Raw genomic sequence first — 72,089 nt, 5'->3', positions numbered from 1 at the left:
GACCCTTACAAAAAAAATCTAAAGTTCTGACAAACTTGCTACACATTTGCTGCAAACTAGCCGCAAATTTCCAGCTCTTTATTTTCACATGCAAAAATAAAGTTTGAGATTCACAACAGATGTTTGCAGATCTTCACTGGTAGTGGTAAACCTGCAGAAAACCTTTGGCGACACCTCAGGAGTTTGCGCAAAGCTAATTTACAACTGAAAATAATGAGTTGCGAATTTGCGGCAAGTTTGCCAGAACTCTATTTTTTTTAAATGGGACTGTTTCCTGGTAAAACAATCACTAAAGGCACTAAAACAACAATCAATTTGATTCCTTCAATCATTCCTTTCAATCACTTGATGGTTTATCATGACATGTATCGAACACAGTGTAACTCTAAAGCTGCTAACATTTTTATATATTGTGCACAGTTAGCTTCAGTGTTGGTTTGGGAATGCGTGCATTGCATTTTCATTGCAGGGAATGTCAGTGTGCGAGAAAAATACAAAAAATCACATGTTTCTGAGTAGATTTGGAATCCACTGGTGACATGATGTGGGAAACCCCAAAAGGGAGTCTCTTTAGGGGCTAAACAGAACGGCTGACTGATCATGCATGGATTTTAAAGCTCTGAAATTCATTAAAACATGGACAAATCCCCCAACTATAAATACAGAGAATCCCTTTTAGCTTCAAACAGAAACTTGGCAAGAAACCCCCAACATCATGCAAGTTCCAAGTCTGGTCCTACTTAACAATGAAAATACACATTCAGTACAGTGAGGCTTTAATGTATATACCATGCATTGTGAATTACTAAAGCAAAAGCATGGCAATTGTGCACCTTTTGTGAGCTTATAATGCAAACGTTATAGCAGTATAATGAGTGTTTATCCTATGTGATTATCGGTGATTAAGGCTTTGTTCAGAATAGCGTGCTACCATACTGCTGTGCAAAGGCAAACACAGTAACTACACATTTTGTCAACATTTAATTAAAACTGAAATCAGATCCCATAGACCATGATCTGTCCAGTGGCAGATGGATTTCGCTCAACTATCCTCAGATTCAGAGTGCAAAAATACATAATGCGTACATTCACATGCTATTTTTGTAAAATAGAAGGCTGTACTCAGTGTATACTGAGCAGTATGCAGTTAACTGTTTGGCATTCCATTCCAAACCTATATCTTACTGTTCCCGCAAAGTCTTGCTCACTTTGTGAGCATAGAAAATCCTCTTCTACAATAATATCCTCATAAGCATCACATTTTTTTTCAGATTAATCTTACTTATGTACTGCAGTTTCGTTATGACAAATGACCTCTGCGTTCAGTTGGCAAACATTCCTCCATAAAGGGCTCTTCTGTACAAACAGACAAAGCTATTTTTTTGACTCTGAAAGAGCTTCTTTCAGCCAGGGGGTCAGCTCATTACTGTTTTTAAGGGCTCTTTAATCATATTGTCAGGTTCCTCAGTTGAGGTTTTTCTCTGGTTCGGTTTCAGTACCTCTTCTTCCAATGCACCAATGTCTAGTACATAGAGCTATTGTGCATCTTAGCATGTTATATTCAGCTGACCAGTCCTTTTTGAATTTGAATTTAAAAAAAGGTCTATTCTTATGCTCCTCTGCATATGCTCGTGTTGAATAAAGAAATACGGTTTAGTTTAGTGACTTGTCTGACGTTGATTCTGCAATAAAGTTTTTAGCCTTAACAATTGTGGTACTGTTCATGTTAACAGCCAGAGGCAAACAAGCAACTGACGCTAGAGGCCATAGCCTTTAGCCTCCTCGTTAGCATGCCAGTCTCCAATGCTGGCTGATGCCTATTCGAAACCCGCTGTGAGTGGGTCGAGCAGGACCAGATACAGTGGTGCTGTGACCAGGATGGGAGGGATTTTTAGGGGGTTGAGTGTAACAGGAGACAGCTGGTACATTGTAGCTCTGCAGTATGTGTAAACCTCACTCCCGTAGCCTCAAGAGGCGCATTAGCGACTGATGCTAGAGGCTGTAGCCTTAAGACTTTTTCGTTAGCGCGGCCACCTCCAATGCTGTCTGATGCCGGTTCGAATTCCGCTCAGAGCATGTCAAGCAGCACCGGTTACATAAGCATTTGGTTGTTCATATTTAATGTGTGTTCTTGCATTACAGTGGTGGTGACAAACATCAGTACGAAAGTAGAGTTGCCTTTAAATTCCTGTGTCATTAAACTGGATGTGTTATTTTTCCAACCTTGTCTAATAGAATAACATTACTATACATAGAGTACACTTTTGAAAAATGTCTTTATGTGCCTAATTGTACATATTCCTGCAGTTTCCTTGTGATGGATTTAACATGAAGTAAAATGGCAGATTATCAGTTCCATAACCACTTATTTTTCAAGTAAGTGTTCCACACATAATACAATCTTATGACATAAAACACATTTGCAATTTACATTAATGCCAAAAAGAGCGCCTCTTGTGGCAAATTTAGAATGCAACATGTACTTGAATCATGCTAGGCATTATGCTGCACTATATTAGAATTGCGTTCTGACACATTTCAGAACGCAACAATACTTGAAATCAAGCTTGTGTTCACTTGAAGCGTCTTTGGTGATGTATTTGTATAGAATAAGTTTCAAGCCTTAAGCTGCACAGTGACATTTACATTTTTGGTTCAGCTTGGGTCAAGAAAGCACTGTTATCTCTGTCTATCCCTCTTTCTATTTCCCTGTTTTTGTTTATCTACCTTTAATCTAGTTTTATAGTCTCTGTGCTTGCACTATGCCTGTCTGTTTGCTCACAGCACTCACATAAATAATATAGAACATTTAATGACTCAGTTCTGTTCAGAGATAATTTACTTTTTCAACAAACAACCATGCAAAAATCCATCATCTATCTTCTAAATCTTGCTCAAATACATTTGCTCAGAACAGTATTAAATTAGAAGGCTCTTCTAGTGTAAAGGGAACTGGCATACACATGGTCAGTAAACAAGACTGTCACAGTTTAATATATAAAGCAGATGGCTCATGCTAATTGTGTTTCTCATAGAATATAATTTAGTTGCATTCTACAGCAATTTCACCAAACCACATTAAAAACCATTCCTTCTTGAATCACAACATATACACACCTCATGACAATGAGGCACAAAGTAAAACTGGGAAGGTGTTTTCCCAAGATTAACAGGAAACTCTGACAACAAAACAACCTCTGCCTCTTTGTAAAGTACCTAAGTGAAACTGATATTGTTTTTCTCTTGACTCCATAAAGTCATTATAGTGTATAAACACACTTTTAGATCATGAATGTTGACCCAATGAAAGTAAATATATGACTATTGTCTCCATTAACAACAGAAGTTTTCAATTTTACTATGGGACAGATGGAACATCGTGTACATCTGTAACCGACACGGACATAAAACCAGATTAGGTCTTAAAGATGATGTTAAAATACTTTCTTCTAGCCAAGCTTAATTCGTTATCTTAATATGATATCAAAATGTTCCTCTGTTTGTTTGAGTATATCGACCAGCTTGACACAGCAACGTGTCCTCAACCAATGGCATGAGTTTGGGGCGGGACTATCTGTTTGTCCGTCCAATGGCATGGGGGGTAGTGTTTGTGTAACCTTTCTCTTTAAGCATTTATATATTAATTTGCTACAAAGTGCCTCAAACAAACTATTATTTTTCAAAAATCTGATTCAACTTACCTGATAAACCTAATTATATCTCATTTTATTAAAGAGATAGTTCACCCAAAATACAAATGATCTCATGATTTATTCACCCTCATGCCATACCAGATGTGTATGACTTTCTCTCATCTGCTGAACACAAACATATATTTTTAGAAGGATATCTCAGCTCTGTAGGTCCATAGAATGCTCCATACAAATTGTAGCTTCAAAAATCACATTAAGGAAACATAAAAGTAATCCATATGACTCCAGTGTTTAAATCCATATCTTCAGAAGCGATATAATAGGTGTTTGTGAGAACAATAATTAAGTCCTTTTTAACTCCAAATCTCCACTTTAACTTTCACTTTCAGATTGTAATAAGGTAAGAATGGAATAGGAGGAGGCTGGAACCGGACGAACCATCAAAATAATGTTTGATGAGAAATGAAAACATAAAGACAAAACAAACTCAAACGCACACACTGCAGCTGCATGTGGCTCTCTCTCCCGAACTGCCACATCCCACTGCATTTATCCCTCTCTTTGGCTGATTAGCACAATTGGGGTCGGGAATGCATAGTCACGGCCCGGCCCCGCCCTCCTCCTCATCACACAGATTTGTAATCCTGAACATGAGTGTCAGAATTTAGTCACAACAAAATATATGACAGAACAAATTGACAGGACCGTGACAATCCCGCATCTGACAACCTGCATAATGGATAATAGAGGGAAATTCTGCTTGCTAAACTCAAACTTGTGTCTTCTGTGCTCAAATGCTTAATTAGTGTTATTAGAAGAAATGGTGATGTTACACAGTAGCATTTTTCATACAGTCTCAACTTTTATGAATGAATTGTACTTTTAAATGTTTAAAATCAACATGAAATCCAAATTGACTCAACTGACTCTATAATGGCTTACTTATGGTTGTCTCTTCATATTATGCTAGGATTTGAGACAGTATTTTTAAATTGTAAAAATGACATGCATCAGCTTTAACTGCCAATGAAATCAATGCTGGTCAGACACAGACCACAGATGGCATTCAAGTATCCACTCAGTTTCAAACACTCATAACCTCCCAAATGATGTCTGCAATGCTATGCAATCAGAAAACAAACATAATTCCCTAATGAAGACACTTTAAGAGAAGGTCGAGTTTTGATTAGTTGAAATCATCCCACCCAGTTAAGCAACCTGGACGAGGTCAGCTTGGATGTAGTCAAAGTCTGGTTAGCCTTGTGTGTTTCACAATTTCCACTTATAAACTTGGAGGAAATGTTCCCATCTATGACCTTGGTCTGCACAGTCAGGTCTGCTGATTAACAGTCCTGATCTGCCAATAGTTCTGTGGGCTGTTTTCCATTGGATAAAAACTCCTAGACTATAGCTGAAAATCTTATTCAGGAATGCCAGCCTAGTTATTCTGTAACTCAACAAATATGACCATGTATGGCCAACAAAAATAGTGGGATAATATATGGAACAAATATATTAGTATACTGCATGTATATATGTATTTCATTAGTGGTGCTTTTTTAACCCTATGTAATAAATGTTATCTTATAACTCTTCATAGTCAGATTGTGCTATGTACATGAATGTAACCTCAAATTACTATATATGATCACATGGGAATTGCCACATTGCTACCGAATGTTCCGGTACTCTGACATCGACCCCATTCTGCCAAGGTTTCAAATGCATTTACCTTTTCTTGTGGCGCTACTAACAGCGTGAAAAGCTAGCAGCCTCAGAGACACGAATCCTGGTCACATGGAAACCAGGAAGTAATCGCATTCACATAATCAATGATGAGCGTGATTTTGAGCTTGCATTTTCTCCAAGGTTACATTTTTACTCCACTGAGGGGTAGGCTTAGGGTTGAGGTTTGGGTTACAGTGTATGGTTATTAAAATGCTAAAAAACTAAAATTAGTAGAATATGTTTACTAAAGGTCCCAGATGTGCTCAATGGGACAGAAATCCAGGCTCTTCGCTGGCCATGGCAGAACACCTGACATTCCTGTCTTGCAGGAAATCACACACTGAACGAGCGGTATGGCTGGTGGCATTGTCATGCTGGAGGGTCATATCAGGATGAGCCTGCAGGAAGGGTACCACATGAGGGAGCAGGATGTCTTCCCTGTAATGCACAGCGTTGAGATTGCCTGCAATGGCAACAAGCTCAGTCCGATGATGCTGTGACACATCGTCCCAGACCATGACGGACCCTCTACCTCCAAATCGATCCTGGTCCAGAGTACAGGCCTCATTGTTACGCTCATTCCTTCGACAATAAAAACGAGTCCAACCATCACCCCTGATTAGCTAAAACTGTGACTCGTAAGTGGAGAGCACTTTTTGCCAGTCCTGTCTGGTCCAGCGAAGGTGGGTTTGTGCCCATAAGCGACATTGTTGCCAGTGATGTCTGGTAAGGAACTGTCTTGCAACAGGCCTACAAGCCCTCAGTCCAGCCTCTCTCAGCCTATTACGGACAGTCTGAGCACTGAGGGAGGGATTGTGCATTCCTGGTGTAACTCGGGCAGTTGTTGTTGCCATCCTGTACCTGTCCCACAGGTGTGATATTCGGATATACCATTCCTGTGCAGGTGTTGTTACAAGTAGTCTACCGCTGTCTTAAATGTCTCACAGTAAGAACATTGCAATTTGTTGCCCTGGCCACATCTGCAGTCCTCATGCCTCCATGCAGCATGCCTAAGGCATGTTCACGCAGATGAACAGGGACCCTGGGCATCTTTCTTTTGGTGTTTTTCAGAGTCAGTAGAAAGGTCTCTTTAGTGTCCTAAGTTTTTATAACTGTGACCTTAATTGCCTACCGTCTGTAAGCTGTTAGTGTCTTAACAACCGTTCCACAGGTGCATATTCATTAATTGTTTGTGTTCATTGAACAAACATGGAAAACAATAAAGATCTGTAAAGTTATTTGTCATTTTACAAAATTATCTTTAAAATACAGTGTCCTGAGAAAGGGACATTTCTTTTTTTGCTGAGTTTATATACATTTTAAGTTTATATTAGGTTCATTAAGTCATTAAAAACAATTTTTTAGATGAGATGATTTTCAGATTTTATATTATCAAACTTTAGTTTTGGCAAATAATTTAGAACATCTAATTTCTGCATGACACAAGTAATTTTTCCAACAATTGATTACAGACAGACTGTTTCACTTTTAATTGACTATATCACAATTCCAGTGGGTCAGAAGTTTACATACACAAAGTTAACTGTGCCTTTAAGCAGCTTGGAAAATTTCAGAAAACAATGTCAAGCCTTTAGACAATTAGCCAATTAGCTTCTGATAGGCTAACTGGCTAACTAGAGTCAATTGGAGGTGTACCTGTGGATGTATTTTAAGGCCTACCTTCAAACTCAGTGCCTCGCACTTCATATCATGGGAAAATCAAAAGAAATCAGCCAAGAACTTCGAAAAAATTTTGGACCTCCTGAAGTCTGGTTCATCCTTGGAAAGGTAGCACATTCATCTGTACAAAAAAATAGTATGCAAGTATAAACACCATGGGACCACGCAGCCATCATACCGTTCAGTAAGGAGACGCATTCTGTCTCCTAGAGATGAACGTAATTTAGTGCGAAAAGTGCAAATCAATCCCAGAACAACAGCAAAGGACCTTGTGAAGATGCTGGAGGAAACAGGTTAACAAATATCTATATCCACAGTAATACAAGTCCTATATTGACATAACCTGAAATGTTGCTCAGCAAGGAAGAAACCACTGCTCCTAAACACCATAAAAAAGCCAGTCTACAGTTTGCAAGTGCACATGGGGTCAAAGATCTTACTTTTTGGAGAAAAAAATCCTCTTGTCTGATGAAACAAAATTTTTACCTATGGCCATAATGACCATCGCCATGTTTGGAGGGAGAAGGGTGAGGCTTGCAAGCCGAAGAGCACCACCCCAACAGTTAAGCATGGAGGTGGCAGCATCATGTTGTGGTGGTGCTTTGCTGCAGAAGGGACTGGTGCACTTCACAAAATAGATGGTATCATGAGGAAGGACAATTGTGTAGATATATTGAAGCAACCCTTCAAGACATCAGCCAGGAAGTTAAAGCTCAGTCGCAAATGGGTCTTCCAAATGGACAATGACCCCAAGCATACCTCCAATGTTGTGGCAAAATGGCTTAAGGACAACAAAGTCAAGGTATTGGAGTGGCCATCACAGTTCTGCCAACAAATTTGGATTGAGGTCAATCTGAATTTGTGGGCAGAACTGAAAAAGCTTGAACTGTAAAAGCTTTGCAAGCAAGGAGGCCTACAAACCTGACTCAGTTACACCAGTTCTGTCTGGAGGAATGGGCCAAAATTACAGCAACTTATTGTGAGAAGCTTGTTGAAGGCTACCCAAAACCCAAGTTAAACAATTTAAAGGCAATGCTACAAAATACTAACAAAGTGTATTTAAACTTCTGACCCACTGAGAATGTGATGAAAGAAATACATTCTGTTATTCTGACATTTAAATTTCTTAAAATAAAGTAGTGATCCTAACTGACATAGGATCATGATAGGGTATGTTTTTTATGATTAAATGTCAGGAATTGTGAAAAACTGAGTTTAAATGTATTTGGCTAAGGTGCATGTAAACTTCTGACTTCAACTGTGTGTGTGTGTGTGTGTGTGTGTGTGTGTGTGTGTGTGTGTGTGTGTGTGTGTGTGTGTGTGTGTGTGTATATATATATATATATATATATATATATATATATATATATCCGTCTGTGCATGTCTATGTGTGTGTGTGTGTGCTCTATGCAAATGTGTTTATGTGCAGTGTGTTCAAAAAGCAGTCAAGTAACATAATCTCCCCAATTGTCTCTTCCTGCCTCTGCTTTGCGAGAGAACGATCTTTGATTTGAATCTGATGTTGATTGTGTGGATACAACATGCAATGAGCGAGTTTTGCAAGATTGACCTGAGTTTGATGTCATTTATCCATTACAGCACATTTTGAGAACATCTTCACATACAGTATGTCAGATTTGCTAAATGAACCATATATCATGTTGTTTCCAACTAGAACTGCACTGTTTAAAGTCACACCCACCAACAGATCTGTACAGTCTAAATCGGTACACACATATAAGCCTGTATGAACAAAAACATACATCCATAGATTATATCTGGTGTACACAGGTGCAAAAACACGGATGCATTTGCATAAAAACCACACACATACTGTCCCTCAAGGCTCACATTTTCTGGACTGGTTATTGTGCAGCTGTTCTCACGTCCTCTCCCTTTGTGAAACCCATGAATAATCTCACATTGTCTGCTTTCACAGATACTTCATATGCAGAGCAAATTGATTTTCATCCATTTTCATCAGTTACATTGAGTCATTTGGTCAGAAAAATAGTTTTTCTCTTCTGATGTCACTGGGGCCAATTGCTGTTGAATGAAACATGTGGTAACAATCTCTTGATTGTTTATGATGAGAAAGGAACTGGCTTAAAGTGATAGTTCACACACACACACACACACACACACACACACAAAAAAAATGGCACTCTAAACCTGTATGAGTTTATATCTTATCTTACGTAAAACACAAAGGATACTTTTATAAGAATATCCTATTCCTCTTTTTTTCACATGATGAAAGTGAATGGTGACTGTGGCTGTCATGCTCCAAAATGACAAAAAAGCACAACAGAAGTGTCATGAAAGTGGTCCAAATGACTTGTGCAACTTATTGCACGTCTTCTGAAGTCATACAATAGCTTTGAGTGAGGAATAGATTGAAATTTAAGTAATTATTTACTGATAATCTGTGGACAGTTAACCATAGCCTGAAATCTGAATATATGAGTTGAACTTAAGAAGTCTGACTGGTTAATAATTTGTTAACTGTTATTTATTTATTTATTATTATAAATAAACAGATTCATTAAAAAGATCCAACTCACAATAATGATTCATTCACTCAAACGTCAACATTTTCAGTGAATAATGACATAAATTTCAGTTGTTTGGACCACTATTATGATACTTTTATGGCTCTTTTTTGTCATTTTGGACCTTATTCACTTTCATTATATGGAAAAGAGTAGCTCAGCAAATTCTTAAAATTCAACTTTTGTGTTCCATGAAAAAAAAGAGTCATATGGGTTCAAAACGAATTTACATTTTTGGATGAACTTTTCCTGTAAAGTGTGACATCTCTCTTTCAGAACAAACAAAATGGCTTACTTCAATTTAATTTGACTATAATCAAGAAGAATAAGGAAGCAGGCCCAATTCTGTGCAATTAAAGTACGAAATTAAACATCACAGGTTTCAATTTCATTCCAACCTATAATGTAGTATGCAGCATCTCTGATGCAAAACAAGTGACTCCATTCTCCATGGCAAGACACAAAGCAAAACGACTAAGTACCTAACCTTTATCCTGTTATTACATCTTATAACACTGAAGGACGATTGCCATGGTAACAGTTTACACACTATGTACTGTTGTCAAGGAGAACTCATCTGACCGGATAATGGGCTCTTCTGTCCGTTCTGCCTCCCGTTACAACTCAACACAAGAGCACACATATACAAACACTTAATCACTAAATTTGTAAGCAAATGGCTGTGCGATTTCCTTAGGGAGCTTATTAATGTTTGTATTTACTGCTAAGTCTCAAAAATGACTGGCTTCTATGGAAAACACTTTGGTTCACCTCCAGTGTAATCTGTGTGCAAAGAATATATTATGTGTTTTGTATGCTTCCAACCTCTGAAAAAAAGAAGATATATGTGCTTTTTTTGTTTTTCTGAGATTTCCTTTAATAAACATTACTTGAAAAGGCCTGTGTTTTAATCCTGTGTTAGATCAATTGCAAATTGTCAAAATTTAGAAATCATTTGTTTCACCTGCTGATTGTTGTTACTTGCCCTTCAGTGCCCACGATAAAAGTACTGTGGTGCCTTGTCAACGGTGCAGATAATTAGAGCCCCCTTTAACACTTCTTTGAATATAATTACTTTTTGCTAATGCGTAGCACAATTATATCTGCAGAGGCTTCATGTTCATAATCAGATGCTCTGTTATGCATAAATCAGATGATCTTTGGAACAGAACAAAATCTCAAAATTACCTCCATCACTGCACACCTCCTACGCAACATCGTTATCAAGGAAGAGCTGGGAGAGTGTTGGCCTGTTTCAAATCATGCTTTTGGAGGACATTCGGTCAATGAAAGTGGGACCATCGAATATTTCCCCGGATGAATCAGGCCTAGTTGAACTTTCAGCACAGACAGAGGAACTAGGCCACTAAAATACGACTATGGCCATCCTAGTGGTGTGTTGCTGACTTATTAAATGGTTTCATACTTAATCACTTGGGTCACACTGTACAGTGCAGGGATCTTAGACAGCATAAAGTAGGCTACACTGTGTATTTACATAAGGCTGTGTAATAAAAAAGAACAATATGTCCTGAATTGTAATTACACTTCGTTATGGTTATGACTGTTGCAATTAAAAGAATATTCCAGGTTTAAGCTAAATTGACAGCATTTGTGGCATTATATTGATTACAACAAACATTTCTTTTGTCATAAAAAAGCACATATAAAGGTTATAGTGAGACACTTACATTGGAATTGAATGGGGCCAATTTTTGAATGTAAAGCCACAAGATATAAACAATGTGTGTACTTACTAACCTTTTCTGTGTAAAGTTATAGCCAATTTTACAACTTCGTTTCCATGATGATGTAAAGTCAACAAACCCAAAAACTCTAAAATGACCATTTATATAACTTTACAGCTCAAATAATACACAAGTTGTAATAGAAGGATTAATGGCAGTGCTTTTATTAAATTATAAACATCACATTTATGCATTTAAACCCTCCAAAAATGAACCCCATTCACTTCCATTGTAAGTGTCTCACTGTAACCTGGATTTTTGCTTTTTTTAAAGAAAAGGAGATACGAGTCAAAATTATTATTTTGTGGTAATCAACATTATTCCACAAATGCTGTTAACTGAGCTTAAATTGTATTGAAGCCGGAATATTGTTTTAATTAGAGCAGCATGCACAATTATGTGTAACATGGACACTGTAAAGTTTTACTTCTGAATTCCTACAACTTTTATCCACAGAATTCCCAAGATATTTTACAATCATTCTTGATTAAAGCATAAGGATTTTTTTTAAATAAATTCATAGAGATTGCGCTCATGAAGAGCAATTTCTAGCCAATTAAATATTTTAGCTAACCATAAGAAAAACAGCTTAGCTATAGAAATAAAATATTACTTTGTAAAATTTGGACATCACAACTTAAACATTTCTAGGTTTTCCATGACTATTGGATCCCTATTTATTTGTTTTTACCCATAAGCAGTTGGTAATGCAATTCATATTTCCCTGTATGAAAGTGTCATGCATATATGTGGCACAAAAGTAAACTGTACATGCTAACCTTCAATTGATTCCTTAAAGGCATAGTTCACCCAAAAATGACAATTCTCTCATTATTTCCTCACCCTCATGCCATCCCAGATTTGAATTACTTTCTTTCTTCTGCTGAACACAAACAATGATTTTTAGAACAATTTCTCAGCTCTGTAGGTCCATTCAATGGAAGAGAATGGTGGACAGAACTTTGAAGGTCCAAAAAGTACAGAAAAGGCAGCAAAAATGATTCAAACAACTCCAATGGTTAACCCCATATCTTCAGAAGGGATATGATAGGTATAGGTGAGAAACTTTTCAATATTTACGTCCTTTTTTACTATCACCCTGCACTTCCAAGCTCTTGTTTTTTTGCCGATTCACATTCTTAATGTATATCACCACCTACTGGGTAGTGAGGAGAAAGAAAAAAAGAGGAATAAAACAAAGGAAAAGATTAGATAAATCATATTTGCACAACAGCCCAGTAGGTGGAGATATGCACAAAGAATGCAAAATGGCAAAAAACAAAAAGAACTCTCATGAACATGCATAGGAGGGTTGTGTGAAAGTAGATTTATCCTAAAAAAGACTTCACTATTAATCTGTTTCTCACCCACACCTATCATATCACTTCAGAAGACATGGATTTAACCACTGAAATCATATGGGCAACTTTTATGCTGCCTTAATTGTATTTTTGAAGCTTCAAAGTTCTGGCTTTCACTTGTACTGAATGGAACACAGAGCTGAAATATTCTTCTAAAAAACATAGTTTGTAATTAGTAGAAGAAGGGAAGTCATTCACATCTGGGATGGCATGAGTGTGAGCAAATTAAGAGACTTTTCATTTTTGAGGTGAACTATATGAGGAGATATTTCTACCTGATCTAAACCAGTAGTATTCTAAACCACTAACCTTGTGTATTCAGGCTGATTCAGTGATGTTAGATAATATTTTTAACTATTAAACCATTTAATGTAAATGCTACCACATGAAGCACATTTTGTAGGGTCAGTGTAGGAACCTTTGGCCAGTCTGAGTGGTGTCCTTCAGCACCCACATGAATCAAGAGTTACCATGAGTTTCACATGAATAACACAGTACACTGATATATGCTACAAAAATGTACAAAGTGCTTATCTAAGTGACTTTCGGATGACTTAATGGCTAAGAAAATGAAATAGAACAACAATATGTCTTACTAAAAAGTCTCAAAAAATATAAAGAACGAACTTAAGCAACTGACCTTTCTGTGAGTTTGGAAGTCTGTGAAATCTGCTCTGCTGTCCCATATGTAGTGCTGTGATTCCGGACACACTGTTGCCCATTTCTGCTGCTGAGCTCCAGATGTTGCACTTCAAGCGTCAGGTTTTAACAACTCACCCTGATCGTCCTGTTGACGCTATTATGTCGGTGACAAGTCGGGTGTGATAGCGACTACAGATGCTAAAGTTTCTCTCTGTCATCGACAGAGACACCAGCTGTCCAAACGCGCTCGCGCTGCAGGTGGACACGCGCGTTTGCGCTTCGGGAAATCACACAAATCTCAAACAAATCAAGACACACAAGGAGGATTGCAGTAAATAGAAATCGAAGTAAATCGGAGATTTATAAGTAGATCATCTCAAAATCGGTTTGATGTGCTAACTACGTTATTATAGGATATTTTTTGGCATCCTGCTTTTGGACCGTTTTTTGACGCACGACTCCAGCGGGCATTTAACGCATATCTGTCTCCACGATGAGATCACATATCCTGCCTCGGCGATTAGCACAGGAGCATCCTCGTTATTATATAATGCGATAATCTATAGGCGTGTTTCGTAAGTTTTGATGCATAGCAGAGAGCTATATGTCAGAAATGTGGAGTTCAAGCATGGGCGCGTCTAGTAGCAGTACTGGGGTCTTGGCAAATCCCCAATAAAAAAAAGTGTAACCTATCCCATTACTGTTTTACGAAGTGAGAAAATGCTTAAATTTTTAAACTATTTAAAAAAAAAACCTCAGCACGAGTGAGCTGTTCAATCTGAATAATGAAACGATTCAGACCGTTTGGACGCTAACCCAATGAAAAGAACCGACTCAAGAGAGTGATTCATTCGCCAATCGGGCAATGATTCTAAACAAACAACATCAGGCAGTATTACGGCACATACATACGACATACTTTCTGAAATGTAGGCTACATGTAATCTCCCTGGTCATACAGGATTTATCAGTCATTTTTTTTTCCTAGTCTAGCAACTGCCTTAAACTCAAGTACAACAAAGATTACTAAAACAAAAGCAAAATGTACATACACACACACACACACACAGAGACACAAAATAAATAAATAAATAAATAATACAAAATTATGCATTTTAATTTCATAACAAAACTACATTAAATTGAATTGAACCTTTAATAAATAAAAAAAAACATGATTTTTTTTTTTTTGTATAGGCCTATCCACCTTTTTCCTAAACGTGGTTGTGTTCTACAATTCACCTGTTTTCATTTTCCAGTCTCCAGTGTTTTCACCCAGTGTATATTCTTACCAGGTAATGCAATGTTTAAAGTATTACTATTGTAAAAAGTGTCCAAAAAACATGTGACTCTATTGCGCTGATACTTCATGAGTCAAGATGAACGTTTGTTTTTAACAGTGGCTCACCTGAGTGTGTAGATGTCATGAAGCGATGGTCCGAAGTGAGTTATGTTGATAATGATATCATTACTTTGATTTGTTATGACAGCCAACAACTGCACAGGTTGAGCATGAAACCAACTTTGACACAAAATAACACTTAAATGGTTCTTGTTGTCCTTCTGGATTGCTCATTTTGGTAGTTTTTACATTGCATCTCAAGACCATAAACAGAAAACAGGCAATTCGAATCATCATGGCGCCATCCAGTGATTGCTAAGGAAAACTGTGGATAGGTCCTAAATTATACAGACCTATGGATTTGGCAATATTTAGAGTGATGACTGTGTTTCATCAAAGTCCATCTTAAGGCAAGTCACTCCCTTCAATATCAAACGCTAGCGATGCAACAAATGGGTGGGATGAGACAAAAGCAAATCGGTCCCATTATAATCAATTATGTTGTCTACACTGGATGCATCCATCACGTCACGCCTTGTAGCACTAACAGTAAATGGATGCTACGTTTTATTTTGTGCTGCACACATTGGCGCTACTTCTGCAAACAAGATAAATAAGTGGTTTAGAACGTTTGCTTTCCCTTTGATGTGTCCAGTGTAGACAGCCTTAGGGCATTGAGATGCGACTCTCCAAAACGGTTGGTCAAGATTGCAATCAAATAACATATTTCAAATAAGCCTTTAAATGACAACAATTCCATCTTTGCATCTGTGCATCTTTAGCTCAGATCAGTGTCATGTACAAAACCAAATTTTCCATGAAATTATGCATTTTTATAATTAAGTTGAATAATGACACATAAATAATGATAGACAGATAATTAAAACAGAATCCCAGTCAAATCGATTCATTTGAAAGAAAAAACCTCTATGAATTACATACCAAACAGGCCTATTAAAAAATCCATATTTAGACATCACCCGAATTTTTAGGGTTCCACCACCTCCGAAATTCCAATTTAACCCCTGCCCACATCCCATATGTGTATGACTTTCTTCCTTCTGCATAACATACATTTTTAGAAGAATATCTCAGCTCTCTAGGTCCATATGATGCAAGTGAATGGTGAGCAGGGGTTTATTCCAAAACCTAAGGAGTGTCTCAGTAGCTCCCAAGTTCAGTAGTCAAGGCACTGATCAATTGCAAAATTGTTCCAGAGCACTGAAACATTCTAAATGTTTAATACTGATTCTACGCTGTTCATTATGCTTCTTTACAGGACTTTGCAGTTTGAGAAGCTGCCACCTAGTGTAAAGGACAACACATAAACAAACTAGGATACACTCACTAATAACGTAACAAGAACATTAAATTTGACACATTGTTCTCCAAATCAGATGCCTTATTCTTGAGAAAAATAGTCACTCTGTAAATTGCTCTGTTGGTATTGATAGCGCTATGCCTCATTACAGTCCCTTCCTGATGCAAAATAATTGAACAGAAGGTTGTGGCTGGACCTGTATCCTTGGTGACCAAAACACAGGGTTGGGCGTGAATGTTGGTGAAGACGAAGCCAGCACACGCCAGCATGCACACGCACACACACACACACCATTCTTTTTGCTGTGGCCTCACTGAAGACAAGCCAGTGTTAATACTGTAGCTTTTTTTTCTTCTACACTATACTACAATCTGAATAATTCAGTGCTTGACGTGGGGCAGTGCGCAGTACCTGCAATTCTATAATTTGCTTTACAGAGTACCAGAAGTTTTTCTTGCATACCCCCACTTTTCCGAGTCTCCTGGTGCGATGCAATGTCTATATTTAATGTAAGTCAGTGATTTGATGCAGTCCGCCAAGTACTTTTATCTGACCTTCCAAATGATTCTTATAAAATCATGGTAAACATCTGAGCAAAACTCAGCGGTGAGTTTAACAAACACTCAACACGTGCAGCAGCATCAGCTGGATCATCCTGGAGGAGCGCACATGTTTAAATCTTGTGCGAACTTCAGGACAGTTTTGTCTTTTTCATGTTTGCTTTTTCTATCATTTTGGCATTTATATTTTTATATTTTAACCTCAGTTTCTATAATACACTGTGTACACAGAATAGTTACACTCACGACCTTCAGTACAAAAATGTCCCCATTGAAACCAATTAAAACTGCAATATTATATTATATTATGCTTTCAATACGGAGCCCTGGCTTCAAAATTTTAATTTTTTATATTTCCACCAGATGGTGCCATTTTTCTCATGTTTAGCCTATGGAGCAAATACATGCTTTTCCCCCATTTTCTGTTTGCTGTATTATAGAGCACTGCAGGCCAATTGAATAAATGATGCAGCTAAAATTGTTTGGGTGTGTTAATATGGATGTCAGTGTGTGTTTTGTATGTGTGTATTGAGAAATTTGTGTGTGTGTGTGCATGTAAAAAAACAAACAAACTGGCATTTAAAGTCAGTGAAAGTGGAAAATAATATGAATATATTATATTTTTATGGCAGTTTTTTGACACAGACATGTTTGTCCTCTAAGGACCTCTGAGTAACTTATTTTATCGACGCACAAGGATTAAGCTTGTCTGGACACAGTTTCACTCCTCTCCAAAACATGAACCAACAACTTTTGGGTGAGCACATTTTATCACATCTTATTCACTCAAATGTATTTATGCAAATTGTTTAGCTGCTGGGTGAAGTCAAGATTACAGACTGTTACAGAAGTGACGTGAGCTCATATGCATAACCTTTTTTCACCTCATTCTTTTTTCAAATAGTGGACCTTTTTGCAATTTTTCACCTCATTTTGAATTTAATTATGAGGTTCAAATGCTTCATTTTGGTGACTTGTTTTGCGATAAATTGTGTTGGATTAGCTTGTCTGCTGGTACCTTAACGAGCACGCTTTTTGATGCACTGAAAATATTTACAATGTTGTCAAATTGCTTAACAAGTACAACAACCGTACCCTGTGTGGCAGTCTTTTTGAACATATGTTCAATATTCTGCGACAATAACGCTACTGCCTGCTTTATTTTCCGTCTCTACTGCTCTTTCCGCGCCATACTCACTGTCCAGCTGGATGTCGCAGGCCTCACTGATTTAGCGCGGCAAAATTTGACGTTCGACATTCGGTTCGCAGATTTAAGGGACCGTCTGAAAACTCCACTCACTACGCTAAAACATAGGAGATTTCCTCTCATTCATTCATTTCACGTGCAAGTTATACATGAAAAAAAAGTGTAACCCCCCCTGTCTACGCCTGTATTAAATATTTTATAGGAAGAATCTATAAGACCGAATTTTTATATCAATAGTGGTAGTTGTGGTTAAAAGTTTTTTTCATAAATAGTATTTATTTATTAATTTTTTATTAGTTGTACTATTATATAAGACTATCTACATTTACCTAACAATGGTAATGAGGAGCCTTTCCTCCTGTTTAATATGTAGGCTATGTTCTACTTGAATGATGTTTGAAAATAGGAAACAAATGGGATAATAATGGGCTCATACAAATACATATGCTCTTGAATTTTTTAAATGTTATGTATAATTTACATAAATCAAAAATAACTCAATGCACAATCCACTCACTACAGCATATCAGGTTTGTGAAAGCACAATACAATCCTGAATCTCCCCCAAAATAACATTTTCAAAGGAGATCACAACAAATTATATTTTTAAAATACCTGTTTTGAGTGAGTTAAATAGTCATACTTACATTTTGGTTTTAGGGACATACAGTACTTTTATGTCAGATCAATTAAACTGTACATCACTGTAAACAGTTATCTCTTCTTCTAAGTGTATTTTATTTCAGGTCAGGTTTGGTACTAATATTACAAAAATCTACGTGGTTCCTATTTTTGTTTAACATGTTCCTTTATGGCAGCGGAAATGTGAACAACCCAGTACAAATCTGCTATAACTGTTTATAATAAAACATTTTCTTTTTTAGACATTATAATTCACAAAAATTAGTGTTGTTTACTGACAAACTTTAGTATACATATTACATATAATTACTCACATTAAAGAGCTTTTCCATTAACTGCTACATCTAACACATACCACCGTTATTATTATATGATGTGGTTGTTATGAATGTAACATTGGCCTCGATAGGAAATGGAAAGGAGTTGCAGGCAAAAGAAATGATCAAAAATCTAAATGAGGACATAACCAATCTCAACCATCTTGTGGAAAAAGGAGCTGGTGTCTCTGAGGACCAAGGACACAGGTGATTGATATTATATGTTTTTAGCCTATTCTCAGAATTCCTTTTGAATTAAAAGTTGAAACCCAGTTAAGTATCATGCACCCTTTTATCTCGATGATTGATGGACTTCAGAGAAGCTGTAACGTTCTTGAAGCATTCCTGAAGGGTTTTGGTGGCAATGAAGAACAAAGCATCTTCATACACCTTCTTGTTTCTAGCATGGGCTATCTATTAAAGCTCAAAGAAGATCTGACCAAGCAGAGGGGCAAGCTGCAGTCAGAGGTGGTGACACGTCGAGAGAACCTCACTAAAGCCACCATCACTCAGCAGGAGATAGAGGCTGACAAGAACAAAGCAATGGACATGATCTCTCAGGTCCTACAGAAAAAGTTATTGTGATACCCCTGGCTCTTGAGGTGACATTATGTCTGTGAGTTTACAGGATAACTAGATTTGCATTTCCTCTTCTTTTCTAATTTGTAGATAAGATCTTGCAATGCCACAACAAATACAGGAATGCAAACTCATGAGGGGCGAAAAAGGTAAGACAATCACTGGTCAACAAAAACATTTTCTGTGGATATTTGTTTTAATTATAAGCTAAAAGCACCAATTCCAGCTATTTTAGTGATTCAAGTTTATTCAAGTTTTACAATTGTGCAGAATTAGCAGCAAAATAAAGAGTATGTTGGTGAGGCTTGCTTCTGTTTCCCAAATTTGTTAAATTTGAATAACTGATTAGTTCAGTGACCCCAAATGTCACTAGGTGGCGACAAATGAGCGTCTTATGTGCTATGAGTGAGTCAGTGAATCGTTTTGAGTCGTTCATGACCGAAATCTAACAAAAGACTTTATAGTGTTTAAGCATTAAAAGAACAAAGCAGATCTATAGTCTTCCTTCAGTCTTTCATCCAAAAAGACAACAATATTAGTCTAATAATAGTGAGTTTCAATAAGGTCCTTACCTTATACTAATTAAAACTTGTAAGGCCACATCTAGACTTATAGGTTTTCAGTTGACAACACATTGATTATGTGACTTTTACACCTCTTATCCACACAGGAATGCCGTTTGCCTCCATAGAAAATGGAAACTTTCAAAAGTGCTCTCTAGTACAGCATACTGACGTTGGGAAATGGAAAATTGACTTTTCGACTGGAAAATGTTTTAGTGTGAACGTGGCCTCAAATAATTAATTTCACTTTTCATAAAAAGTCTAAAGTTTATAAAATAAACTTGTGTTTGAATAATAGGAACACAGAGATACCTTGCAAGCACTGCAATGCCTAATCAGTGCATGCAATTAATTGCATAAGCCTGAAAGAGAAAACTGGTCGGGCCTATTAATTGAATGCACCACTTGAGTAGTGAATGCCTGTAATAAAGCTTGATCATTAGAAATATAAAAAAAATTATATATTTATCATTCCCCCACACAATAATACCAACATTAACTAAAGTTGTAATTGACACTTTAATAACTGGTTTCAAAATTGGGAGTGCTTTACTGCTTTTTCTTTCTTTCTTTCTTTTCATTTTAATGAAAACATTGTCAGCAAATCAGTATTAGAAATATGGAGTCATGTAATTGTTACTTTTTAAAACTATAAGACTTTCTAGCAGTTACAATCAATTCTCTTCTTAAATGGAAAATAATCCCTCTAAATGTGGCATTTAAACCTGTAAATACGGACAGATATGATTCCACTGTCATCTCCCAGGTTAAATAAATGAGTTTTTCCTGTGCACTATATATACAGAACCTTATATTCATTTATTCAGATGAAAAATCTCATTATTCTGCCCTCTATCCACACACACACAGCTCCAGCAGGACATCCATGTGCATCAGAACAAGGTTCATCGAGAGACCAGGAGGAAGGAGAAGTTGGAGAAAGAAGTGTAGCAGCTTCAAACAGACCGTGAGTCCAAACAATTAGAAATTAAATAATTGATCCAGCAGAGTCAGCGTTTAAAAGAGGACCAGCAGAAACTGGAACAATAGCTACAGGAACACAAAGTAAGAGACTCTGATCTGGGGTCATGGGGTGAGGGCTGACCAGTATGAATTCAGTGATATGTCACTTATAACAGAGATTGTAGAGATTGGACTGATGTGGAATATGTGGTAGGACATCCCATCTTAATACCCCTAGAAGAAAACTAGCTTTTTTTTTTTGAATGAAATAGCTAGGTTGAAACTATACATGCACAACATGTGCCTATGATCCCTGAGAGTAATTTGTGTTCTTCCTGACAGATCATGAATGAGAAAGCCAATAAGGAAACAGAACACCATACAACATAGCAACACTGAACTTTAACAGGACAAGGAACAAAATTCCATCAGCCTAGATCAGCTCTCCATACAGAACCAGCATCGAGCATCAGATCTGAAGGTACGAGTACACACACGTGCGTTTACTTAGCTAGATGAGTACATACCTTCATTAAATGAGGACAAGCTCATTTTAAATACTATAAACTAACACAAACTCTAGCCTTACCCCTTGAATAATATATATATATATATAACTCACAACTCTGGCTTTCAATTGATGCATACTTGGCAATCAGTTCTGGACATCTTCTAGATTTGTAGATCTGGCCTCTGCCTCCTTAAATCTGACAAAATTGTATCACTCTTCTATAATTAGAGCCTTAGAGGATGAAGGTTTACGCTCCTCATCCTCTCCCCCATCAGACTGTTGATGGATCTTTCCTGCTCAGAAATTCCGCCAGGCGTCTAACTGAATCACAGTGGGGGTTAATACAGCAAATGTTAAATTTAATGAAATGCCCTGTATTCTCTTTGTTCTGGCTTGTATTGAAGTGGCTTGATTCTAGTAGGTGATCGCCGGGTTCAGTGCACATCTCTGCAGGATATGCTGTAGCTGTATTGTTGAGTTTTCTGTTTAATATTGCCATATCATTTGTAGTAAAGTATTGTTGACCAATGAAAAACAGACAAAAACACACAGCCTAAAATTCTGCCACAGTAGGAAGCTGTTTCACAGAGAGTATAAACAAAGCGAGGATTTCTTCTATTCTTCGTTTCCAACGGCGCACTGGAGGGAGAAGGAGAAAGAAAGAGACAGAGCCTTCAGGATGTAGATCAGACTCAATTCAAATTCAAAGACAGTGTTAACTTTCATTTGCACAACAATTCTTCAGACCAGATTCCCATGTCTTATTTATTCTGCCTTTTTGTAGTAGACACTCCCACTTTTCCATGCAAGTAAACTGTTTAAATGAATGATGCAATCCTCATTTAGGCCACTAGAGGGCAAAGTTTTAGCACTGTGATAACCACACAGTGACAGTGTCTGAAACCTACTAGTATAAGGCAGCTTGCCTTGCTGTCTTAATACCCACTCAATGACTTTACAGGCATTTTTTTATATATGAAAGTATAGGCACCATATAAGCATGCCTAAATGATCTAGACCACATTAAAGGGAGCTTTAGGCTCAACCAAACAAATAGTAAATGTCTACAATGTTCATTCTGCTTAAAAATAACTTACATCCTTTTTTTTCAAGTTTTGACTACCCGAAGCAAGCCTATGTTCAGACGTTTCTCAAACAATTATCAACTTTTCATATTTAAGTTGTCTTCATTGTAATAATTGAGATAATTAAGCATAACTTTTTTTTAAATAAAAAAAAAAAAAAAAAAAAAATGTCTTAAGGTGTCTTTGCACAGCCAGTCTGTGCTGTGCTTGCTCATCTCAGCCCCAAAGGCAGTTCAGATGCTGCTTTGGTTCTATGTAAATACAATGCAGCATCAGAGCAGCCTTAAACTGTGTTGTTGTCACGATAGAGCATATACTGTTTTTGTTTTTATTAATTTCACATGTCTACATTTGTAATTTTATATTGTAAACATTAATCTTATAACATTGTGTATGCTACTGTAATTGCTGTGTAAATGCATGAGACCATTAAGGCTATAATTGAGACACTTAACACACTTATACCTTGATATAGTTAGTCATTTACTCAGACAAATTTGAAGTCTCCATTACACACACAGTAATGTCTTGTACCCTGTGCGGTTTAGATGAAAGAGGATGAGGTAATCCAGTCAAAGCAGACGAGACTCAGTCAGATGGAGGAGAAGAAGATGGAGGTGGAGAAACAGAGAGACACACTCAAGAATCAGATCACTGGACTGGAGAGAGGCAAGAGGACACACTCGCTCAAACTTAGAGTAACCTTTCAACGTGGTTCTCAACTCAGCTGGACTATCCATCAAACTGAACTATTTTAAGCTGTTCATTTAATTTGTATTGTATTGGAATAATATTCCACATTCATATGCCCTAACTACGTATAATTCTTAAGGGTACAGTTGCAAAACCTGTTAAAGCCTGTTTAAATCTAAGGGTCAGAGAAAAATGGTGGATATTATAATACAATTAAAACTGCGTTTGGTACAAGAAACCTCAGCCAACATTACACTTGAACTTCAGGGAAGAGTTATCACTTTCCTTTCACAACCTCTCTCATTTTTCTTTTTTCTGGTTCTGTTTCTAAACAGAGGTAATACATTTAGAAGGAGAACAGAACAGACAGTAACCACATTCAAACAATGAATGCTTTGTCTAATTTTAATTTTTCATCTATCTTCTTTCTTTTCCACTCCATCTCTTTTATTTTCTCTCTAACTGGCACATACTGTCCTATGATTCTGGTCTTTTCTGTTTCCAGCAATAATTTACAAAATATGTCGCTACCAAGAAGAAAACAAATGCAGTACAGGCCCTATACCACACAGATACTCTAAATCTCTTATCTGGGAAATTATTATAATTTTTTTTAACTAGTTAATTTAAATGAAATGTCCAAACAGACCAATTCACTAAAATTAATCTAATTTCCCAACACTAATTTGAGTGTGTGCGCAATACAGTTTTGAATAAAATGTCACTTTTTAGTCACTTTACACCAATTTTCATCTGAAATCAGAGCTTGTTACTAGAAAAGTTATATTGTCACATTCCTGAAAAATGTGTTTAAGTTAGTAACATCACTTTGTAAGGGATAATGAGTCAGAATAGTCAGACGTTATCTCACTAATTACACAGCTACTAATCAAATCAAATAAAGAAATAAATAGACATAAAAGATTGATTTACATTTAAATTATGTATTATTTGAGAAGTAATAAATTACTGAATGGCTGAATTCCACCCCTGGTTTGCGTTCTGTTGGTGTATATTTTGTAAATAATGACTGTCTGACTGCTCATTATGCATTTTAATACAAGACGACCTGCCAAATAAATAAATAAATGGGCATGAAACATTGATTTGAGTATTTTATTGACTTGCTTGTAGAGATCGCACGGTGATCCGAGAAGCAGGAAAGATGACGCATATGTCTTAATTCCCGGATGTGCGGTTGTTACTTAGAGATATCAGACTGCTAGATGGCGCCATTGACCAATCAGAATAGAGTTTTCCAGAGCGCTGTGTAAAACTTTTAGCTAATTACTCCCCAATGCTTTCAAACACCTAAATAACCCTATCTAAACTAAACATGGTAAAAGTCTAAGGAATAATTAAAAATGTTGCTAAAATTGTCAAATCCAACTTGCGCATGAACATTTTTGCTTTGTGTATCTGAGAATATTTAGACATTTCAGATGAGATGGGCAAGCCTGCTTGTACAAAATTTATCTAAATTGAGAGTAGTGGAGGACAGTTGTACTCACTCATGTTTATTTATTTATATCCTTATTTATATCCTTTATTTAATTCATGCTAAATTATCCTTCCATCTGCTCAAGCTCCCTGGCTTCTATTTTTGTGAATGCTCTGGTATGAACGCCTCTAATTAACTACTCACTCATTCCAAAAATATGCATAGCTATTTGACGACAGAAGAGTTGGCAATAGATTTAAGGTGAACAAACATTGGTGTTCTAGGCCACACACAAACAGTCTGCGTAGACTGTACTCAGGGCTGGACTGGTAATCTGGCATACCGGCATTTTCCCGGTGGGCCGACGCACTTCGTGGCCAATTAGAGGCGGACTGGCCATCGGGAGAACCGAGCGGTTTGGTGGGTCGGCCACAAAATGGGCCAAATGTGCCGCGATAAGCTAAAATGAGCTGCCACGTTATGCAAAACAGACCACAAAATGGCGCCGCAATATGCAGAAAAGGACAGTGAACACACCTCCCTCGCTCAACTTTTGGGCAAGTTGCTATGTCAAATCCTGGGCCGATTTCTCTACCCAGTCCAGTCCTGACTGTACTAATGACGAAATTTGCATCACGCATACTGTGCACGTTCCGATCAGCAATGCAAAAAGCTGTAAATATCTCCTCAATCAATTCTAATTTTAAAGTGAAAATTAAAATTTTTAGTCTACTGAAATTTCTTGGAAAGATGTTTTTTTTCAACGTTTTGTCAGTGGAACGATACAAAACACTTTAAACAATGAATGGCATGCTGTATGAATTTAACCTGTTCTTATAACAGATTGGACTCAGGACATTCTGTTCATCCATCTATCTTTGTCCACCAACTATGACCTCTCCCCAAGTTACGCTAGCTTCCACCATCCTGATGCTACCCTGGATCATCATCTGACCAGGTGATGAATTATTTCAAGAGACATCATGGAGGGAAGGCACATAATGATGTCCCTAATGATGTCCACTCCAAAGTACTGAAGCTCTGACTGAGTATTGTAGTGATTATAGATCTGGTCTGGGCTTCAAGTTCAAATCCTATGAGGGGAAATCACTACCATTGTTGTGCCCTTGAGTGAGGTGCTTGGGTTGCTCTGGGGGGACTGTTCCTCTTAGTCTCCTTGGATAAAAGATGAGGCAGTTGCCAAGTCTGTGTAGGCAAGTTCAGTGCTGGTGCATAATCACAGTATTCACACCACACATGCAGGCCACTCTGCTCAGGGATTCCCTGGGGCAGTTGTTACTAGACGATTCCATCAGTACCCTGAATTATCTGACTTGCAGGCCAGAGAATGTTGGGCTACAATTGTCTGAGCAGGTTGTAAGTAGTACAGGGCTTCCCCAATGCCTCTATGCTGTTGCAAAAGAAAAAAAAAATCTTTGGCTGTACTTGAGTTTTCTTAAATAAAATTACAATGATATTTTAACTCAAATACCTCAAGTAGAACCTATCTGAATTAAGTAAACCAAACAAAACTTAACATGTCAGTGTAACTCAAATGAACCTCTTTTAGTGAAATGTTAGCTAGAGACAGGACATGTTACCAGGCTAAATACGTACCACTGAGTGCAACTTGGTCATTATGCTATGGTTAAAACAGCTATTGCTCAATGGATAAAACATCATGTAAGATACTTACAATGTACTAGTCCTCAACCTAGGTTCAAGCTTCACTCTTCACCATGATGGTAACCCCCTGAAAAATAACCTGTTAAGAAATGCTTCTAAATCTCAACATTACATAACAAAACATTAAACACTAATGAGTCTCCCCCATTGACCCGTCACTGTATGGTCACGCCACCATGTTTGTGACCAATATTCCATGTACCTTCATTGTGCTGCACTGTGAAATGTGACAAAGACAATCTTCAGGAGTTAAAGAGGCTCTGTCATTCATACAGACGGGATCATCACAGACGTTTTATAATACTGTGACTAAATCAGACCAGTAAACAACACAAAAACCTTTGTAACTTCTGAATGCGAAATGTTTACGGTGATGTGCCAGTGGGCGTGTGTACTCCCCGGTCACACATCAGACTCGCCTGCTTCCGTTGATGAATTGTGGATGAAAATATCTTTATATCTTTATATAAAATATATTATAATATTTGTGCTGTCTTAAGACCTGTATGAACTTTTCCTGGGACTTGGCATGGATCAAAAGCAACTTTTGATGTTTTTCTTGATAATTTTTGTTTAGGCTGTTTTTCCAATCTCCGCAATTGTTTCCTCCTGCTGATGGTCACAAATGTGGCGGCTGTGGGGAAAAGTGACATAACTGAAACAGATTTTACAGACATTAATCTTGAAACAGACATTAATCTTGCACAAAGATACATAAAAACACACTTAATTTTAACATAAAAAAAGTTATTGTCTCTCAAAAGTAGTAGTTGACTCTGAGTCAATTTAATGAATCGTTTTTCCAATGAGTCATTTTCCTTTTCATTGTGACGCCAAGGCGAAAAATTATCAAATTGGCGCGCCCACTCATTCGTAGCGCGAGACACCAGGAAAACTTGAAAACATCATGTCGACAACAAGATGCTGTGTTCTGAAGTGCATATCAAAAGCGACCTTTTTTCACTGCCCAGGGACGAGCATGTGAAGAATCAGTGGCTAGAGTTTATATTTACAACTATACCACACAAGTATAGCCCGAACCTTGTGCTGTGTTCATTTTAATGGCGATTGCTTCTACGAGCATGAATGCTTTCAAGTGTGGATTCATGAGCGGTTGATACTGAAGGAAGGTTCAGTACCAAGTTTATTTGGATCAGCTTCCTCCTCCGAATCACAACCTGTAAGTATTATTAATAATTGTTGCTTTTGTGTGTTTTTTAGCATGCTTAATAAGTATTTGTGTGTGTTGTGTACGTTATGCTCAGCGCAGCTTCTAGGTCTCCAATGTCAATTTTTTGGAAATATGTGAAATGTCTGTCGATGTTATTGGAGTTGTCATAAAGAATAGAGCAATAACTTGTAGTAATGCAGTGCTTTATCAAGATGTTTATGCGTTGGGCTAACGCAAACAATAACTGATTGGGTGTTTACCACTGAACTTTGGGCTATGATCGCTAACATAAATCAACTCAAATTCCTTCTCTGATTTTGATTTTTTTACTACAAAGCAATTGTACTTCCGACAATCTCTGCACAGAGTATACCAATCACAACTGACTGGGTCATCTGACCAATCACCGCAGATTAGCGTCACGCAAAGGAGGGGTTTGGAAAAATGAGTCGTTGAACGAATCATTTGGGAGTCGGTGAGCAAATCAGGTAAACATAAATGCATATTATAAGACAACAAAAGTGTTTTTGTCATTGCATGCATGTAAAACTGTTGTTGGGGACTCCCAAAACAATATTAGGAACATTTTAAATGCCATAATAGGTGCCCTTTAATAATACTGACTCCTAATGTAGAGAGTGTGTTAATTGGTATAATAAATTACCAGGAAAGTAGAGATGATAAAATAATTTATAATTATGCTTAGCCTTTATAAAGATAGAAAAGTATCAACATTTCATTTACCTCACCACAACATTCCACTTGTCACAAACTTCAGAAAATTGTGCATCATGCACAAGAATGAGAACACAACTATTTCTTTGCTTAAAAAATACAAGAACTAAATCAATGTGGAACATTGTATCTCAAAAGGAGGACAATGTGGCCCCCCATATGCTACTTAAAGAAATAATTCACACAAAAATGAAAATTCTCTTATCATTTACTCACCCTCTTGCCATCTGTCTATGATTTTCTTTATTCAGAACACAAATTAAGATTTTTAGAAGAATATTTCAGCTCTGTAGGTCCATTCAATATAAGTGAAGAGGTGCCAAAATGTTGACGCTACAAAAAGCACATAAATGCAGCATAAAAGTAATACATACAACTCCTGTAATACATACAACTGTGGGTAAGAAACAGACCATTATTTTTGTAAATTTTTGTTAGAAAGTCTTCTGAATGCCCAGTAGGTGGCGATATGCATGAAGAATGTGAATGTTAAAGAGGAGATTAACTGAGCAGGGAGGAGAATTAATAGTAAAAAAGGATTTAAATATTGTTAAATAATTTTTTTCTCACCACATCTATCATATCGCTTCTGAAGACATGGATTAAACCACTGGAGGCACATGGATTAGAATACTTTTATGCTGGTTTATTTGATTTGTCGAGCTTCAATATTTTAGCATCGATTCACTTTCATTAAATGGACCAAAAGAGCTGAGATATTGTTCTAAAAATCTTAATTTGTGTTCTGCAGAAGAAAGAAATTCATACACATCCAGGATGGCATGAGGGTGAGTAAATGATGAGAGAATTGAAATTTCTGGGTGAATTATTCCTGTTTAAGCATAATGTAGCCGCTGTCCCAAACAAATTTTCCCATGCCTGCTCTTCCTCCTCAATTGTGCAGGACATGATGTGCCAAGTGACCCTGCTTATTTAGCATTTTTTTGCATTCTTTGCATTGTTTGAACATGTTTTATGCACAACAATAACGCTCTGTCTGCATTAAGGGAAATTTAGACCCAACACATAAACTGATTTTAATGTTATTATATTTGATGTATTTTAAAAGTTGGCAGACAGTGTTCATTATAATGGGCCATAGGTTTTGCAACTCAGTACTCAATATTCACTACTCATGAATACTTTTAAATGATCTACTCTTACTCTTACTTATTTTTTAGGACAGCTACTTTTTCTAAATGTTTTGGGAAGTAACAATACTTCTAATTGAGTATGATTTTTCAGACTCTTTCCACCCCTGGTCATCATGAAACAGAGACCCTCCCCTCCAAATCCGATCACAAGTGCTCACAGGAGACACATTTAAGCAACCAGGTGTAAACAGTGATGTGTCTCACCTGACCACATGTGATTGGATCACCCAAAACTCATCTTAATACTAGGTGTAAACAAGGTCCTTGGTTCTATAGTACAAAAGCGGCATATTTTGTTGTTTTGATTAGATAATAAAATGTTCCAAATTGAAGCCAGGGCATGTAAAGGAAAATGCAAGCACACATAAACATTCCCCATCAGCACATACATTATGTCTACAACTACAAATCTTAAATATTAAACCTTCTATGATGAAATATGTTTACAAAACACTTCGTCTGGTGAATATATATGCAATAAAAAGCTTAATTTGTCAAATACACTCTGAGGATTGTAACAGAGCCAAGTCTCATTCATTTCAAAATAAGAGTCCCTGGTGTGGCTTATTTGTAGTTAAAAGTCCTGCGTTATGCAACAAATTTTTTTGTTTTTGGGGGGTATTATTGGGATTTTGGTTGTACAATAAACTGCATCTGGGATTTTTTTAATTTTGTACTCTTGTTACCTCTTTGTCTGTGCCCATCATATTAAGGAAAGACTAAGAAAATTATGTATTATATTTATTTTCATTCTATAAATCGATTTTAAAAACTATCGACCGATTAAACGTTTATCTGCCTTTTCTACCACCTTATTCACGCAACCTATCCGTGTTGGAATCTGCCTAATTGGCTACCTGCTACAAAGTGAATTTGCTCCAAAATACCACAAAGTTTGATTGGATGCATAGCCTTTGACGTTAACAACAAAAGATGTGGGGAACAAACATTGGAACAAATACATCTAAGGTGCTCTATGGAGTTGTTGGAATTGTGGGTCATCCATTCATGGATTTGCATGGTTTGACCGACGACAAATGCAAAACTCTTTCTCTTTACTTAATTTAGCTTAGTGTCCTTGAGCCCATCTGGACAGTATAACATATGATATGATTTGTCATCAAGCAAGTAATTGAAATACTTATATTAGTCAACATCTCCAGGCTCTGATTGGATGGTTTGGATGGAGGGTGTTTGGATGCTTGATAGATGGAGTCCTGTTGCCATCTTAATTGGGGTTTCCACGGTGATGGATGTTGTCATCTTAATCAGGGTTGGCTGGGTGATTGATGAGATGGGCTGTGACAGCGGGGTCACATGAGCTGCCTGTCCAAGGAGTAGTGGAGGTGGGGTTATCCGAGGGTAGAACATGGAACGGCCATTTCACATGACAGCGCAGCCCAGCCATGTCCACTCATTCCTGCAAGCCTGTTAGCTGACAGTTTATATATGGCACTGTTCCAATTCTGTGCTTTTCTGCTGCTTCTCTCGTTTTATCTTTATTTCTTTCTGTCTTTCCATGTCCCAGTTCTCTTTTCTACCTCCTTATGCCTGCAGGCGTATAATTGGCTTTTTTAATTGTGTAATTATTTTACGTTGGTACTTCACAGGCTGTGGAAAGTGCTTTTGAAAACAACCTTATTAGTGAAAAGATGTGGGGGATCACCAAACTAGATTGCGCAGTCTTAAATCCCAGGGCACCCCCGGGCAGTCAAGGGCCCCTGGGCACTGGCCCCATTGGCCCAGTCGGTAAATTATCCCTGGTAAGAGTGAGTGAGTGTGTGGGAATGTTTTACTAATCTACAAAATGTGCACATATGAATGGTAAAACCTGATGAATCCAGTTTGAGGTCCCCATATGGAAAACTCATTTTTAATAGGGCTAACTATTACTTCTTTTCCGTCCCCTGACTAGATCTTGTAATGTCAGCACCCTACTGTACCAGTCAAAAGTATGGACACATCTGAGTGTACTGTACTGTATATTTCTCATGATCTTAAAGGAATATTTTGGGTTCAATACAAGTTAAGCTCAATCGACAGCATTTGTGGCATATTGCTGATTACCACAAAAATGTATTTCGACACCTCCCTCCTTTTATTTAAAAAAGCAAAAACTGAAGTTACAGTGAGGCACTAACAATGGAAGTGAATGGGCCAATTTTTCGAGTGTTTAAAAGCAGAAATTTGAAGCTTATAATTTTATAATAGGACATATTCATTTATCACAGAATGTTAGAAAGAAATTTGATCACATCAAAAGCTTGTTAACATGCAAAGGAGCGAACTGGGAGAACCGGGATCTCTCCCAGTGGGCCAGCTGTGAAACGGGGCCGAACGGGCTGCGCTAAGCTGAAACGGGGCGCCACATTATGTCGAACATGCCGCGACAGAAAGAAGAGGGCTGCAAAATGGCAGCGCGATATGCAGAAGGGGGCTCCGATATTCAGAAAAGGAAAGCGACACAGCCTCCGCCCCCAATGTAAAATCCTGTGCCGATTTACATTCCCAGTCCGCCCCTGATCACACATATTGTTTACGTCTTGTAGCAATACTTTTGAAACTGTGTGTGTTTTAATGTTTATGAATTGGCCCCATTCAATTCTATTGTTTGTGCCTCTCTTCAATTTCAGAAGAATTTTTGCTTTTTTTAATGAAAAGCAGTGATGAGTCAATTTTTAAAATTATTTGGTTCTTAACATTATGCCACAAAGGCTGTCGATTGAGCTTAACTTGTATTGAACCTGGAATATTCCTTTAAAGACCTTTTGATTTCAAAGCTTATGCATAAATGCTTGAAATTAGTTTTATAAGCAAATAAAAGATGTGCCTATCGGTTTTTCTTCAACTTTGGTCACTTCTAGCAGTTCTAGAGAGTAAATTCTCATTAAAACATTTTTCTCACTCTCACCAGTTGTTTTAATTTTGTTCAACAGTTTATGTACATGCATCACAGGAGATTTATGCAATTTTTGTCATAATTTGTCACCTCATTGTAATTTTCCCATATATTGTGTAATGGAATTCTTCATCAAAAATGGTTATGGACATTTTTGAATAAAACATATATTACATTCATAGCTAAGATTTGATGTATCCGAAGTAATTTTGGTGTATTTGTAAATTTTGTTATGTAAATATTGTTTGGTGTGCAGGAAATGACACCACAACTGTGGCAAAGTCTTAGTTTTTGATAATAAATAAATAAATAGAAATCATTTTCACACAATAAATATTGAAACTGTTTATGTTTATTTCACTCTTTGTTTGGATTATCACGGTTTTAAACCGGTAGTGTTCCCTTTACAAAAAGCTTCACTTTGATGCTGCGCTGCTGAGCGCTACGGGGAACAACTCTAGCTGTGAACCGAGCTGAAATAGTGTGTGTAACACGTCAATGAACATTGACTGGAATTTATAGCCTCGGCTGATGTAATCATTAGATGCACCTGTGGCCAGGCTATAAATGGATACGTCACCAGGTGTCCTCAGAAACTCTTTTTTCAGAGCGATTCTGTTTCTGTGTGTTTCACAAACCCTGTCAAAACTTTCTTTTCTCTGTTAGAAGTTAGAATCAGTTAGGCAGTGTGCAGTGAACGTTGTTCTCTTTGTTCTCTTTTCTCTTCTGTTTAGAAAATATTATATATATATATATTTCTAAAAAAGAAAGGAAAAAAGAGAGAATGACTGAAAGTCATAAGCGGTGCGTGTTCCCCTCTTCTCGCTCTATAGCTGAAGACGACACACATCAGTTTTTGCTGTTTGTTTGGGGTAAGAGCACGCTGCTCTCGCGTTGCAGCAGGGCGGGTGCGAGCACTGCGATTTGCTTTAACAGGCAGAGTGCATCGTGCTCGCCTCGCTTTCTTCCGGGAGTCAGCAAAAAAAAAAAGATTGTTCGTGGGGCTCTTGCATGTATTTGGCTGAGGAGCAAGAGACGGGTTGTTCCCTTTCTCTCACTTTCTCCCCAAACCCAGCTGGTCCTTCACATGATCTCGAAGCGTGTTCCGACGCTTCTTCGGATCATGAGGTGGATCGCAATTCTCTTCCCGCCTCCGAGCTTTCCGTCCGCGATAGAAAATCTACGGAGGAATTGCTCGATGTTGTTACTCGTGCGGTTGCCAGATTTGACTGGCCACGCGATAAAGAGACCCCCAAACGCTCCAAATTAGGGGATAGATTTTATCTTCCAGTCGAAGAACGGGAACGCCTCATGGGTCCCTTCCCTTCTTTGATAACCTCCATGAAGAGCTTTATCGCTCATGGAGAACCCCTAAAAAAAATAAATATATATATATATATTTATATTTTCTTAAAATATATATATATTTTCTTCCCGTGTTCACATACCCTCGACGTCATTATATTCGATTATCGTGTGTGCTGAGGCACGGGGGTATTCAGTGATGCCGCACATTCACAATGCATGATGTAGCGCTGGCTCCTTGCGACTCCGGGGCATCTGCATTCTGAATTATGTAGACGACTGGCTGATCCTAGCGCAGTTCCAGGAACTGGCAGTTCAGCACAGGGACATCGTCTTAGCTCATCTGTTTCTCTGGGGTTGAGGCTCAACGCCAAGAAAAGCGTCCTCTCGCCCACTCAGAATACTGTCTATCGGGGCATCGTATGGAGTTCAATCACAATGCGGGCACAATTGTCTCCCACTAGTATTGAGTCCATTCAGATCACCCTGAGCAAAGTCAGGCTAGGTCAAGGTTGCACTGTTATCAGTATCAACGATTTCCAGGTCTCAGGGCGAACGCGTCCACGGTGATCCCTCTGGACCTTCTGCTCATGAGACCATTTTTGTTGTGGCCAAAAGCCAGGGGATTTCTTCCAAGGGCCAAAACCCCTAGGCTAAATAGGGTTACGCGCCTCAGGCTTCGTTACCTTTCTATGTGGTTCAGACCCCAGTTTTCTGCCTTGGGTCCCACTCTAGGTGCGTCTTGTTGTCGCAGGCTGCTAACGACAGACACCTCCCTGATGGGCGGGGTAGCGGCCTTAAGTGGTCGTCCAGCTTAAGGGGATAGGAGGGTCGTCAGCTCGGTTGTCACAGTCACTGTCTCGGGTTGATGGCTGTATTTCTGGCCCTGAAATACCTCCTCCTGAGGCTGCCATGTCTTGGTGCGGGTGGACAATACAGCGGTAGCCTCTTACATAAATCATCAAGGAGACCCACGTTCTTGTCAGCTGTATTTCTGACACGTTGGGTTCTCCTTAGGGCCCAGGGCAAACTCCTGTCACTCAGGTCAGTTATATCCCTGGATGCCCGTGATATGGGAGCAGATTCTACGGTCCAGACAGAAATTACCAACGGGGAGTTAAGAACTCCACCCTAAGGTAGTAGTTGCCCAGAGTTCGCCAGCAAGGGTTTTTGCCTCTTACTGATAGCACCAGCTGGCCGAACAGGGCTTGGTTCTCGGAGCTAATCTCTTCCCTCGACGGCTCGCCTTGGGCGATTCCGAACAGGAAGGATCTTCTATCTTAGGCACAGGGCAATATTTCATCCCTGCCCCAAATTGTGGAATCTTTCATGTTTGGCCCCTAAGGGTACCAACTGAGGGACACAGGGCTCTCTCCTGAGGTTATCGAGACCTTTTTAACTGCCGGGCTTTTTCCACTTGGAACAAGTTTGGGTGAGATCTTAGGGCAGAAGAGGACCTCTTCGCCTCTATGAATAGCGCAATGTCTCCTCTACTTCTCCCTGAAATCACCCAGCCCCCTTGAGTCTGGCCGTTAAGACACATACATGACCCAGAATGCGTCTGTATGCGTTTCTTTCCCCGGTTTCTCTGCTCCCGGGAGTCTTGGCAATGTTCACCAGCAAGGGTCTTGCCTCGTATTAATGGCGCTGCGCTGGCCGAACAGGATATGTTTCTCAGAGTTAATTCCTCACCTCAACGGCTTGCCTTGGGCGATTCCGAACAGGGAGGACCTTCTCATCCTTGGCCCGAATTGTGAAACCTTTCATGTCTGGCCCCTAAGGGTACCGAATGAGGTTCACAGGGTTTTCTCTTGAGGTTATCGAGACCATTTCAAGTGCTAGGGCTCCCTCCACTTGGAACTGATCTGGGTAGATTTTACAGGGTAGAAGAGGACCTCTTCGCCTCTGTTGATAGCGCAATGTCTCCTCTACTTCTCCCCAAGTCACCCAGCAACCCCATGGAGGGGCTGATCGTAGTAACGCATTCATAACACAAATGCACCTGCATGCGTTTCCATCTACTAAAGTTCTTATTACAGAACCAGCTAACTGCCAGTTTGCTTCAGTTCTGGATTTTCTGTAGAAAGAACTGTCAGCGGGCACTTTGCCTCGCCACTGCCAGGTTCTATGTGGCCACTGCGGTTTGCCACGCTTGGTGGCGGGTGCCCTCAAGAGGCATCTCATTATTGCCAGGCCTAGTGCGGTCAAGCTTCGCCATTAGGTTTTAGGGCACACTCTACCAGAGGGCTCTCCTCCTCTAAAACATTGGCTAGAGGTCTCCCTCTGCAGCAAGTTTGTGATGCGGCAGGTTATCCTCTCCGCACACATTCATTCGATTTTTATAGTTTGGATGTTCTGCCACTCCGGGCTCCTATGCCCTTGAGTCGACATCTCAAACTCATGTCTGGACAAGTTTGTGATGCGGCAGGCTGGTCCTCTCCGCTCACATTCATCAGTTTTTATGACTAGTTTGTGTTGCGATAGGGTTCTCTTCGCACACATTCATCAAATTTTATGGGCTAGATGCTTTGCTACTCCGGACTCTTATGTCCTTGAGTCGACATCTCAGCCCATGCCTAAACAAGTTTGTGATGCAGCAGGTTGTCCTCTCCGCACACATTCATTGGATTTTTCTAGTTTGGATGTTCTGCACTCCGGGCTCTTATGCCCTTGAGTCGACATCTCAGCTCATGCCTGAACAAGTTTGTGATGTGGCAGGCTGGTCCTCTCCGCTCACATTCATCAGTTTTTATGACAAGTTTGTGTTGCGATAGGGTTCTCTTCACACATTCATCAAACTTTATGGGTTAGATGCTTTGCTACTCCGGGCTCTTATGCCCTTGAGTCGACATCTCAGCTCATGCCTGAACAAGTTTGTGATGCGGCAGGCTGGTCCTTTCCGCTCACATTCATCAGTTTTTATGACAAGTTTGTGTTGCGATCGGGTTCTCTTCACACACATTCATCGAACTTTATGGGTTAGATGCTTTGCTACTCCGAGCTCTTATGCCCTTAAGTCAACATCTCAGCCCATGCCTAAACAAGTTTGTGATGCGGCAGGCTGGTCCTCTCCGCACACATTCATCAAAATTGAATGGTTTAGATGTTTATGCTACTCTGGGCTCTTATGCCCTTGAGTCAACATCTCAAGCTCATGTCTGAGACCTCTCGCATTTTTGTGAGTACACTGCACAACCGTAGGGGTCCGGACAGCCCCAAGTGCGGCGGCGTGGGTATTGCGTTCCCCGTAGCGCTTAGCAGCGCAGCATCAAAGTGAAGCTTTTGTAAAGGAACGTCTCGGGTTACATGTGTAACCCTTGTTCCCTGAAAAAGCGGAACGAGATGCTGCGCTGCTTTGCCGCACTGGGACGTCTCAGGACTACTCTTCAAAAAGAAGTATCTGACGACACCTGGTGACGTATCCATTTATAGCCTGGCCACAGGTGCATCTAATGATTACATCAGCCGAGGCTATAAATTCCAGTCAATGTTCATTGACGTGTTACACACACTATTTCAGCTCGGTTCACAGCTAGAGTTGTTCCCCGTAGCGCTTAGCAGCGCAGCATCTTGTTCCGCTTTTTTCAGGGAACAAGGGTTACACATGTAACCCGAGACGTTTTGTATTTTTATAATTAATTTTCATAATTTAATACTAGGTTAAAATAAGGCTAAAGCAGTCAAATCTGTACATAAAAGGCTTTTGAAAAAGAATAATAAAAAGTAATAAAAAAATGGCATTTAAAAAAAAATACAAAATCAACCCCTGGGACATGAAATTGCCCATAGTTGAAGAAAAACCTATATAATGTTTTTTTTTTTTTTTGTAGCTTTATTTTCTAGGAAAATTAGCCAATAAATGCCCAGCATGGGAACTCTGTCAATACTGTTCAGAAAGCATTCTGGTTGAGAGAATGCCAAGGCAAAGGGTGTTTTTTTTTAGTCACTACATAAATTATTACCATACTACAATTTATATTATTTAAAGTGTTGATGACTGTTATTCTATAATCTGGAAAGTAGTTATAATAAAAAATGAGCATATGTGTTCAAACGTTTTACTAATACTATATTTTGCTCTTTTCTAGTTTAAACATAGCCAATGTATTTCATTGTTTAATGCCAAGAGTCCTCTTAGAGGGGTTTTTTTTTCCCCGCTTAATTTTGCTTCAGGTATAATTCATTGTATTTTACACTGATGCTGCATCAACAAGTACAAATTGAATCACTTTCCTTAAGTTGAGTTCTCCCATAGCTTCCCCACACTGTTAAGATGCACAGATGGATTTCATCAGAGGTGTATGATGTTTCTGCTGACATGTTGAATATTGCATCGCTATTGTGTGTATGAAAATAACAGGATATTCATATTTAATTGCACAGGAGACACTCTGTCTCATATCCGTACACACTGTGGCATTCAAACATGGCTTTTGCTATCGGCTTACCTTAGAGAATCATGCCTTTGATCTGTTGAACAGGAATACATCACAGAATAAACTCCTTTTATAAAGATCCTTCTTTCAAGCTTGGTTCCTACATCTATTTTCTGAATATCTGGAGTCACTCTTGGTAAGTTTACAAATTGATCTTTTGTGTAAACTCTTCGTCTCTGTATGTGTGTTCTCAGAGTGTGATCAAGGCTGCCACTGAAACAGAAACAACAGCCTATTGTGAAGCTACACTAACAGTCAAAGAGGACCCTTGAACAAGAGATTTTAAACTACAGTGACGAAGCCCAGAAACAGCAAAAGATCAAATTTCAGCTGGAAAAAAGAGAGGGATCGCTACATTAACGAGGCCAATGGCAGACCTCCCAAAGGAGGTAAATAGACAGAAAATGCAGCTCAAACTTTTATAACATTTTACAAAATGTTATAAAAAAAATGTGAAAAAAAAATTGTCTGGCAAAAAAAAATGTGGCAATGTTGTGTAAAAAAATGGTTAAACAGATAGTTGAATGTCTTTCTTTTTTCCATGGAACTCAAAAGGAGATGCTAGGCAGAATGTTAGCCTCAAAACAATGAGCAAAATCAACATTCACTGGTACATTTACTGATCAATAAGCACAGATTGATTCCTGTTTTGTGTTTTTGGCTTGTAATCCCTAAAGGCATTTCTTTATTCTGTGGTACTTCAGCATGCATGTGTGAGTCATCTTACTGATGACTTAATAATGCTGTTGCTATCGCAACTGTGCGTGTATGTAGTTGCCGCTGTTTTCACTCTTCAGGCAGTAACATTTAGTCACTTATGGCTAAGCTTGTATATAATAAGCGGGGCCATGACAAACTCTTTTTTTATTTTATGTTATTTTATTATCTTCCTTGAGGTCCACTTATAATGTTAGTGAAGTTTTTTTTGTTGCATTAAAACAGCCATGATTTAGTAATATATAATGATTTCCCACCCTGTCTCTGGCCCTCTGTCTGAAATGCTTGGTTTTAAGCCTTTTAAGCCTCTGGCCCTTTAAGACTTCAATGTAATCGGCCACTGTTATGATTGCTAACATCGTGCAGCCCTTCTAATACAACTATGAAGGATATGGACTCCACAGGACCACAATGTACTGTATATAAACTAAATTTCAGGATTAACATATAACCCAAATCCAACACATTTTATCTGAATATATTAAACTGTTCACTCAAGCAGCACCATAAACTATCAAACAGTCATGACATATGAAATATTAAAGAATTAAATAGTTTACTTTTTGTTTTAAGGTCCAATCCTTAAATAACAGTTTCTTTACAAAGATTGAATCATATTGTGACTGGTTCACAAGCAGCTTACTCTGATATGATCACAAAAACACATACAATCCACGCTGAAATGCTCTGAATATGCAAACGTAATACAATTCATGGTGTTGTTGGGTGCTTCAACCGGCTTCAACAGCCCAAAGCAGAGACACTGGTCTTCAAATCTCACATCTTCCATTTTCGTTTACACACAGTACAGCATGTGTTTCTCCCAGACAGTGACAGCAGCAGAATGAGACGCGTTTTTGTAAGTTGTGTGTGTACCGCTCTTAAAACGTGGCACACACCGCCAGAAACTCACGTTTGCAAAAGAAAACGTACAATTACAAATGGCACAGATGGGTGCAAAAACGGTACATGATGCCTTCAAAACAGCAAGAAACAGTGCAGCTGAATGAAACAGAATGGAGGTCTTATTTTTAGAGTTATAACTTGACATTGCATCTTTTATAAGAGGCACGGAATGCATGATAACTGTCAAAGCCATTTGTCAAGTGTATGTTTTTGTAGAAAAACATTTAAATCCAGATAGTTACATGAAGGTATCCTGTGTAAGTCCCCTTTGAGATTGATAAATCTCTCACGACAGGCCCTCTCTTCTCTTCACCTGTGTGACTGACTGAGCACCAGTGGGTGGGGCCAAGGGTGCAATGATGAAAAATAGGCATTGATGTCTTACTAAAGAGGCAGTCATATGCAGATGTATTTGGTCATTGTGACATCACAAGTTCCACAAATTCCAAACGGCCCATTTCTAGAGCTTGGTTTAAATAAATGTTATTTTCCATAAAACCAAAATATGTCATAACCAAGGAATCTAAAGCTTCGGTAAGGCCAAAGCACCATAAAAATATAGTCCATATGGCTTGTGCGCAATATTTAGTCTTCTGAAGCCATTCAATAGCTCTGGGTGAAGAAAATACTAAAATTTCAGTTGCTATTGACTGAAAATCTTTCCCTCAGCTCTTAAATTTATTCAGGTTTGCATGTATTCATATATGTCACATGAAGATTCATCACAAAATGCTTCATGTCAGTGATTCTGAATGGCATTCATTCTTTTGAGTCATATGACTGATCGCAAGTTTGAATATGAAAGCTCTATTTGCTTTCGTTGTATGAAAAATATATTGTGGACATTCAAAATGTCATTTTTTGTGTTCTACAGAAGAATGGTTTGATACGACATGAGTGCATTACAGAATTTTCATTTTTGGGTTCATTATTCTTTTAAATTAGCTCTGTACTCTGCTTCATTATCTTGCCATGGCAATATGAGGAAAAAAAAAACAGTTTGGATAATGCATCACGTGCTATTCTCAGTTAAACCCACACAACCTACGGCTGCTTTGCACTTCAACACCTGCTCCACTCTCGTTCTCAGTTGGACTCTGGAACTGCCTGTCTGCTGTGAACAAAGCTGCACTACATTCCATCTTTCTCCACACAGTCCACCTTCAGCATCCTGGCACTGACAGAGACATGGATACGTCCTGAGGATACAGCAACACCTGCTGCTCTCTCCAACAACTTCTCCTTCTCCCACACCCCTCGACATACTGGTAGGGGTGGGGGAACAGGTTTGCTCATTCATAATAACTGGACTTTTTCACCACAGACTTCACTGTGTAACAATGCATCTTTTGAATTCCATGCCATTACTACAATGCAACCCACAAAATTACATGTTGCTGTCATCTATCGCCCCCCCCAGGTCAGCTGACAAGCTTTCTTGAGGAGTTGGATGTCCTGCTGTCCTCCACTTGTGGTTCTTGGCGATTTCAACATACACCAAGACAAGCCCCAGGCCACTGAACTGAATACTCTTCTGGCCTCATTTGACTTGGAAAAACTACACACCACAGCAACTCACAGGTCGGGCAACCAGCTGGACCTCATTTTTACACGTAACTGTACCACCTCAAATATTCTTGTTACACCTTTACATGTCTCTGATCACTACTTTGTTCAATTCAACATGATTCTCCCATCCATTGTAAAACCGACTCCACCTTTGGTTTCCTTTCGCCGTAACCTCCGTTCCCTCTCACCCTCTCGCCTTTCCACTGATGTCTCTGCCTCTCTTCCCACAATAAATGTATTTTCCATGCTTGATGTAAACACTGCCACAGACACACTTAGCTCAACTTTAACAACCTGTCTAGACAACATCTGTCCTCTCTCCTCTAGACCAGCACGTACTACACCACCCAGCCCCTGGCTGTCTGATGTCCTTCGTGAACATCGGACTGATCTCAGGGCAACTGAGAGGAGATGGCAGAAATCTAAAGATCCAGCTGATCTAGGTAAATATCAGCTTCTGCTAGCAACTTTTTCAGATAATGTTAAAACTGCAAAAACTTCATATTACCAGACCAAGATCAACAGACACTCGTAGCTTGTTTAGAACATTCAACACACTTCTCTGCCCTCCCCCTCCACCACCTGACACATCACTGACAGCAGATATCTTCGCCACATTTTTTACTAATAAGGTTACAGCCATCAGCAATGCATTCACTGCACCACAGCCTGTCAAACACCTGGCTCCTGTATGCAACTCTTCTTTCTCTATGTTCTCTCCTTTAACTGACACTGAGGTCTCTAAACTCCAACACAACCTGTTCCCTTGACCCCATTCCATCACACCTTCTCCAGGCCATCTCTCCGTCCATCCTACCAGCCCTTACACACATAATTAACACATCCCTTCTTGCAGGCACTTTTCCCACTACATTTAAGCAGGCTTGAGTAACCCCACTGCTGAAAAAACCTGCACTTAACCCCACACAGAACACTACAGACCAGTCTCTCTCATCCCATTCATGGCAAAAACACTTGAAAGGGATATCCGCCTATCTCTCACAGAACAAGCTGCTGGATGACAATCAGTCAGGCTTCAAAAGTGGAGACTCCACTGAGACTGCCCTCCTGTCTGTCACTGAGTCGCTGAGACAGGCGAAAGCTGAAACCAGATCATCCGTTCTGATTCTGCTGGACCTTTCTGCTGCCTTTGACACAGTCAACCATCAGATCCTACTCTCCACCCTCTCTAAACTGGGCATCACTGGAACTGTGCTTGACTGGTTCAACTCTTATCTCTCAGAAAGGTCCTTTGAGGTAGCCTGGAGAGGGGAGGTATGCAGGCCACATCAGTTACTTACTGGAGTACCTCAGGGATCAGTGCTTGGGCCGCTTCTCTTCTCCATATACACAACATCACTGGGACCCATCATCCAGTCACATGGTTTCTCTTACCACTGCTACGCTGATGACACGCAACTCTACTTGTCTTTCCAGCCCCAACGACACCACAGTGACCGCTCGAATCGCTGCCTGTCTGGCAGACATCTCAGCCTGGATGAAGGAACACCACCTTCAACTCAACCCAGCCAAGACCGAACTCCTTGTCTTTCCAGCCAACCCTGCTGTTGAACACAACATCACCGTGCAGCTGGGTCCAACTACAGTTTCACCTTCCAAAACGGTCAGAAATCTAGGGGTAACCATTGATGATGAGCTAAATTTCACAGACCACATTTCAAAGACTGCAAGGTCATGTAGATTTACACTCTACAATATCAGGAAGATAAGACCCTTCCTCTCTGTACATGCCACACAACTGCTCGTTCAGTCACTTGTCATAACTAGACTGGACTACTGTAATGCTCTCATTGCAGGCCTTCCTGCATGTGCTATTAGACCTCTCCAAATGATCCAGAATGCAGCAGCACGTCTGGTCTTTAATGAACCTAAGAGAGCACATGTTACACCACTCCTTGTCTCTCTCCACTGGCTGCCGGTTCATGCACGTACTAAATTCAAGGCCCTGATGCTGGCATACAAAACAGTCACTGGGTCTGCTCCAGCATACCTAAAAACATTTATGCAGAGCTACGTTCCCACCAGAAGCCTGCGGTCGGCTAAGGAACGTCGCCTTGTCGTACCAAAACAAAGAGGCACCAAAACACTTTCCCAGACTTTCAGTTTCATCATACCACGGTGGTGGAATGACCTTCCCAACTCAATCCGGGAAGCTAACTCACTTTCTACCTTAAAAATGGCTAAAAAATATTTTCCAAAAGCACTTAACCGGTCACAAATTTTTTTTTACATTTCTTGTAGCACTTAAATCTGTTTTGTATACTATTCTGATGATAGTGAAACTTTGTAATGGGACACTCTTCGTACCTCTGTCTTCTTAAGATGATTCGCTTATGTTTTCCTCTTTTGTAAGTCGCTTTGGATAAAAGCGTCAGCCAAATGAATAAATGTAAATGCAAATGTAATTTGTCATCTCATTAGAAATGCAACTATAGAAATGCATAAAGAGGTAGATGCTAAAAGAGACAGTGCTGTCAGACAGGGGTCACATGGTCTTTTCTTTAATTCATGCAAGGGCAATATTACGTTTCTTCTTAGGTCTTTGGGCCAATTGACCAATTTCCAGTTTTTGTCCAATGACAGGTTGTTCTAATTAAATGAAATGTTCTGATGATTAACATAATCTTTAAAGTTGACTTGTAATAAAACATTTTTGCAAAATGGGAAGTGGTGCTGTAAATTAAAATTAGGAACAATGATGTGGTCATTACATACCTTTGTGCTGAAAAAAAGAAAAAAAAAAAAAAGAAAAATGAATATGCAGTGTATGAAGTATCTTTGTTTTTCAATGTTGACACCCCCTAGCATCCTGACAATTGCCCTGACGTTTGTTGTCTCAGCTTTTATTTTAGCTAAGTGCAATGCACAATGAACAGGAGGACTTGGGTCTAAATTCAGCACAGGGCACATCCTCTTGACTTCATTGCTATATATAATGTCCCGCACCACTTATATACAGTATATATACTGTATATAAGTGGTGCAGGATTCAAACTCTGATTCAAACTGCTAACATGAGCTCCTGAGTTCACTTCACACCCTCAGTTCTTTTTGGGTTATTCATGAAAAATAGTCATTTGGTCACGACTCTCTCACGGTTTCTGCTTGTGAGGGTCTCGGAGCTAAATACGCAGTTCCAGCGGAGGCTTGAGCCCTGATAGATCCTGGGGTAGGGGGCTTCAAATAGGGGTAGTCTCTGATCCAATGCTTACAGTAGATGGCAGTAATGCACTATTTTAGCTTGTGAACTGCCATTAAAAAAGAAAGAAGAAGAAGACCCTTGCACTGGGTTTGTTGTTGCATGCGGTTCAGCAAACTTATCACAACAGAATGGGTGAAAAGGGGTGGAAGACACATTGGTGGTGTGCACTCATTCAATAACTAGCAAGATGATATCTGACGAATGGACGCACTCAAGCCAATGGCGATTAGATTTTAAATTATTGTCGCAATCAATAATTTTTGGTCGCATTTGCGCAATTGTGGAGTCTTGCATTCACAAGCCCACAACAATTGATGGTAAAATGCTCACTTCCTTTTTGTGACATGGGTTCTGTTTTTCCTGTCTATTAGGAGGTTAAAACCAAGGAAATAGGCAGTCCAAAAATCTAGGAATATGCAATCATCCTCCATAGAGCACTCGCTCTAATGTTTACCTCTCACACCGTCGCCAAGAGAAGATCTGTTAAGGATATTCTCCTGATTTCACTGCACTACAGTGGAAAAGACAGCGACAAGTGGCCCGGATTTGCGAGAACTGTTTGGCCCGATGATGGAAAAGCATCTATAGTGGGGTGAATTCACTAAGAATGAATTGCACTAATTAAGAAGGCATTGGACCCACTAGTGGTCGACCGGTATGTCGCAGATTATCTAACTTTTCTAATTATCAGCATCGGCCGATACATTTTCCCATTTGACCGATTTGTTTCTTGAGGGTGCCGAGAATTGCCTGCTTGCTTGTGAAGTGACTGAGACATGTAAATGACCAGTAACGGCTCAAATTCTTGTTATGTGCCATCGTGTTACTACAATAATAGACCTGTTTGGGACACAGTTTAATTTAAATGGTCTGCATATAAGAGCCGCGGCAGATGCATTTGTGCACATAATGTTCGCCTGTAATGTAAAGTGTTTGCCTGTTTCATTCTCAATTCTCTCTCCTCAACAGTTCCCTGTAAGTCTTGTCTAATGATAAAAGGCAAATGCCAAGAAAACAAATATCATATACCGTCTGCAAATATGTGGATATCTAATTTAAACAGATGTAATAACCCAACCTAATACTTCAGCAGAACCAGAATCCTGTGGAGCACTCATTTATTTACATCTAAAGTGCATATTCTAACAGTCACTCTACAGTTCCCTGTCAGCTTTAACTTTCTTTTCTAATAATAAAAGGCAAATGTCAATAAATCTTGTATTATATACTGTTTGCAAATATGCATATATCTTGTTTAAACAGATGTAATTCTCAAACCTCACAAAAATCCAGCGTTTTCTTCTCATCAAGCACTCATGTTATATCTTCCTCTGTAATGCGGATTCTATAAAACCTTCAGGATCAGGATTAAAATTCCTCTGATTCACAAATAGTGACTAGAATCCAAGCAGGCGATCCAGGCCATTTAAACTGTCAGGAGATTAAGGCGCGTGTATGCTTCAATGCTGCGTCTGAAACCAAGAAAATGCTGCCTGATGAGGCTTTATATTGTGCTTTTCAAACTGTTCAGAGACCAGTTTCCGTAAGAGTTCCATTCATTCAAAGCAGCTGCCAGTTAAGCCATTAACTGATTAGGCAACAAGTTAGCAAGTCAGATGCCTATGTTTTTGGATGCAGCCCAAGGTAAAAGTGCTTCACGTGTGCTGTATGTTAATGTCTTATTCACTATTCATTGTATGTACAATTGGTTTGATTAGGTTTTTTTTTGAGCAAATGTGATTGCTAATGTGGACATGCCATCCATGGTTGCTGGACTACAATGTGTACTGTTATTTCCTTCTTCCTAATATATGAACAATTTCTTCATGTGCAAATAAATGACTAAAAATGTGACGACTAAACAGAAAGCTACCTCCCGAATGAATAAATATTATCTTCAACTGGTTCTTTTTAGTGAATAAAAAGCTGACTGAACCTCAGTCCATTCATTTTTGACATTATTGTCCAACTCGAAATGAAGCAGAATGGTTGTTTTATGTTCAATTGTGATTCAGTGGGCAGTAAAAGCTCAACGGTAATTACCCAAGGCATCTAGTACTGACTTTTTTAAATAAGGAACAATCTATCTAATCTAATTTACATATATAGGAGATATTTGAGCTGACAAGAATGACAATGACTTGATTTAAATACTCACAGTGCTGTACCACTAATAAAGCCTAATCAAATTGAATTGCGGGTGGTAAATGAATAATATATCTATTGACTAAATTCAACCCATAATATCTGAAATAACATTATTCTTGTTTCTGTGTAAATTAGGAACTTCAGTGCTTCTGAAGGTCTTCCACTCATCTGCAAAAGAGACTTGCTGTTTCCTATCTGTACCCCCTGCCTTAACTTACAGTAATCATTATACTCCATAACATGCAAACAGTCACCCTCGGTTTTCAGCTTCATAAGGTTACTCTGCAGAATGTATTAATTTTGGAACTAGTATCAAAGTTTCCCAAAAACCAGCGGCTATTTGAGACGCAACATCACTTACTTGTACTATGCATTGCTAACATGTGTAACATTTTGGCAAGTTAATAATCTTATTACAGGTAAAAATTGCTTGAGCGTTTGTGAGGCCAAGTGTTAAAAAAGCTCTTAGCTAATGGTTTTGAGATTGCCTCCTGAGGTCTGACTCTACACTGTAGCTTTCTAGTACCTTGCAGTGAATAACTATTCCCCCTGACTTGGAAAAAAAAACTAAGTATTAAAAATGTGATCTAGATACAACCAATAAACATGGTTTCAATTATGCAAAGGTTCTCTCTTCTGTTCATAGCATGGCTAATAGGTCATTGTTAAACAATTTCTGCTTTTTTCAAAGTTGTCCTTTCATTCGTCCTTTTGAGACACATATTGAGACACGTTTTACGTTAGATATGGTGTAATTTCTTTTGAGTAATTAATAAGACATTATACAGTACTATACAACACATTTTGTTTGTGTTTGCATGCAATTATTAACTTTTAGCCATCATCTATTAAAGTGCTGTGATGCTTTTCCACTAGTCAAAAAATCATAAAAGGAAAGTTCACATATTCCTCCTCTTCCAATGCACATGGTATATTAACCTAAAAAGCATGCACTGATGCACATTTCACCACCTTCCATCCATGCACTTCTGGCATACTGTTTTCATACATAGGCCTACCATTATTTGGGACACACTATTTGTAATCTTGCTTTCTATATAGTATGAACAGTATGTGAATTGGGATGCAGGGTTAGTGTTGAGGGGGATATTTCAACCCAGAGTGGGGCATTGATGCCAAAAAAAGAGACTTGATAGGTGAATGATGAAAAAGATAGAAAGAACAATTGTGCTTATACAGTAATTTATATGTAATAAATGCCATTATTCAGTTATTAATAGAACTGAACTAGACAGTCCATGAGTAATATTAAACATTTATTTATTATCCTATGGTCCTTTCACACGAACAGTTTTTTAAAAATCACCAGTTTTTTATTAACCAGTTATTTTGAATCGGTAGTTAACTTGATTTACAAGTTTCATTTTCAACAAATCTGTTGATCTTTTGTGTTTATGTAATGGATTTTAAGCCAGAAGACTCTGTCTCATTACATTTCAGCAATGTTCTACCAACATTAGTGGAATGTTATTTACAGAAAACCATTAAATAAAAATTGGAGTGTTGTGGCTTTTAGTCCTTGCCTAGCTTTGAGGCCCTTTATATGCCAACCTATAATTGAACTTTTAGCTGTTAAACACATTTAAAGGTGCAGTCTCTCTCATCCAGAAAACTAACCAAAAATAGTGATGACTCTTCTTGCACTCACAGGCATGTACACATTTTTGTCCAATAAAACACAACCTAGAATGAGAATATTGGTTATATCTTTAAATTATGAAATCATGCAAGTTCCTTTGTATAGCCTATATAAAAGAAATACCCTATGATAACGCCTGGTATGATACAAATATGAATCTAATTTTGTGTACTAGATATGCAAATGTAATCAGAGACATGGTACTACAACTAGGTTAGATCATTTAAGATCCGACAGTTGGTTTAACTGTTTTCTTGACAGGATTGATGACTCTGTTCACTTTGGTGGTCCTGTGACATGTGAATCACCCAGTGGACCAGGCCAAACACTTTATTATGTGTAGTACTTTAGAAAAAAAGTGTGACATTTGCCAGGTTCAGATCAATGAGTTTAGCAAGATTTATAGTTGGGAATGATGGAGAAAAAGCTATGGGGTTCACAGCTCTGATTTATAGAGCTTAGGAATTGACTGTGAGTTGTGTATTTAAGAATTCACAAGAAGTGACTGAGCTGGTCAATATAGCCAAAACAAATTATACCTGGATATTGTTTTCTCCCTTTTGATGATATTAAAGCCATTGTAGCCATCTATTTTATATATATATATATATAAGATATTTGGTACTGATGAATTTAGAAGGGAACCGTTAAAGTGCCCGCATTCTCACACCATTATATGTAAGGGTATTTGGTATGCTAAATTTAGAAGGGAATTTAGGGTCTCTAAATATGTGAGCTATGAACTAAATTAAACTGTCCTGATTCTATGTTACAATGTAAGGCAATTTATAATGGAATCAGTCACGTTCGACAACCATTATAAATTAGATAAATGACAAATATCTCGATTATTTGTCTGAATAAAATTCTCCACCATTTAAATCTTAATACAATGTTTTGTTGTATCCGCTCACAATTTCTACTGTAAGGAATTATCTTTAATAAGTGAATTATAATGAATTCACTTATTGGAGTGATATTATTCTCATGGCTTATTGAAAATAATATCACACATATTTAGGTACAGCTTTGAAGCTAAATCTTTTAGAAACAGGGATGAGATTATTTATCAGAATATACCACAATCATTCATCTTTGAATACAGACAAACTTTATTGCTATTCTAAACATAAATCTAATCTAACACATATATACATGAGACAGGTTGGTGAAAAGAGTGACAGAATGTGAAATAAATGATCAATACAGTGAAAATGAACTTTGAGTCTGTTGAAAATGCCTGAAGAACCATTAACCATTTACATGCATTCTGTACATATTAGAAGGTTAAATTGGTAAAGTACTGTGACATTGTGTAAAATGTTCCTGGATTAAGATGAAATGTGTTCGAGACATGCAGACCTGATGGTCTTTCCTTTCAAAGAAAAGTCTGCTTTAAGTCTATGTGGAATTTCAGAAGGTCATGCTGAGGGGCCTTTCTGACCAATTACCATTTTTGCTTTGAATTATGATGTTTAGAATGTCTTGACCATTTTATTGTTCAAAGACAGGCCTTCAGTAGGATTGTTGATGCTTGGTCCGTTAATTTATGATGTTAAAGAATTCCAGTATTAACAAGGTTGGGTTTTTCCTAGATTCAAATCATGTTGTTTCAATACTTCTGCATGTAAAATACTACACACACACACACACACACACACACACACACTTGTTGTGTTTCCATGTTTTATGGGGACTTTCCATAGACATAATGGTTTTTATACTGTACAAACTTTACATTCTATCCCCTAAACCTAACCCTACCCCTAAACCTAACCCTACCCCTAAACCTAACCCTCACAGAAAACTTTCTGCATTTTTACATTTTCAAAAAACATAATTTAGTATGATTTATAAGCTGTTTTCCTCATGGGGACCGACAAAATGTCCCCACAAGGTCAAACATTTCGGGTTTCACTATCCTTATGGGGACATTTGGTCCCCACAAAGTGATAAATACACGCTCACACACACACACACACACACACACACACACACACACACACACACACACACACACACACACACACACACACACACACACACACATATTTAATTCTTACATGAAAAATGCCATGTCAAATCTTCCGTGACCACTACTGAGTGATGATGCAAACGAATCTTTGAATCAGTTCTTTAGGTTTTGAATCTTAATTTTACAGTTTTTCTCAGTCACTTTGCTATTTTTTTTTTAAACAGTCTTAACATTCTCTAAACTGTAAGTGCAATTGTCACAACTGTTTTTGGGACATCGCAACTATATTGCATATCTGCAAAATGTTGTAACTCACCCAAAACATTTAATTCATGCTTCAAAACCTTGTTATTGTGTCAGTAAATTGGCCAATGCCACTAACATCGTGTGAGCTGTACTGGTCAAAATGTTTAGATGGTTTTTTCACATGGCAGTCAACCCTGGTAAAGCTTTAGGAATTTGTAATGTAATTTTTGTTCTACTTTCTTGTTGACACTGACTGTTAGTGTACTTTTCAAGAATGTAAGTTTTGTCAAGCTGAATGCTATTGCATATCACACTGAGCTTTTTAGATTTCAACTGTAGGTAAAAGTTTACTGGGAAAAGTCAATACTGTACAATGTGTAGCAATGTGTTTGTTACCTGTAAACAGAAAATTCACATTTGCATGTCCATTTTTTGAACAGAAAATTGCCACAAAATGACATCCATGCAAAAAAAAAAAAAAAAAAAAACAGCAACAAGGAAAAAACCTGCAGTAGTTCTGTAAAAAAAGAAATTGTACCTCATCACAGTACGTACACTACAAGTTTTCATCTTCTCGGTGGACATTGTTTCATTCTTGTTGGTCTGGCCAGAGATTTAGCAGACATCACAAACATTCCATGTCATGGATATCTATGGAATGTACATGAATGGATCATTTCGCATGTGATGGCTCACACGATGAAAGAATGTTTAGACGTTGTGAAGAATATGAGAATTTCAATTTCTTATGAACAAGAAACTAATTGTTCAGAGATTTGAAATTATTGTTTTGAAAAAAATATTCTCATTCGAGAATTGAGCCAAAGCAATTGAGAAAAACTGTAACTGATTTATGGAAATGAATCACCTACCAACTTTAAAGCTGTTTTTGCAACTGAAGTAGAAATCACACCATTAAATAATGTCTGTCTTAACGCTTAACTAGTCTCATTAAATGCTCTTTAGAAAATGTAGTTGCCAAACAAAAAACTTTAAAATCATTGCAATATTCACAGTGTTGCTTAATTATTTATAGCCAGCAAAATCATTGTGAATATATTGTGAACATTCAATATATAATCCTACCCTATGTGAATTTGTGGCATTGCTTTCTTATGTACACACTATTGCAAATGGGCTGACTATTTACAACTTATACTCTTTATCACCTTACACATGCGTCCCTTGCCATTATGGAGTGTTTTTGTTATATCTCAGAAAGCTGTTGTCATATACAGAAACAATTTAACCTTGTACACACAGCGTATATGTGTTTGAATGCCCTATAGCTTTGCCATATTCAAACATACATTTTGCTTTAAATGTAACATTACATTCCTTTCAATCCTTAAGACTGTGCTCAGGACAAAATAAATATATACTGTATGTTTTAGTGATATTTTAATGAAAGTCCACTGAAACGGCATAGTATGGTTGACATGGATTGGCAACTATTCAAACTGAAGTGAAATCCAATAAAGGAAAGTTGTTCAGTTTTATAATCTATACTTGTTGTAAATGTACCTGAGGTTAAAAAAGAAATAATGGAAACCAAAAAATGACAAGGTTGGAAGAAAGTTAAATGGAGTTTTTGTGCCAATGTCAGACTGACACCAGTGCAAGGTTGCATAACCACTTAGTGACTGAGAATTTAAGCTCTGTTCTGAAACCTAGCGAGCTGCCTGCACTGGCAACATTTAAGCCATCATAGGCACATTGTTGAGGCTGTTTCAAACAGCAGGCAGCATAAAAAGGCTTCACATATATGATTAGATCCTTTTTAGTTCCAACCCGCTGTGAATGCTGGATTTGAGCTTGAGATGCATTTAAATGTTTCAGGAGGGTGTATTCAAAAATCTGTTAAAAAGCATTTTATTTTTCATTTTGCAATTCCATTTGTAAATAAATTTTAATGTTTTTTTGTTTTTACCAATAATATCTATCGGATATAACTGTGAATTGTTATTTGTAGCTTACGACAAGACACTGAGCTTACTAAGTTTTTGAGAATAGCTTGCTATGATCTTCTCTGTGTACTTGGTTACACATTATTCTCTATCTTTCTATCTCTAAAGGTTCTTGAGAATATTGAGGATATTATTAAACTGAAGGAGATGCAGATCTTTGAGCATAAGGAGAGAATTGCGGAGGCTGAAACAAAACTGAAGCAGCAGCAGAATCTCTATGAGGATGTCAGGGCAGATAGGAACCTCCTCAGCAAGAACCTCATTGAGGCCAAGGTAAGTGTGTGTGTGTGTGTGTGTGTAGGTCTGTGCCCCATGAGCAGGAGTGCAGACATAGAGGCCAAAATAATCCTTGGGTGTCTTCTCCCCACAAGAGCCTATGGGGAAGTTAATCTTTATCCAGGAATATGCCCCATATGTAGGAATAAGGAAATAATAGGCAACCTCTCTGCTGTGAAAACCTATGGTCCGTTGACACAAAATGCTATTTGTTTTTTTTATAAACATGTTTTATAAACATGCCCTAGATGGACAATTTTGACCATTGCACCATCTTATGAAGTCACTGTGTCTAGTTAAATTACTTTAACTTTTAAAAACGTGTTTCTTAACATCTGCATTCTTTTCCATTCATTGCACTGCGTCTAGCTTCTTTTATGCAAGAAATGTTCTGTATGAATGGTCCTTTAGGCCTGAGACATACTCCAGATGTATGTGAACGCTTCTAGCTATGCAAGTTTTTTTCACACATAGATGCATTTTCATTACCACAAGAAAGAACTTTGATACATCCCCTACTTTAAAAAACAAAAAAAGATGTTGCAGATGGAGGTAAATCAAGCCAGAATTCTGAAAGGCTTGTATATTTGTGAAAGCACTTACCTTATTAATGTAAAGACTGTTTATTATCTGAGATTTAATTTGTGCTTTTTGAGGTGAATGTATTTCATAGTTGGATGAAGTTCTGGTTAGGCATTACTGAAGTTTGCCCCACTATCTTTATTATTTTTGGTGGTAAATTGACATAGGCCACAAATGCTGTCAATAACTTGTATTGAACCTGGAACATTCCACTTGCCAAAAATTTACATTTGCGTTTTCCTGATTTCACAGTGAAATTGGAAAGAGTAGGTCGACATTTCTTTAGCAAAAATCAGTGTATGCTTAACAAAATTGAAAACACTGCCCCCAGTGGACAAAGTGACAAGTGCTGTAGGGCTCCATTTATGTCCAGGACAGGGCTGTTAATCAGAAGGTCACAGGTTCTAACCCCACGGCCACCACCATTGTGTCCTTGAGCAAGGCACTTAATTCCAGGTTGCTCTAGGGGGATTGTCCCTGTAATAATTGCACTGTAAGTTGCTTTGGATAAAAGCGTCTGCCAAATGCATAAATGTAAATGTAAATTAAGCTATCACAATTCATTCCTGTTTTTGACATGGATACCAACCCGGATCTCTGACGCTGCTGATGCAATGCGATGTCAGGGGAAGGTACACACTGGAGCCGATGCAAAAATGTCTGATTGGAGATTGTGCTTGTCAGTGAGTCACCATAATGTTACCAATCCTAGGTTACCGGAATTTTTGGAAAAAGCATGCTGACTTCCTGTGTAATCATTTTGTTGCATTTGTGCCAATACTCTAGAGTAGGTTTCTGGCCTAATAGCAGCTCTAGTCATTTAACATCTCAACAATTATTCTGACATAAATTGCAAATGTTATTAGAGGTATTATTATTATTATCCATTGACTGATATCATACGAGAGTAGCGAGACAAGCCTTCAAATCTGCCGAAGGCTGTTTTTGCAGTCAGCAGCAGAACTCAAGAGTAAAACTCAGATATATTTAAAAGATATATTTTTCAGGTCTTGGGTTTGTCCTTTGCTGTCAGCTTTGCCTTGATGACCAATTCCTGCTCTGTCACCTTTATTCTTGCCTCTCTGAAGAGTATTTGAGCGTTTGAGGGTGTTTTGAGTGTGAATGTGCCAGTGCGTTTGTCTGTCTGTGTGCTGTTCTGTCTCCCTGGCTGTCTTTGTGTCTGTATAAGTTTGGGCAACTCCTAACCCGCCTACCTGCATTCACTTTGAGGATCAGAACACTGATATGAAATACAAGGTTAAGATCATGAACCATATGTTCGACTAGCTAAAAGATGTAATCTCCACTATCTAAGCTATTCAGGATGTAATACAGTGAAGAGGAATACATTGTTCATAAAATGTTCCCTCAAACTTAAAACTTACCATCAGTGGAGTAAAGTGTGTAATCAATATGTGAGAGAGAAAAATGCAATCTTCAAAATGTACTTGTCACTGATTATGCGAACATGATTACTTCCTGGTTTCGACATGTTATCTGAACCCTGGTCTTCACACCACAGAGGTATTGGAACGGATTCAATAATGTCTGATAGGAGATGGCACTTGTCATTGACTCACATAATGTGGCCGATCCTTTTACAGAAACTGCTTCTGACTTTCCTTGTGATCATGGTGACTCTATTTAGTTTATAGCTTAAATTGATTACTAAAATTGACTTGATTACTAATTGATTACTTGAAAACTAAAGTTTTTAACGATTAGTAACAGTTTTAGTTCTACAGGGGTAGTTGTATTGATTATAAAGCTGAGACATAACTTTAGCTTTGTTCTTCAATACACAGTCTTTGTGATAGACCGCTCACTGTCTTTATAGGTGCTCATTTGATGTGAGTTATATGACCAGACAGGTTTTGAAAAATAACCTTTGTATTCATCGACTGTACGTGGAAATATTTCTCATAATCCATTATTAGTTTTCAGATCTTTGTGCTTATAAAATAGAATATATCTCTTTCTCCCCATCACATGCTTTCAATATCACCCTCACAAAGGATAATATTGGAATATCAAATAGGATGGTATGAAAAAAAAGATGAAATGAAATTAAAGAAAACACAAAAGATCACTCCATATTTTATGACAGAAATATACGGTATATGTTCAGAGTTCAGAGAGGGCTTTGACTCCATGCACTTTCAAATTCAACAACTGACATGAAAGAATTAATGAATATGCAATGCTTTTGATGAATATTAGAGTTTTAAATTACACATTATCAGAGGTATAGACTCAAGGGGTGTGGTCAGATAGATAAAGGCTAGTCGGAGAGAGAGGTAGAAATGGAGAGACTGACTGAATGACTAATCATTTATTCTATAGGACTGACTGATGCAAAACAAAGTCTAGATAAGCTCTACATGTGGGTTGTACTGTTACAGTATCCAATCCACATTTATGCTTCATGCACTCAACTGACCTTGTTACAAGTTTCATCAAACGATGGTATGAAAATGTATGTTCCTATCCAGAGCACTGTTGAGTAGCTCTTTAAATTTGAACAGATTGTTTCAGAGGAGTGTGGAACAGTGATCTGAACAGATGGTTTCATACTGAAAGGTTCCTTCACACATGGGGAAAGGGTTGTGGTCTTCTGGAAAGACATTCCAGAACATCCAGCGAACATTTCGCTGACCTCAATGAGAAGAGAAGGGGTGTTGTATCAGCCGAACAACAGGTTCTCAGCACAAAAGTCATCAACTGCTGTAAATACATTATGTTGTTTTCTGTAGAAGTTCTGCTCTGTTAAAATGTCGATTTTTCCAGGGACAGGGGGTTGCTTTATTGGTTGGCAGATTAATACAGAACCCAGTTTGGTCCTTCAAGCTTGGAAACCAGTTTAACAGTGACCACCAGAAGTATATGTGATTAAAGTTGATGTTAATGAGGTTTATTTTTTATACATACATTTTTAGGAGGCGAGTTATAAGAGTTGAAGAGTTGTACTGTATGATCATCAGATGTCATCAGTTATGATTTCAATTTCGAAAATAACTGAATGAACTTTACGGTCGTTTTAGGGGTTTTGCGTTACGTTGTCATGGCAACAAAGTTGTAAAATTGCAAATAACTTTACACAGAAAAGGTTAGCAAGCAATTTTGTCACACTAAAATCATGTGTTACACATATATCGTTTATGTCATGTGGCTATACCTTTGAAACAGTTAGTATTTTAAGGTTTAGGGATTGGCCCCATTCACTTCCATTGTAAGTGCTTCATTGTAATCCAGATCTTTGCTTTTTTAAAGACAAGGTGGGACACTTTTTTGAGGTAATCAATATTATGCCACAAATGTGATTGAGCTCAACATGTATTGAACCCATGCATGGTGAAAGATCTTTAAAAGCCCATTTTGGATGAGATCTGGTATGTTCATCAGTAAAGAGCTAGACAGATTCATTAATAAAAGAACATGGGTCTCTAGAGCTGGTGGGCAACAACCCAACTTGAGCAGCTTACCCAGCATGCAACAGGAGGTGCTGTCTGGTGCCCTGACTGCTTCTCAGGAAGCATGATGGCTGTGATGTTCACCTCTCCTTTGAACCATGAAAAGCTCCCAATAGAAAAGAAAAACAGAAAGGAAGATGGAAAGATAAGAGAGAGTGAGAATTGAAGAAAGATTGGAGACTGAAACCAAAGCAAAGTGAAGTCTGTGAACTCGACAAATGCAGACACTCTCATGGTAGACATAAACATAATCTTTGGAGAGCATGCCTCACCCTTGCTAATCAAAGTAAGAGGCATGTTTTAGCTGAGCCCAACACTCCCTCTGTTTGGATTCCAGTAATAATGAACAAAAGCCTGAAGAGTAGAAAATGACCAGACATCATCAAGCTCACAAGAGCACTTGCAAGTACTTCCAGAGTACAAAGAATTTCAGAAAAGTTCCTTTGGTAAAAACTCAAGCCTTCCATGCACAATCAGAAAGACTGAATCATATAGATTTATGCATGCTGTTGAGAAAATGGCTAAGGTTATGGCTTTTCACACCTGTCTCAATAAACATTCACTAAACAGGTTTTCCTATAATAACTTGATTCATTGATGCATTTTATTTGCTTAATAGATTACTTATTAAAATATGTCATATACATTAATATAATTCATATCTGTGTACTCTGTATATACAAGGTTATCTAACGAGTATTAAATTGGGTATTAAAACGTTTTGCGTAAAAACAACTTTAGAGACGTACAAATGTGAATTCACGGAAGTTGTTTTTATTGTTTTTATAATCAATTAGAATGTGAAGATTTTCAGCAATTTAAAAACTTAAATTTCACCCTCTCCCTCACACATACTATGTATGCTGTCAGAGAGCATTTTGAATTCAGCACATTGCCATTTGGACTATTTTTGTACTGTTTTTTGTCATTTTTACTATAAATTATTGTGATTATTGTTGAAAAAAGGTTAGGTTTAGGGTTAGGGGTGTGATTAGCAGCTCAAAAATATCGATATAATAGTAAATTGCAATTGTCACTCTGCATTAATCTGCCTGATACATTTGTTATATTGTTGAGGTGGTTACGTTTAGGGTGAACATTGAGTCAGTCTGGGATTACATGAAGAGACGGAAATATTTAAGACAGCCTAAATAGATAGAAGAACTGTGGTGAATTCTCCAAGAAGCTTTGAACATCATATCTGCCAACAACCAAGAAAAACTGTGTCCAGGTGTACCTAGGAGAATTGGTGCTGTTTTGAAGGCAAATGTGGTCACAGTTACTATTGATTTAGCTTTTTATTTTGACTGGGCTTTGTACGATGCTAATTGATAAATGAAAACTATTTGTCATTATTTTTGAAGACATCCTCACTATGCAACATGTTTCACAAGTACCTAAAACTTTTGTACAGTACTGTATATCTGTAGCTGCAAATATAGTAAGTACAAATATCTATGGTTAGGTGCCTTCAATACATCTATATTGTACGTTTCAGCATCTATCCAAATGTACAAAAATCTTCATATGAAAACCTATGATTATAATGAGATCAGGCTGATATATTAGAGCTGCACGATTAATCGTTAAAAGACCACAATCTCGATTCAGACACCCATGCGATCTTATTCCTAAATGACAATGATTCAGCTATGTATGTTAACGTCCCCGTGGCATGCCTTTGTAAAGCAGTCAAATGTAATCTTGGAGTTCTGAAGTTCTTTTTAACTTGATATGGCATCAAAAAAACAGTGGTCCTGCATGAGATACTGAATAAACTAGGAAACACAGCAGCCAAAGTCTTTAGTCTTGAGCAGTGGTTCACAAACTGCAGGGTGCCACAACAACTGGATAAGGGCGCCACGAAATCACTGCTCAGTTCAATAATTAGTAGCTACCAATGCTAAAAAATACTGGCAGTATCAAGCTCTGACTCAATTCGGTACCACACGTTATTTGATTTAAACTGGCTACCTTCAATGTGTATGTCTGCCCATGCGCTCGTGTCCTGTGATGAATGCAGCTGTGTGTGTGAACAGCCAAATTATGTTTTGTCAAAATGCCTCTCTTGATGCAATATTAATGTAAACAAAGCTGTTATTATATAAGCAGATGGGACAAAAATCTTATATTTTAAAAAATTGGATCTGTGCAATGTGTAAATGCAGCCTAATATATCAGCAGTTATAGGCATTCAGACATTCTGACTGCATCAATGTAGAATTAATGTACATTATATCTAATAATCACACAGTAAAGGTTGTCAATAATTGATGTTGTATTATTTTGCATTATTTTACTTTTTAAAATGTTATTATAATATTTTTTATATAAATATATAATTTTGTAATGTTTAATTTCTACTGTTACTAAAAACTTACAGCAAACTTACTCTGTTGTCTACTTAAATTAAAATCCTCTCACCCTCCTGGCATTCCAGATGTGTATGACTTTTTTTCTTCTGCAGAATAGAAATTCAGATTTTTAGAAGAATATTTCAACTTTGTAGGTCCATACAATGCAAGTGAATGGGCGTAAAAATGTTGAAGCTCCAAAATACACATAAAGGCAGCATAAAAGTAATCCATATGACTCCAGTGGTTAAATCCATATCTTCACGATATGATTCACCTCCCCGAACAATAGGGGCAGTAAACATGAAGAATGTAAATCACCAAAAAGAGAAGAAGAACAAAAGGAAGCTGAGATTGAGCAGGGAGGAAAATTTGTAGAAAAAATACTTAAATATTGATCTGTTTCTCCCCCACACCTATCATTTCGCGAAAGGTGTGGGAGAGAAACTCTGAGAAGCTCTGAACTGGGAGGAGCTCTAGCCTGCTGAGGTGCGTGAGCACCAGGTCCCTGTGTGCACACAACACATCTCGAGATTGAGCTAAGATTAGCCAGTCGTTGAGGTAGTTGAGAATGCGAACGCCCACTTCCCTTAATGGGGCAAGGGCAGCCTCTGCGACCTTCGTGAAGATGCGAGGGGACAAGGACAGGCCGAAATGGAGGACTTTGTACTGGTACGCCCGACCCTCGAATGCAAACCACAGGAAGGGTCTGTGTCGAGATAGAATGGAGACATGGAAGTACGTGTCCTTAAGGTCTACCGCCGCAAACCAATCTTGACGGGAGTCTGTGTAAAGCCTGGTTCAGAACTCGTAAGTACAAGATTGGCTGCAACCCACCGCCTTTTTCCAGTACAATGAAGTAGGGGCTGTAAACCCCCTCTTCATCTTGGAGGAAGGGACGGGCTCTATCGCATGCTTCTGTATAAGGGTTGTGATTTCTGCGCACAAGGTAGCGGTGTTCTCGCCCTTCACCATGGTGAAATGGATGGCGGAAAACCTGGGTGGGCGCCTGGTGAACTGAAATGCTTAGCCGAGTCGGACGGTCTGGGTCAGCCATTGCAACGGGTTGGAAAGTCGAGCCCCCTTTTCTTACAAAAGCGAACTGCGACCGCAACTTTGCCATGGTCATGGCCTCACAATGAGGACATAATGCATCCACAAAAGATGTCTCGCCATGGGCAGTGCCCAGGCATGAAAGACAGCGATCGTGGCCGTCGGAAGGTGAGAGACATCAACCGCAAACAGGAATAACACACAATCAGAAGGGCATCATTAGAAAGACGTGTCTTGAAAAAGACGTTCCGATGTGTGCCGCTCTTTTAGAATATACTCTATTGTGAGGGAAAACACTCTTTTAGAAAATACTCTGTAGATCTGCTGAAACGCCGGGGCGATCTCTGCAGTGCACCCATGCAGAGAGGGGAGAAAGCTGCTCTAACATATCGTAAGAATCCAGCAGAGGTGAAGGATGGAAATCGCTTGGTCAGTTTGAACCATCAACCTTTCAGCTCTAAAGAGAAAATCTGAATGGGCGGTATGCACGTCCCCCTCCTTTATAACCATATGTCTGGGGGAGGGGCATGAAAATACCACTCGCCAATTCCCACTGGCCTTTTATCAAAGATCAGAGGTGTTTCGGGCTCTCAAGAATGACCCTAGTGTCACTACATCGACACAACGTCGAGTGAGTGACAGATAGGGAACACAGAGTCCACTTTCATGAATTCTTTTAAAAAAGAACATTTAAAAGATGTGATTTATTTCTTGATTTCAAGTGACATTGAACAGTGCACGTGTACTTTTCTTTGTGTGTGCAATGTGGGTTTCGTATACACAAGATGCATCATGCACATCAGCTGCGCTCATTGCCAGCAACCTGCATCAAATAAATGAAGAAAAAAATTCCTCTCTTTCCAACAACGTGCATCTGTGTTTCATTTGTTATTATTTATTGAGCAATGCAAATTGAGTCTTATGCAAATACTCAGTAGCAGCTGTTATACATAGTGCTGCTTGGGCGGCGTAAAGATTACATGTGTGTTTTGAATAGCCAGATGCTTTTAAACTTGAGCAGTTTCTGCTGGAATGCATCTCAAACCACCTCCTGAAATGGGATGAAGGATTGGATGACCGATCTTTTCATGACTGATCAGTGAAAACGCACGCATGAAGTGGACAAGTGTAAATGGACCCTTAGTTGCACCCTCTTGTGGATTCAGGTGTATGTTTTTGATTTACTACTTACATTTCCTACTTTTTGTTACTTTTTTCAGATAGACCGAAGCAATGGCTGAACTTTTATTAAATTGTATTTTACTTTATTTTGTAGCTTATTGCTCAGGTTTTGTAAGTCACTGAAATATTTTTTTCTTCTTCAAATTCGTAAAATATTAGTGATCTTTATTCTAAGCAAAAAAAAAAAAAAACTATTGTGATTCTCAGTTCATCCAGAATTGTGCAGCTCAATGAATTGTCTTATTAAATTCTGCTATTTTCGTGTGACATAATACTGCCACATTTCGACAAAGTCTGAGTTTCTGAGTTGGATGTCCCACATCAAGTGGTGTTCTACACTAGACTTTCTTGAATTAAATGGAATGCGGCAATAATACAGCAGTTGTTATGAGGTCAGGTGCAGTTATAATATTGCTTTGGTAATCAAATAAACATTTTTTTTATTGCAATTTAAACAACAGTTTAAATTAGCAGTGTTGTCTAAGCTATGTGACTGGAAGACATCTGGAGCTAAAAATAAAAACGGAGCACAATCCTTAAGACTTTTTCTTATGTTTCACCCAAACATTCATCAACTGACATTTTACATACATTTTTATGTAATCTGCAACTTTTCATTTAATTGCTTCTACAGCATATACTTGCTATAACTGTTAGCTCAATCACTGTTTGAAAATGCAAGTCTTCTTTTGGACGGTGTTGCATGAAAACCTGACTCTTCCCTGTTTTCTTGTAATGACTCTTGTGAGTATACATTTTTAGGCATTTCTTTACAAAAGATGAGCAAAAGGAACTTGATGGAGTAGAAAGTCAGAGCAAAGGAGATAAACAAACAACTAGAGAGAGTGTGAGAAATGACGAACAAAGGCAGTCTTTCATGTGTTGAGGTGCCGCAGGGATATGATACAGAAAACTTTAAATTGATAGGGAGTTCATTGCAGGCTTATGTAACCCTCCCTGGCATTTCCTTTCTTTCACCTTCATTCATTTGTTTTCTTGGTTTCCGTGAGCCTGTGTCTCACCCTTTGCCTTTTATAGTCCAGAGCATTCAGGTGCCCCAGAACTGCAATTTTCTTTCTTCACTGGTTCTTCTGCTTTCTCCTTCCTGTTTCCCATCATTTGCAAAGTCAAAGCCATAATCTCAGTTTCCCTTTTCAACAATAGGAAGACAGATGCAGAACATGTAAATGAAGACAGGCTTTGTATTTATAAACATAAGGGACGGGAACTGTAAGGAATTTAACGAGTCTGATTCTAAATTTGATTGTAATGTAAAATGACATTGTATAAGTTCAAAGCAAATGAATGAGTGAGTAAAAGATTATAAATATCAATTTGAATATTTAAACGTTTTGAATCACAGTTCACTTAATTTAAAGAGAAACGGCTGTATTAAACATATGAAGAAACTTCAGTAACTTTCTCCACATCTCACTCGCTGTAGTATATTTGGTATGCAACATTTAGAAGGGAACCGTTAAAGTGCCCTCATTCTCACACCATTATATGTAAGGGTATTTGGTTCTGATTAATTTAGACAGGAACCGTTAATGTGCCCATCTTCTAAACACCAATATATGTAAGGGAATTTAGGGTCTTGAAATATGTGAGCTATGAACTAAATTAAACTGTCCTTATTGTACATTATTAGCTAATGAAATGTATAATGGAATTAGGTGCATTTGACAACCATTAAAAATTAGATAAATGACAAATAACTAGATTATTCTCCTCCATTAAAATCGTAATACAACATCTCGTTGTATCTGCTCAGAATTTCTACTGTAAGGAATTATCTTTAATAAGTGAATTATGATTCATTCACTTATTGGAGTGATATTATTCTCATGGCTTATTGAAAATAATATCACACATATTTAGGTACAGCTTTGAAGCTAAATCTTTTAGAAACAGGGATGAGATTATTTATCAAAATATACCACAGTCATTCATCTTTGAATACAGACAAACTTTATTGTTATTCTAAACATAAATCTAATCTAACACATATATACATGAGACAGGTTGGTGAAAAGAGTGACAGAATGTAAAATAAATGATCAATACAGTGAAAATGAACTTTATGGAGTCTGTTGACAATGCCTGAAGAACCATTTACCCTTCTTTGAGTCTACATCGATTTGCTATCGGATTACCCAATGTGTTTAACTAATACACCAGCACTTTGAGCAAAGTGTTGAGATGTACTTGTGTGTCTTTGGCATTTTCTTGCGGTCTTTGTGTTGCTTGGTTCTTGGCTATTGGTCGAAAATTCGTTCCGTCTATGTTTTGGACCTCTGTAAGATTGAAAAGTAATTGTCTGTATGAATGATAAGGTTGGCTTTAAAGCCAGAGAAGACCACGAGGAAAGAGTCAGAGCGAAATCTGAGCAGTCTGAAGAGGAGAAGAGACAAGCAGAGAGGGAAGACGACAAGAGAGGAAGTTTCCTGTTTGGAAACATTTGAACTGAAATTGGCCGCACCCCAAAGGTGTCCTGCGCCAATCAGAAGTGACTTTTCAGAGCCACATAGTCAACTTGGCTGTCTTTTCCAACAGTTGATTTTATTGTCCTTTGTTTCAGATTATTTTACAAAATTTCTGCTCAAAATAGTGCATGTTTAATCGTTAACATTTTATTGACATTCGTTGTCATCAGCATTCTCTGCATATGCCAGTGAACTTTTACATACTAAACATGACATTCTTTCATGGATATTATATGTGTAGGAAACAAAACATGAAAATCCCTAGTTACAAATAATACTGGTTAATTAATTGGTTATACAAAATGGATAAAACATTACACACATTTTAAAGAGGTATATCAGGCTATAATCATGAATTTGTCAGTTATACAAGTTATACAGTTTTACACAGTTCAAAGCAATTGTCAGAATTACCTAGCAAGCCTAGGTATTGTATACATCATGGATTTAAATGCATTCTGTACATTTTAGAAGGTTAAATTGGTAAAGTACTGTGACTTGTGTAGACTGTTGCTGGATTAAGATGATTAGTATTCAAGTCGTGAAAATCTGGTGCTCTTTTGGAAAATCTGGTGCTTCTTTCAAAGAGAAGTCTGCTTTAACTTTGTGTGAATGTTCAGAAGGTAGTGCTGATGAGCCTCTCTGACCAATTAAACTTTTTGCCTTGTTTAGAGGGTCTTGACCATTTTATTGTCCATTCCTTCAGGAGGAAGTTAATGCTTGGAATATCAGGATTAAAAAAGTTGGGTTTTTCCTAGATTCAAATCATGTCATTTCAATTCTTCTGCATGTATAATCCAACATTGCGTTGCATTCAGAAGTCGAACACAAATGCAAATTTGAAATGTAAAAAATCAAGCCAGTGGGCCTGTGACCAAGGTAGTTTGGGGTAGGAAAGAGAGTTTTGGGAGGGAAACAGTCGCAAATACACCTCTTCACCATCTGTGCGTTGCTGCTTTGACGCCAAGTTTGTGTGCGTGACAGATTGTTGAAGGGGCGGGCTTAAATTGGACTAAAAACTTTTGACTGTTGCCGAGTGGTATCACATACATCAGCAGAGAAGAGTAGGGATATCAGTGAATGCTGACTTTAACATTACACAGGTATGGTTCCTGGTTCATTTCATGTCCAACTCTGCACCGACTGATTCAATAAGTGAGAGAACCATTTTAGACTGATGAGTTGTTTTGACAAGAAATTAACTGACTTGTAAGAGTCATTTGTTTGTGAATCAGAACACACTGGTTGTGCAGTGTAATTGATGTTGTGTGCAACCAGCATATAAAAAACAAAAAATATATCAGTTCTGAATAAGAACTGATTCCCAATCCTACAGACCATGTAAGCAGTTTCACTTGCTTTGTGCATGTTATACCATGTTGTATGTAAAATAGGATGTCATAAGTTTAATTTTTCAAATTGTAATTTATCTAGTTCACACTACAAGCTTGAATACGTAATTGTGAGCGGTCTCATTTTTAGACTTGTAGTCAGAATGCTTTTTTCCAAGAAATGTGTTATTTTTACCCCGCATTAGATATAAGGCCACAGAATATGAGATTAATTATTCAGTTAAGTTCTTGGCCACGTGTAGATGAAGGGAGGTGGAAGTGCATGCCATTTGCCCATTTTGTCATAAATCCTTAATTCATCTAATTTATTATTATTACAGATGTCTCTTGGTTAGTCTTGGGTATGTATTCATGGTGAACAGGCAGGAAAAATACGTAAAGCTAGGGAGTGTTCAGTTTGACAGGCAGATTCTGTGACTGACTGATCGTTCAACTGGCATAGTTGGATGACTGGATTTTGATTCCCTATTTGGGGTTTAGATGAATGGAAATAAAAAACTGTTCATATTATTTTTAATATACAATATATTATATAAAAAAGTTTGGACACACTTTACTGAATATGTTTCTCATAGTCTTGAAAACCTTTTGATCTAAAGGTTTATGTTTAATTGTCTTTTATACATATATACAGTACATTTTGTAAAACATTTTGCAATATATTTATTATTAAATATAATTAATATTAGTATTAGTATTATTATTGCTATCAATTATTTTAGCATTATCATACATTTTTTATCATATCATTATTATTATAATTATTAAAAACTAAAATTGTAATAACTTTTCCCTTTACAAAAAGCTTCACTATGATGTTGCACTGCTAAGCGCTACGGGGAACAGCTTTAGCTGTGAGCCGAGCTGAATAATGTGTGGAACACGTCAGTGAACATTGACCGGAATTTATAGCCTCGGCTGATGTAATCATTAGATGCACCTGAGGCCAGGCTATAAATGGATACGTCACCAGGTGTCAGTCAGAAACTCTTTTTCAGAGCGATTCTGTTTCTGTGTGTTTCACACACCCTGTCAAAACTTTCTTTCCTCTGTTAGGAGATAGAATCAGTTAGGCAGTGTGCAGTGAACGTTGTTCTATTTTTCTCTTCTGTTTAGAAAATATTATATATATATATTAAAAAAAAAAAAAAAGAGAGAGAATGACTGAAAGCCACAAACGGTGCGTGTTCCCCTCTTCTCGCTCTATAGCTGAAGACGGCACACATCAGTTTTTGCTGTTTGTTTGGGGGTAAGAGCACGCTGCTCTCGCGTTGCAGCAGGGTGGGTGCGAGCACTGCGATTTGCTTTAACAGGCAGAGTGTGTCGTGCCCGCCTCGCTTGCTTCCGGGAGTCAGCACTCACGAAAAGATCATTCGTGGGGCTCGTGCATGGATTTGGCTGAGGAGCAAGAGACGGGTTGACCCCTTTCTCTCACTCTCTCCCCAAACCCAGCTGGTCCTTCACATGATCTCGGCTGCGTCCGACGCTTCTCGGATCATGAGGTGGATCGCGACTCTCTTCCCGCCTCCGAGCTTTCCGTCCTCGATAAAAAATCTACGGCGGGATTGCTCGATGTTGTTACTCGTGCGGTTGCCAGATTGGACTGGCCACGCGAAAAAGAGACCCCCAAACGCTCCAAATTAGGGGATAGATTTTATCTTCCAGTATAAGAAAGGGAACGCCTCATGGGTCCCTTCCCTTTCTTTGATAACCTCCATGAAGAGCTTTTTCAGCTCATGGAGAACCCCTAAAAAAATAATATATATATATATATATATATATATATATATATATATAAAATATATATATATTTTCTTCCTGTGTTCACATACCCTCGACGTCATTATATTCGACTATCGTGGGTGCTGAGGCACGGGGTATTCAGTGATGCCGCCGGTCGAAGAGACGCTATGGGCTATCTCTCGCCGGGCTCGGCATCGTCACTTAAGAAGCCCTCTCTCCCCTCAAAGCCTTGTAGGACAACCTCCACTTTAGTGGGAAGGGCTTATCAAGCAGCAGCTCAGGCTGGTGCTGCTCTGCACACTATGCTGTTTCTCAGGCATACCAGGCTGACCTCCTGGACAACCTGAGTGTGGGTTCTGCGCTTGACGAGCAAGCCTCAGACCCACCTCGGTCCTGACTGAAGGGAGGCTCAAAAGCAAAGCGTGGCGAGTCATGCTCCTCCTCCCAGGGATTGGGGACAGTCTCGCCGCCCTCGCCAGCCACCGAAGCAAGACCTCAAGACTATAAATTCTATTAAGAGAAAACCCTTACGGTCTTGCACCTAGATTAGGGGGCAGCTCCCTTCGGGACGGGGCGCGTGCTTCACTTCACCCCTCCCGGTACCCCATTCGAAGCCCCTCCATTCCCGCCACCTCTTGGTGTTTCGGGTTGCAGAGGCTTCCGTCAAAATTGGGTGTTTTCGCTGTTCCTGCATTTTATTCAGGACGCGAAACACCCGACAACCCCTCAACAGGAAGTGTTAAAATATAATACCCATCTCAGAGATCCTGGCAGCGTGGAAACTAATGCCGGATATATTCTTTTCTTTGGGTCTTATAAGGGTGTCAGGATTTAATTCTCTCGCTGTTTTTCCGTGTTTCAACGGCGTGTTCTCACTACCATAAACCGGATTTCTTTTTTGTAAAAAAAAAACTCAATCTCCTGGTTAAAGGGGCCATGGTATGTGTTCCCCTTCCAGAGAGAGAGTTAGGTTATTACACTAAATACTTCCCCTTTCCCATGGAGGGTGAGGGGTGGTGTCTGGCTTAGATCTTAAAGCTTGAACTACCCGTGGGTGTTCAAGTCCAAGATGATGCCTGTCAAGACGGTCGTGTCTCAAGCCCTACAACTCGTTTGGCTGGTCGCCATCGATCTTATGACGCACTTCTATACTTCATTTAGAAGTTCTGCCAAAACATGGAAAGTTCCTGAGGTTCAATTCCGGGGGCGAAGTCTTCCAGGGTCAGGTTCTTTCACTCAGCCTAGCCCTTTTTACCCGCACATTCACAATGCATGATGTAGCGCTGGCTCCTTGCGACTCCGGGGCATCTGCATTCTGAATTACGTAGACGACTGGCTGATCCTAGCGCAGTTCCAGGAACTGGCAGTTCAGCACAGGGACATCGTCTTAGCTCATCTGTTTCTCTGGGGTTGAGGCTCAACGGCAAGAAAAGCGTCCTCTCTCCCACTCAGAACACTGTCTATCGGGGCATCGTATGGAGTTCAATCACAATGCGGGCACAACTGTCTCCCGCTAGTATTGAGTCCATACAGATCACCCTGAGTAAAGTCAGGCTAGGTCAAGGTTGCACTGTTATCAGTATCAACGATTTCCAGGTCTCAGGGCGAACGCGTCCACGGTGATCCCTCTGGACCTTCTGATCATGAGACCGTTTTTGTTGTGGCCTAAGGCCAGGGGATTTCTTCCAAGGGCCAAAACCCCTGGGCTAAATAGGGTTACGCGCCTCAGGCTTCGTTCCTTTTCTATGTGGTTCAGACCCCGGTTTTCTGCCTTGGGTCCCACTCTAGGTGCGTCTTGTTGTCGCAGACTGCCAACGACAGACGCCTCCCTGACGGGCGGGGTAGCGGCCTTAAGTGGTCGTCCAGCTTAAGGGGATAAGAGGGTCGTCAGCTCGGTTGTCACAGTCACTGTCTCGGGTTTATGGCTGTATTTCTGGCCCTGAAATACCTCCTCCTGAGGCTGCCATGTCTTGGTGCGGGTGGACAATACAGCGGTAGCCTCTTACATAAATCTTCAAGGAGACCCACGTTCTTGTCAGCTGTATTTCTGACACGTCGGATTCTCCTTAGGGCCCAGGGTAAGCTCCTGTCATTCAGGTCAGTTATATCCCTGGATGCCCGTATATGGGAGCAGATTTACGGCTCAGACAGGAAATACCAACGGGGGAGTTAAGAACTCCACCCTAAGGTAGTAGTTGCCCAGAGTTCGCCAGCAAGGGTTTTTGCCTCTTACTGATAGCACCGCGCTGGCCGAACAGGGCTTGGTTCTCGGAGCTAATCTCTTCCCTCGACGACTCGCCTTGGGCGATTCCGAACAGGAAGGATCTTCTATCTCAGGCACAGGGCAATATTTCATCCCTGCCCCGAATTGTGGAATCTTTCATGTTTGGCCCCTAAGGGTACCAACTGAGGGACACAGGGCTTTCTCCTGAGGTTATCGAGACCTTTTTAAATGCCAGGCTTTTTCCACTTGGAACAAGTTTGGGTGAGATCTTAGGGCAGAAGAGGACCTCTTCGCCTCCATGGATAGCGCAATGTCTCCTCTACTTCTCCCTGAAATCACTCAGCCCCCTTGGGTCTGGACGTTAAGACACATACATGACCCAGAATGCGTCTGTATGCATTTCTTTCCCCGGTTTCTCTGCTCCCGGGAGTCTTGGCGATGTTCACCAGCAAGGGTCTTGCCTCGTATTAATGGCGCTGCGCTGGCCCAACAGGATATGTTTCTCGGAGCTAATTCCTCTCCTCGACGGCTCGCCTTGGGCGATTCCGAACAGGGAGGACCTTCTCATCCTTGGCCCGAACTGTGAAACCTTTCATTCTGGCCCCTAAGGGTACCAAATGGGGTTCACGGAGTTTTCTCTTGGGGTTATCGAGACTATTTCTAGTGCTAGGGCTCCCTCCACTTGAAACTGATCTGGGTAGATTTTACAGGGCAGAAGAGGACCTCTTCGCCTCTGTTGATAGTGCAAAGTCTCCTCTACTTCTCCCCGAGTCGCCCTTCGGGAGGGGCTGAACGTAGTAACGCAAATGTGCCTGCTTGTGTTTCCTTCTACTAAAGTTCTTATTACAGAACCAGCTAACTGCCAGTTTGCTTCAGTTCTGGATTTTCTGTAGAAAGAACTGTCAGCGGGCACTTGGCTCGCCACTGCCAGGTTCTATGTGGCCACTGCGGTTTGCCACGGCTTGGTGGGCGGGGTGCCCTCAAAGAGGCATCCTCATTATTGCCCGGGCCTACAAGGTGCGCGGTCAAGATTCGCCAGTAGGTTTCAGGGCGCACTCTACCAGAGGGCTCTCCTCCTCTAAAACCTTGGCTAGAGGTCTCCCTCTGCAGCAAGTTTGTGATGCGGCAGTTTGTCCTCTCCGCACACATTCATTCGATTTTTCTAGTTTGGATGTTCTGCACTCCGGGCTCTTATGCCCTTGAGTCGACATCTCAGCTCATACCTGAACAAGTTTGTGATGCGGCAGGCTGGTCCTCTCCGCTCACATTCATCAGTTTTTATGACAAGTTTGTGTTGCGATAGGGTTCTCTTCGCACACATTCATCGAACTTTATGGGCTAGATGCTTTGCTACTCTGGACTCTTATGTCCTTGAGTCGACATCTCAGCCATGCCTAAACAAGTTTGTGATGCGGCAGGTTGTCCTCTCCGCACACATTCATTAGACTTTTCTAGTTTGGATGTTCTGCACTCCGGGTTCTTATGCCCTTGAGTCGACATCTCAGCTCATACCTGAACAAGTTTGTGATGCGGCAGGCTGGTCCTCTCCGCTCACATTCATCAGTTTTTATGACAAGTTTGTGTTGCGATAGGGTTCTCTTCGCACACATTCATCGAACTTTATGGGTTAGATGCTTTGCTACTCCGGGCTCTTATGCCCTTGAGTCGACATCTCAGCTCATGCCTGAACAAGTTTGTGATGCGGCAGGCTGGTCCTCTCCGCACACATTCATCAAAATTGAATGGTTTAGATGTTTATGCTACTCCGGGCTCTTATGCCCTTGAGTCGACATCTGAAGCTCATGTCTGAGACCTCTCGCGTTTTTGTGAGTACACTGCACAACCGTAGGGGTCCGGACAGCCCCAAGTGCGGCGGCGTGGGTATTGCGTTCCCCGTAGCGCTTAGCAGCGCAACATCATAGTGAAGCTTTTTGTAAAGGGAACGTCTCGGGTTACATGTGTAACCCTTGTTCCCTGAAAAAAGCGGAACGAGATGTTGCGCTGCTTTGCCGCACTGGGACGTCCCAGGACTGCTCTTCAAAAAGAAGTATCTGACAACACCTGGTGACGTATCCATTTATAGCCTGGCCTCAGGTGCATCTAATGATTACATCAGCCGAGGCTATAAATTCCGGTCAATGTTCATTGACGTGTTCCACACATTATTCAGCTCGGCTCACAGCTAAAGCTGTTCCCCGTAGCGCTTAGCAGCGCAACATCTCGTTCCGCTTTTTTCAGGGAACAAGGGTTACACATGTAACCCGAGACGTTTTTCGTCTTTATTTTTTATATGGATGAATTGGGCCTGTTATTGAAGCCCAGAATATATGGGAATTCTTTCAATACTGTTTAAAAAAACACAGCTGAAGTTGGTTTAGAGAATGCCCAGAGCAAAATTAACTTTTACATGGTGCTTGTACATAAATGTGAGACGGCAGTTTTTGTAAACAACCACCATACAATGTTAAAAGTTCACCCACTCCTCTTTCTTATATTTCTATTAAATCAAAAACAGTGTGTCAAAATGAACGGTTTTCGTTTCTGTGCTAAAGTGACGTCACTTTAGAGCAGGCCTCGACCACGACTGTTGACGGATTCCACCCTCCTCCCCTGAGTGATTTGCACACAGCCCACCATTTTTTTTCCATACTGGAGCAGATAGAGTGAGAAGAATAATGTCTCAGCTTCATAAGCTTCATAAGTGTTCTGTTGTTGGCTGTAAAATTGAACATAAAAGTCTTCTTGTGCTCCCGGCATCAGAGCCACTGAAGACACAGTGGACAAGTTTTATTTTTGAAAGAAATATGCCCCAAAACATACAAAAATTGTTGTATGTTTTTGCAAATAATTTTAAACTGGACTGCTTTGTGAATGAGTCATTATAAAGCAGGATTTAAAAACAATTTTGAATCTCAAGCATGGATCAGTACCAACTGTTCGTGTTCCAGCTAAAGTTACCATTGTCTCTGATTGTATTCATGG

General features: G+C 38.9%; 1 pseudogene; it reads left to right on the top strand.

Moving 5' to 3' along the window:
• Positions 1-18,820: 18,820 nt before the first annotated feature.
• Positions 18,821-63,767, top strand: LOC127652099 (cilia- and flagella-associated protein 58-like; annotated as a pseudogene).
• Positions 63,768-72,089: the final 8,322 nt, after the last annotated feature.

The sequence above is a fragment of the Xyrauchen texanus genome, chromosome 11 (genome assembly GCF_025860055.1).
Source record: "Xyrauchen texanus isolate HMW12.3.18 chromosome 11, RBS_HiC_50CHRs, whole genome shotgun sequence".
In the NCBI taxonomy this organism is placed as follows: Eukaryota; Metazoa; Chordata; class Actinopteri; order Cypriniformes; family Catostomidae; genus Xyrauchen; species Xyrauchen texanus.
This window is presented reverse-complemented; position numbering and strand designations above follow the sequence as displayed.